The 72,089-nt window shown below is 34.7% G+C and overlaps 2 protein-coding genes across 2 annotated transcripts; both read right to left on the minus strand.

Annotated features, from left to right (window-relative positions):
- Nucleotides 1–4,689: 4,689 nt before the first annotated feature.
- On the minus strand, nt 4,690–12,008 carry LOC128041029 (uncharacterized). The gene is given in 8 exon segments (XM_052630313.1): nt 4,690–5,195; nt 5,198–6,063; nt 6,065–6,907; nt 6,909–8,014; nt 8,016–8,067; nt 8,407–8,702; nt 8,844–10,654; nt 10,778–12,008. Coding segments are annotated over 8 exon segments (6,711 nt in total).
- A 32,648-nt stretch (nt 12,009–44,656) lies between these two features.
- Nucleotides 44,657–48,322, minus strand: LOC105770953 (probable LRR receptor-like serine/threonine-protein kinase At3g47570). Its single transcript, XM_012592332.2, has 2 exons — nt 45,507–48,322; nt 44,657–45,350 (listed from the first exon to the last, which is right to left on the minus strand). Exons 1-2 carry the CDS (start codon nt 48,175–48,177, stop codon nt 44,941–44,943), a joined length of 3,081 nt encoding a protein of 1,026 aa, XP_012447786.1. The 5' UTR covers nt 48,178–48,322; the 3' UTR covers nt 44,657–44,940.
- Nucleotides 48,323–72,089: the final 23,767 nt, after the last annotated feature.

Genomic DNA, 72,089 nt, shown 5'->3' on the forward strand with positions numbered 1-72,089 from the left:
GGTTTTAAAGGAAAAGAAAGAAAATTAAACAAAAGAACATTTATTTGTTCTTTTGGGTATCCCTTTCCAGAGGAGAAACCAGACCCTTTTAGGGTTTCCTCAACCCTCAAACGCCGCCGCTTAGCCTCGCGCCAAGGCTCCGATTGCGACGGAGATGGCGCCGACTCGACGAATCCGGCGAGAGAGGTATGTCCTTCCTCCCTTCTTTATATTTTAAATTAAAAATAAACAAAAAATAAAATAAAATAAAAAAGAATGGAAAAAATGAAAAAATAAACACGATTCACCTTCGAAAAAACCCTTTGTAATCTCATTATTTTCTCTCTATTTTCGTATTTTTTTTACACTGAAAAATTCCCTCCCTTTACAGATTTCTTCTATGGCCTTAAATAGCCGAAAATAATAACAAAAAATATAAAAAAAGAAATACCCTCTTTTTCGTTATTTTGCTGTTGTCGTTGGTTGTTTGTTGCTGCAGGTACGGCCAGTCAACGTGGAGGCGAACGTCTTGCGACGTCGCGAAATTCTTTGTTGGGATGTCTGGTACATGCGGCAAATGCTGTTAGGGTTTCTGAAATTTTAATGTTTGAGCTAGGTTAATTTAGGTTTTAGGCTGTTAATTGGGCCTGTTTATTGGTTTGGGCCCGGGCATATTTGGGCTTGTACAGCTGCCCCTCTTTGCTCATTGTCGTGTAACACGAATAGAGCAAAGACTAAGAGCCCAATTGTGCCCTGTCTTACTGAGCCTCGACTTCTTTAGTGCTTCTCTTCTTCAAATAGCCTTGTAGCGACCTAAAAAATTTGGCGATGGGCGCTAGTCAAAGGAATTATTGAAAATTTGAAAACAATGTCTCGATTTTATTTGAAAAAAAGGAGTCGCCACTGATCTTTTTTCCTAGGTGTGATCGGACACCTACAAAATTCTCTTTTAGAAGAAAATTTATTTTAAACTTTTCTAAAAAGAGGTAATTTTAGGTCCACGTAAAATCCAGAGAAAATTAGGGTTCGGAGTCGATTCATGCATGAGGAAGGTATTAGCACCCTCGCGACGCCCAAAATTGGTATCTCATTAAACGCATGTTGTCTTAATTTTCGAAAATACAAGTTCAACTTAATGTTTAATCGTGATCCGATTGAAACATGAGAATCTTTTTTTTTAAAAAACACGAGAATTTTGAAGCACCAAAAAAAAAATTTGAAACACGAGAATTTTTTAAAACACGAAGATTTTTGGAACACGCAAAATTTTGAAAACATGAAAATTTTTGAAATACGAAAATTTTAGAAACACGAAAATTTTTAAAACACGACAATTTTGAAACACGGTCAATTTTTGAAAATACGACAATTTTTGAAATATGAGAATTTTTTTAAAACATGGAAATTTTTTTGAAAACAAGAAAATTTTCAAAATATGAGAATTTTTGAAAACACGGGAAATTTTTTTAAAAACACGAAAATTTTTGAAACACTAGAATTTTTAAAACACGAAGATTTTTGAAACACGAAAATTTTAGAAACGTGAAAATTTTTAAAACACGACAATTTTGAAACACGATTTTTTTAAAGAAGTATCGTATTTAACACGAATCAATGATATTCACCCCTACATGGCGATGAAATAATCGAATTAGTGACAAATCGATTCAACTTAATATTTAATCGTGATTCTATCTAAACACGAGAATAATAAAAAATACGAGAATTTTAGAATTTTTCGATTTTTTCTTTTTTAAAAAATGCGTATCGTGTTTAACACAAACCGATGATATTCACCCAACATAGCAATGAAATCAACGATTTTATGTTAAATCGATTCGTTGCCTCATTTATTAAAATTATTTAAAATAAAATAAAATAAAATAAAAATTGAAGTAAATTAAATTAAAAATATAAATGCCAAAATATAAAAATGCATAAAATACTAATAATATTTAAAGAAATACGAGCATTAAATTAAAATTAAAAAATAAAATTACCGAAAAAAAACCTCAGAACACGAGCTTCGCCGAACGGATAATACAAATTGAACCCCTTCTTCTTCTTTTTTCTTTTTTCTTTTTTCTTTTCTTTTTCTTTCCCTTTTTTTTGTTTGAAAATGCTTGCGTGTGGTGCAGCTTCTTTGGGTCTTATTGGTCTCATTGGTCATACTGGGCTGCTTTCTTTGGTCATTGGGCTCCCTCTTTGAAATCGGTCACTGGGCCTCTTGAAAATGGCTTTGCTTTTCTTTTTTTTTGCTTTGTTCTTCTTTTTTTTTTTTTTTTTGGGCTACTCTTTGGGTCATTGCTCTGTGGCTTCTTCTAGGTTCTTGGTCTTTGTCGGGTCGGGTCACGGTCGTCTTGGTCCGGTCTGGCCGGGCCGACTATTACAAAATATTTTCTTTTTTTTCTTTTTTTCTGTCTTTCTTCTTCTTCTTCTTTCTTTCTTTCCTTCTTTTTTCTTCTTCTTCTTCTTCTTTTCCGTTCGGTCTTCTCTGTTCATTGTCTTGCATTCTTCTTTGTCGCCTCCTCCGGTGGCTCGCCGATGGTCGGCCTCTCCTTCTCCCCTCTCTTCTTTTCCTTTTCTTTTTCTTTCTCAAAGCTTTTTTCTTTTTCTTTCAAGTTTTTTTTTTGATTTTTTTCGTGCGTGGGGGGGTCCATTTTTTGGAGTTTAAACTCCTTTTTATAGTTGATTTTGCTTCTTTTTGCGGTAGCAGTGGGAAGGCCATGCCCTAGGCCGAGGCCGAAATCGTAGGCAGTGCAACGAAATCCACGGATTATTGGGGATTTTCTAATGAAGGACCAATTTGTAAATACAGCAAAAGTTTTGGGGCCAAAACATAATTTTGAGAAAGCTTAAGGGTCCAAATGTAATTTTAAGAAAGTTTAGGGGTCAAAATGTAATTTAGAAAAGTTTAGGGGTTGAACTGTAATTTTGAGAAAGTTTATGGGTTAAAATGCAATTTTAGAAAAGTTTAGTGGTCAAAATGCAAAAAAATTATTATTATTTTTTTAATTTTAGTTTTTTTTAACGAAAGTTATTCCCGGACAAAATTCAGTGATTACAGCTGCCCCTCTTTGCTCATCGCTATGAAACATGGATAGAGCAAAGACTTAAAAGCACTGAATTTTGTTCGATCATCCAAAATTTTTCTTTTTATTTGAAAAGCAGAAATCGAGAATAGCTCAGCGTGAAACACGAGGCTCAACTCACCTCTTGGATTATGATTTGATCTTCGAAAAACAAAAATTGAAAATACCCCGACATGTGCCCCGAGGCTCAACTCACCTCTCGCAATATGAGTTGATTTTTCAAAAAACATAAATTTAAAAGAAATACCTCGGCATGGTCTGAGGCTCAACTCACATCTGTATTATGAGTTGATTTTTGAAAAACGGAAATTTAAAAGAAATACCTCGGCATGACCCGAGGCTCAACTCACCTCTGTATTATGAGTTGATTTTTTGAAAAACGAAAATTTAAAAGAAATACCTCGGCATAACCCGAGGCTCAACTCACCTCTGTATTATGAGTTGATTTTTGAAAAACGGAAATTTAAAAGAAATACCTTGGCATGACCCGAGGCTCAACTCACCTCAGATTATGAGTTGATTTTTGAAAAAAGCAAATTAAAAAATACCTCAACAGTGACCGGAGGCTCAACTCACCTCAGATTATGAGTTGATTTTTGAAAAAGCGAAATTAAAAATACCTCAACGTGACCCGAGGCTCAACTCACCTCAGATATGAGTTGATTTTTGAAAAAAAACAGAATTTTAAAAATATTTCTTGAAAGAAACAGGGTTTCAAAAAAACATCAGGTGAAACTAAAAGCCTTCTTCCTCATTGATTCTGTGCAGCTTTCTCCTAGTATTCCTTGCTCTACTGGTATACCTGTATATGTCATGTATGATGTTATTATGATATGCACATGTTTGTCCTAAATGCTTTTGTGTCTACATGATCATGCAATGCACCGTGGGCTGTTTGTCACGTGCCCCACTTTTGATTTTTGTGAGGGTCCGCATTCATTTCCTCAATTCTTGACTTTTCTCTCCAGTTTTGTACTCATCCTCAAGTTCTGTGAGTAATCCACATCTTTGTATATCACTCTCTTGCCCCCTGTTGAACTTTTTCTTGCTTTAGGGTCCTTGTATTTATCAAGTTCTCATTCAGGTAATGCTCAACATTCCCTTTGTTTAGAGTATGTCATCTTACTATTTATCATTTAAATGAGTCAAACACGAGATGCATACAAAAGACAAAGTAGGCATGAAAGAAATACCTCACATTCATTTTTTAAAAGCAACAATCGAAGGAAATTGACAAGGAAAGTTTAACAAATAAATTGTCATAAAGAAAAGAAAGCGAGTTCAATGGCCAGAAATGCTCTAGATATCCAATGCATGAACTTTCCACGTTTCTTCATCCTGGATCTTTTCGAGCACGGCTTCTTGTGTAGAAGATTTTGAGCTTCTGAGAATGCTTCAAATATTGTAACCCCGCCATTCGACTCCCCGTTCAAGCCAATTGGCTTCTTCAAGCCCGAGCCCACTTCATTAGGACGCCTTTTTGGGTTTTCATCCTAATCCTTTTGTTTATCAAGACGCCCTTTTCGGGTTTTCATCTTGATTTTTCTTTTTCTTTTCTTTGTTTTTTCTTTTTTCTTTTTTGTTTTGTTTTTGTTTTGTTCCTTTTTTGTTGTTTTTTTTAAGCATAATATTTCTTCACAGCATCTGAGTTCACTGGATTGGGTAATTCTTTCCCGTCCATCTCAGTGAGAATCAGAGCCCCTCCTGAGAATGCCTTTTTTACAACGTATGGCCCTTCCCAATTTGGTGACCATTTTCCTCGAAAATCCTTTTGTATCGGGAGGATCTTTCTTAAAACAAGCTCCCCTTCACGAAATTCTCTTGGCCGCATCTTTTTATCATGAGTCGTGATCATTCTTTTCTGATACATCTGTCCATGACAAATTGCCTTCAAGCGTTTCCCTTCAATAAGGTTTAGCTGATCATATCGAGCTCGAACCCACTCTGATTCTTCTAATCTTGTCTCCACTAAGACGCGCAGGGATGGGATCTCTACTTCGATAGGCAGAACGGCTTCCATCCCATAGACCAGAGAAAAAGGAGTTGCCCCCGTAGACGTCCGTACCGAGGTGCGATATGCGTACAAGGCGAATGGTAGCTTTTCGTGCCAGTCTTTATATGTCTCACCATCTTCCCAATAATCCTCTTAATGTTCTTATTAGCGGCTTCTCTCGCTCCGTTCATCTTTGGGCGATAGGGCGAAGAATTATGATGTTTTATCTGAAATTGCTCACACACTTCTTTCATCATCTTGTTGTTCAAATTTAAAGCATTATCTGAAATGATTCTTTCAGGCAGACCATATCGACATATGATCTCCTTTTTTAAGAACCTACAGACCGCAGCCTTCGTCACATTAGCAAACGAAGTGGCTTCTACCCATTTTGTGAAGTAGTCTATAACCACAAAGATGAATCGATGTCCATTGGAAGCTTTCGGGGAAATCGGCCCTATAACATCCATGCCCCACATAGAAAAGGGCCACGGAGAAGTCATGACATGAAGGGGCGAAGGAGCTGCATGAATTTTATCGCCATAAATTTGACATTTGTGGCACTTTCGTGCGTAACCAATGCAATCCCTTTCCATCGTCAACCAATAATAACCAAGTCTCATAATCTGCCTGGCCATGGTGAAACCACTGGCATGCGTTCCACAAATCCCTTCATGAACCTCCTCAAGTATCTTTCTAGCTTCAACAGCGTCCACGCACCTCAGGAGCACTTGATCTTTTCCTCTTTTGTATAGAGTATCCCCGTTAAGAACAAACCCAATCGCCATTCTTCTGATTGTTCTTTTGTCATTCTCATTTGCTTGCTCAGGGTACGCTTGATTCTTGATGTACTCTAGGATATCATGGAACCATGGTCGTCCATCTGACTCTTCCTCAATGCTAAAACAGTGTGCTGGGGTCTCATATATGCTCATTTGGATAGGCATTATTTCATTTTCTCTGTTTGCTTTGAACATCGAAGCCAAGGTGGCTAGGCATCGCCAATTGATTCTCTTCCCGTGGAAAGTAGTTAAAAGTCACTTCATGGAATTCCTTGATTAGCTCTGCGACGAGATCGCGATATTTGACTAATTTTGAATCTCTTACTTCCCAATCTCCACGAACTTGGTAAATGACTAGTGCTGAGTCCCCGTGTACCTCTAAGATTTTGATTTTCCTCTTGATAGCTGCACGAAGTCCCATGATGCAAGCTTCATATTCCGCTATATTATTTGTACAGAAGAAATTCAATCTGGCAGTAAGTGGGTAATGGTCCCCTTCAGGTGATACTAAGACTGCTCCTATCCCATGCCCCAATGCATTTGATGCACCATCAAAGCTCATCTTCCATGACTTTCCTTTTGATGACTCGCCCTCTTTTTCTGAAATGCACATCAAATCTTCGTCTGGGAACTCAAATCTCAAAGGCTCGTATTCCTCCATTGCACGACTTGCCAAGAAGTCAGCTATTGCGCTTCCTTTTATCGACTTTTGGCTCACATATACAATGTCATACTCAGTCAATAGGATCTGCCATCGGGCCATTCTCCCTGAGAGTGCAGGTGACTCCATCATGTACTTTATTGGGTCCAGTTTTGAAATTAACCATGTCGTGTGATACAACATGTATTGTCTGAGCCTTCGAACCGTCCAAATCAATGCACAACAAAACTTCTCAATTGAAGGGTATTTTGCCTCATATTCTGTGAACTTCTTGCTGAGGTAGTAAATTGCCTTTTCTCTTCTCCCTGACTCATCATGTTGCCCCAGTACGCAACCCATTGAGTTCTCAAACACCGCCGTGTACAATATTAAGGGTTTTCCAGGGTCGGCAGTACTAGCACGGAGGATTAGATAGATACTGTTTTATCTTGTCGAAGGCCACTTGGCACTCCTCGTTCCATTCTCCCGGATTATGTTTTCGAAGGAGTCAAAAAATTGGGTCACACTGATTGGTAAGTTGAGCAATGAATCGAGCAATGTAATTCAACCTTCCTAAAAAACCTCTGACTTCCTTTTGTGTACGCGGGGGAGGCAATTCTTGTATAGCTTTTATCTTATCTGGGTCAACCTCGATACCTCTTTCACTAACAATGAAACGTAGCAGTTTTCCTGAGGTAGCCCCAAATGTACATTTGGCCGGGTTAAGCTTCAACTGGAACTTTCTTAGCCTTTTGAACAACTTCTTGAGATTTCCAACATGCTCTTTTTCTTCCCGAGATTTGGCAATCATATCATCGACATAAACTTCTATTTCTTTGTGCATCATATCATGGAATAACGTTACCATGGCTCTCTGATATGTTGCCCCAGCATTCTTTAATCCGAACGGCATTACCTTGTAGCAGAAGGTTCCCCACATTGTTATGAATGTAGTTTTCTCCATATCTTCGGGAGCTATCTTTATCTGATTATATCTTGAGAAACCATCCATGAAAGAAAACAGAGAATGCTTTGCCGTATTATCCACCAAAGTGTCGATGTGCGGTAAAGGAAAGTTATCCTTAGGGCTTGCTTGATTTAGATCATGATAATCCACGCACATTCGCACCTTGCCATCCTTCTTCGGCACTAGGACTATATTAGCTACCCATTCTGGATACTTTGAGACTTGTAGGAAGCCAGCGTCAAATTGTTTCTTGACTTCTTCTTTTATCTTTAACAGCATTTCGGGTCTCATCCTTCTTAATTTCTGCTGAATGGGCTTGCATTCTGGTTTCAGTGGGAGCTTGTGGACCACAATATCCGTGTTCAATCCTGGCATATCCTGATAAGACCAAGCAAACACATCCTTGTATTCATGGAGCAAGGCGATCAAATCTTGCCTTGTGTTTTCTGAAATGGAAGTCCCAATCTTCACTTCTTGTTTCTCTTCTTCGTTCCCTAAGTTAACTACCTTAACAGATTCTTGATGGGGTAGGATTTGTTTCTCTTCTTGTTCCACCATTCTCGAGAAGTCGAGACGAGACACAATCTTCAACATTTTCGTCGACTTCAATTCTCCTAAACAAACAACCTTCTCAAAATTGATTTCGTGATTCATAACGGATTATTCATGCCATTAATATCTCGAGCACCGAAGGTGAATGGAAAAAGGCTATAGCAGAGTATTGAGGTATTGTAATCAACACACAATGATATGAGATGATATGAGATATATGCCTAGAAAAGGATATGAACAGAATGAGTAGTCGCAAAGTTAATGAAAACAATATGACAATATAAAACAAAATGCATCTTCATTAATGTTCATTGAAATGATAAAGAGCAAACAGAAGTTCTTACAAAAGGAACCCTACTGTTTAAGGACACACAAAATGAAGGGTTAACATTGAGCATTACTCTGAAGGGGACTTAAAAACTATAAGGAGGTCCTCAGCAGTCCAGTTGTTCAAAACATATCCTGGAGGACAAGGGCGTATCATTGAAGCATTCCTAATTTCATCATTCTCATTGTCAATAGCATTTAGGCTGATATTCTGAAGACCCTTTTCAATCAATAATGTGACTTGCGAGTTGTTCTGCCCTGGGTACATCACTCCTGCTGATGTAAATGTTCTTAACAAAGGAGGATACACTAACGGCTCCCACCCCAATTCCTGGCCTGAAGCCCTTGCGATTCTTCTCTCTCGATCTTTCTGCAATTGTTTTCTTCTTTGATGTATATCTGGTTTGAACCCCAAACCGTATCGGCCCTTGTGGTGCGTTGGTTTCAAAGCTCTAACCATCCCTTGTTGATATTTTCCCAAACCTTTCCTCGCTCGAGCTCATTTTCCCACAGTCAGCTTAATTCCCATCCCGGTATTCCTTGACAGTTTGGGAATAGGGATTTTATTCCCTTCAGCAACAAATGTAGCATTGATAAATTCCAAGTAGCGAAAAGAACATTCTACCGCATCCTCGCTTATTTCGATGTAGGGTGCATCAGTAGAGATAGATGCGATGATGTCTTCCTCACCACCAACAGTAATCAAACGGCTATCCATGATGAACTTTACTTTTTGATGGAGAGATGAAGGAACTGCCCCAGCAGAATGGATCCAAGGTCTTCCTAAGAGGCAATTGTATGAAGGCGTGATGTCCATGACCTGAAACTCGATATCATATACACATGGCCCCACTTTTAAAGGAATTTTGATCTTTCCCATGACTTCTCGCCGTGTCCCATCAAATGCCCTTACTGTAGAATAACAAGGCCTCAGATAAGACATATCAACCGACATCCTAGAAAGCGTGGCCAAAGGCATAACATTGAGTGCAGATCCATTGTCGATGAGCACATTTGGTAATATGTAACCTTTGCAATTGGTTGTGATGTGCAATGCTTTTACGGAGCCCCTACCATTTGGCGGTATTTCGTCATCACTAAAAGAGATGAAATTATCTGCATGTAGATTATTTGCCCACCTATCAAGCTTTTCCATGGATACATTGTTCGCCACATAAGCTTGATTTAACACTTTTAACAAGGCATTTCGATGTGGCTCCGAGTTCAACAATAGAGATAATACCGAGATTCGGGCCGGCTGCTTGTTTAATTATTCTACGACGCTATATTCACTGTGCTTAATAAACTTTAAGAACTCATGTGCTTCCTTCTCATTCACAGCCTTTTTAACTTCCTGCTCAAGTTGTGTTTCAACATCATCCTCAACCTCATACATTGGTGCTTTTCCTTTTTGGCTCGGACCAGCAACCTTCTTCTTTGGCTCAATCGTCTCGGGAGAATAACATCTTCCGCTACGAGTAAAATGCCCTACTCCGCTAACACCTTCACTCACAACCTTGGACTTTTCACCCTCAGGTACAATAATATTGACATCATAATTCCAAGGCACTGCCTTGTTGTCCTTATAAGGGAAAGGAGCAGGTACTTCAATTATCAAACTTGGTTTAACTTCTCGACTAACTTCTTCCTTCTTTACCTCGTAATAAATCACCAAGGGTCTATCGACACTATAAGAGAAAGCCATCAATTGATCATCAGAGGCACATATTTCTCCCTCATCGGCCCCTTCCACACTATCAAAGACTTTGACCTCCTTGTTATCTATCATGTCCTGAAGTAATTTTCTAAATTCCCTGCAAGATTGGATGTCATGCTCTTCAATGCCATGAAAATCACAGAAACTCTGGTCTTTTGTACTTTCTTCTTTAAGGATCTTACTAGACGGACATAGCATGCCATTTTCAATCATCATCTCCCATACCTTCTTCAAAGGTGTTCTTACTTCATTAACATCACATTTGACTTGCCAACTGTCTTCATCTGTCACCGCATTTACATTCCCGCCAGTATGGTTAGGTAGAGGATTTTCCGTCACATTGCTAACACCATCAAATCGTAAAATGCCAGCATCGATGAGACCTTGAACCCTCTTTTTAAAGGCCACACAGTTTTCTGTAGAGTGTCCCTGATTCCCAGCGTGATACACACAACTAGCATTAGGATCATACCACCTCGGGTAAGGGGGCTTCATGGGTGCCATGTAATGTGGGGATATCAATTGCTTCTCCAACAGTTTCGGGTATAATTCTCCGTATGGCACAGGAATTGGGGTGAATTGAGGTTTTTCAGGAATGGGTCTTACTGGTCTTTAATCATTTTTAGGTTGACTTTGTGTAGGCAGGGTGTTTGGTGGGAATAAGGTGAATGGTCTTTGGTTATTCATAGCATAAACGGGGTAAGACGGAGGTGCTTGATGGTAAGGACCTTGAGGAGGAAAGTAGAAGTTTGAAGGTGGGCGATAATGAGGTCGTGATTCGGCAGGGTACGAATTGGGGGTACAGTGACTCTCGGTTCCAACCATATGAGCCTCTGCCTCCTTTTTCTTTGCGGGTACTACCCTCTTCGAACTCTCGGGGCCTTCCATTCTCCCACTCTTGACGGCGTTTTCAATAAGCTCCCCGGATATTACAATATCCGCGAAGTCCTTTGTGGCACTTCCTACCAATTTATCGTAAAACGGCGCTTTGAGAGTATTAATGAAGAGGACCGTTATCTCTGTCTTAGTTAACGGAGGCTCCACCTGAGCCGAGATATCCCTCCATCTTTGTGCATATTGCCGAAAAGTCTCTGTCGGCTTCTTTTCCATCATTTGTAAGGTTAGTCGATCAGGCACCATATCCGATACATGCCTATATTGCTCACAGAATGCTGAAGCCAAATCCTTCCATGATCGGATTCTCTCTCTACTGAGTTGATTATACCATCGAAGGGCTGAGCCAACCAAACTATCTTGAAAGTAATGCACCAACAATTTATCATCGTTTACATAACCAGTCATCTTTCGGTAAAACATGATCAGATGCGCCTTTGGACATCTTGTTCCGTCATACTTCTCGAAATCAGGTGCCTTAAATTTTGGGGGTAAAACCAAATCAGGTACCAAACTGAGCTCTTTGGCACTCAAAGCAGAGAAAACTTCAGCGCCTTCTACTGCCTTGATCCTCTCTTCCAGGATCCTGTACTTATCCTGAGCGTTATTGTCATCAATTCTCAGCCTTGCTACTTCTACAGGATCATCTAGGTCTGGAACAATTGGATCTGAAGGAATAGCCCCAGGGTTCGATACAAACATTCCCTGTCCTAAATGAGCAGATGGAGTAGGATGTTGTTCCAGACTTGTAGGTTCTCTTTGGGGGTATCCTCTTTGCATTGTATGGACATGAGGTGGAGTAAATCCCGGGGGATAAAGTGGATCTTGATTAGCTCTTGACTGAGGCGGTTCTACAATATCGGGGCTCTGCATAGGTCCCTTTCCTTTGACCAAGGCCATCATCATTTCCATTATTTTGGTCATTTGATCTCTTTGCTCGAGCGATTCCTCTCGAGATCTCACCATCAAATCTCTTGCCTCTTGCTGCGACTTGGCCAGTTGCTCCTGCAATTCTCTTTGGGTTCTTTCCATCCTTTCCATCCTTTCATTGAGTTCGGCATCCATAGTTCTAGCTCTTAAGCGCGTCCTATAGGAGTGACGTGATTCCAGACTTGTAGTGTGGTAACTGTGGATTAGATGGTTTTAACCTTAGCCAATGATTAGGGAGATATGAGCATGTAATGAATGAATGAATAATTAATGAATGTTAATCATGCGTAAATATGCAAAAATAGGTGTTGATTCCAAAATGGCCCCATACTTGGGCGTTTCATTTATCAAAAGAGTCCATTACAAAAAGTTTTGCCATATTAGTTTTACAGTTACACAAACTTCTTAGCCACGTCGCCTTGCTTCTTTACACGTTCCAGGAACTCCAATATGCTTGATCTTTGGCTTGGAGGGTATTGGCAACTGAGAACTTCCGCTTCATCTGACAATTGTACTACATGCGCAGCCGCCCTACGAATTTCATTGATTAAACTGCCGAGATGCATATCCTTTTCTTGGAGGGCTCTCTCATAGGCGCGAATGTCTCTGTCATGCTGACCATTCTTGTCTTCTAAAGCCCTCAAGAGGTCATCCAAATATTGTTGATGAGCTTGCAGTGTACTCTCTAAACTTCGAATTTTTCCTTTTAGCTCTTGATGCTCGATCGACTAGTCGTTAGTTCTGCATCCAGACTTCGTGTTCAACACTCTTCTTCCTCAACTCTATCATAGCACGTGCAGCTCTTTCCTCTTCTTTCTTCGCTTTGGCTTTCCAGAATTCCATCCCACCTTTGATATTGCTTAGTTCCTCCTTCCATTCTGCTGATGCTTTGCCCAATCCACTATTTCTTATAGTGCCTCTTAATTTCTTGTTTTCCAAATGAAGGTCCCTTAAATCCTTTCTCGTAACTTCAACATCTTTTTGAACTTTTTCGGTTCTGGATTTTTCAATTTTGACATCAATCTTCAACTGGTAGTTCTCCTCCTGGAGAGAACTAATATCTCGCAACAGTTTGGCTTTTTCACGTTCAAATTCATGTCTTGCAATTTCTAGCTCGGATGAAATTTTCTCTAAGAACGGATTCTGGCAAGCTTCATCAATCGATGGGGTTACTTGACTCTTCACTCGTCGTTGCCTCCATAGGTCATAGTCTACAGTGATAGTATCAGCATAGAGAGCTAATTCCATTAGGTAGATTTGCCTCCAAGAATTCGCAGTATCTCGAACCTTTTTCATGTAACCCTCACCCATAAAGGCAAACTCCGATTGTGCCAATCCATTGGTAACTGGTACAAACTGTCGCGAAGCGAATTGTCTTTGAACCAACAATGGAGCATATCCAACTCCTCCCCATAATCCTAGTAAAGGCATCCAGTCTTGGTTTCCACACTTGTATAATAAGACAGAGGGACGAATCCAAGGTGCTCTCCAAGTTATATCTTCGGCACGGAGGTTCTGAAAAACTGAGACCCAGTGTTGTTCAGTGACATCCTTCGGCCAATCTTTTTCAAGGTGTGCTTCCAACGGGGCGAATGTCTTTGAAAACATGTGGAAAGGCGTGCGCTCCACCTTCCAAAAATGGCTAAAGATCCAAACATTCAGTAACTGAGCGCATCCAATAAAACGTCCTTCCCCTTTTCTCCTACAAGCATTTAGAGATCTAAAAGTCTCAGCCAAGATGGTTGGGACCGGGTTGACTCTTTGCTTCAACTTTTCGAAGAAATCCACAACCGCAACTTCAATATGCCCAAGAACCTTCGGGAAGACGACCAGTCCGTAAATGGCCAAGGCAAATAAATCTACTCTTTTCAAAACATCTGGATGATTCTGAACTAACTCCCGAAGAGAAAACCACGGAACACAACTGACTTCATTCTTCTTCTTTATCTGTTTTTCAGCCCATGTATCAGTCATCCCCGTCAACTTCATTAGCTTTTTCTTGAAGGTCATTGGTTTAGGCTCCTTCACATATATCTTGTTGAGTTGCACATTATCGATGCGAAGCAAAGCGGCATACTATTCTATGGTCGGAGTCATATCTTCCTGATTGAAAGTGAAACATTGATAGGCTGGGTCCCAGAATCGAACCATGGCTTGGATCAACTGCTCGTTCACATCAATTGCTATCAAGTGAGCTATATCCCCATACTTCTTAGTGAAAATGCCTTTGGTATCTGAGTCCCACTGTTTCCAAATCCTAGTCAAGTCTTTGAGATCATTCTGACGAGCATTCAAAGTCACATGCTCAGGAAGATCAGAGATGTATCCTTCTTTTAAACTATCCCCTTTCGCTTTCTGAGTCTTCAAAGACCAATCTCGAACTACGGCATTTTTCTCAGTTACTTGTGTAATTGACTCCTCCATCAGAAACCCGTTTTTGGCAACCAATCTTTAACCAACACCTTCCTAATGAGATGTCTACGATGCATGATGAAAAATAAAATGAAAAACAAATAACCCTGGTCAGAGATCACAACAGATATAAAAAGAAGAAAGAAGAAAAATAAAGACTATGGAAAATTTAACGAATTAAGCTATTCAATCATGCAATTTGGTGGAAAAGACCCACATTTTTTCTTTTTTCTTGCCCCAATATGCTTTACAAGAAACCTACCCCACATACCATCAGGCAATCTATCCGGCCCAATTTATTAAACAGACTTAATTCATTAAATAAGTGTAAATGCAAAAGAAATAAAAGGTAAGAGGCGTTTCTCCCGTGTACTTATTTTGGTGACTATTCGATAGACGGAGGTTCGGCATGGCTCTACTCGGGTGGCTCATACGGTTCACTATATGTAGTTTCGGTTCTAGAAAGGTACTCGAATTGTCCATACTGTCACCTACTAAGGCTAGTACGGAGCCTCGGTTATCGCCCGTCAGGGCTCGCGAGCTCAATTCGAGGGATTACATTTACTTATGCCTGTGCGGAGGGACGAGTTAACTCACGAAAGCATAAGTCATATGTAACCCGGAAGTATTTCACTAGTCTGTGCGGAGGGACGAGTTAACTCACGAAGGCGTAGCGTTTACTTCCACTTAAACGGACGGAGCCCGGGTAGAGAGCTCAAGTTATGCAAGAATGCAGGTGCACGGTGTGTGGGGAGAAACTCACAAACCTTTTTATTTTTATTTTTACTAAAAAAAACAAACTAAAACCACAAAACTTAAAGCTGAAAAAAAACACGAAAGTAAAACAAGGTAGAAAAATATTAATTTCAAAACCGGATGCGGATGTATGATTTTTTTTTGAAAAAAAAGAAGATAAAATTCAAGGATCACGATTAAAAATTAATTTGAACAAGAATTTTTGAAAATTTGATAACGCGCGTTTAACGTCAGACTCGACTCTCAAAAGTCCCCAGTGGAGTCGCCAACTGTAGCGACCTAAAAAATTTGGCGATGGGCGCTAGTCAAAGGAATTATTGAAAATTTGAAAACAATGTCTCGATTTTATTCGAAAAAAAGGAGTCGCCACCGATCTTTTTTCCTAGGTGTGATCGGACACCTACAAAATTCTCTTTTTAGAAGAAAAATTTATTTTTAAACTTTTCTAAAAAAGAGGTAATTTTAGGTCCACGTAAAAATCCAGAGAAAATTAGGGTTCGGAGTCGATTCTGCGAGGAAGGTATTAGCACCCTCGCGACGCCCAAAATTGGTATCTCATTAAACGCATGTTGTCTTAATTTTCGAAAATACAAGTTCAACTTAATGTTTAATCGTGATCCGATTGAAACATGAGAATCTTTTTTTTTAAAAAACACGAGAATTTTGAAGCACCAAAAAAAAATTTGAAACACGAGAATTTTTTAAAACATGAAGATTTTTGGAACACGCAAAATTTTGAAAACATGAAAATTTTTGAAATACGAAAATTTTAGAAACACGAAAATTTTTAAAACACGACAATTTTGAAACATGGTCAATTTTTGAAAATACGACAATTTTTGAAATATGAGAATTTTTTTTAAAACACGGAAATTTTTTTGAAAACAAGAAAATTTTCAAAATACGGGAATTTTTGAAAACACGGGAAATTTTTTTAAAAACACGAAAATTTTTGAAACACTGGAATTTTTAAAACACGAAGATTTTTGAAACACGAAAATTTTAGAAACGTGAAAATTTTTAAAACACGAGAATTTTGAAACACGATTTTTTTAAAGAAGTATCGTATTTAACACGAATCAATGATATTCATCCCTACATGGCGATGAAATAATCGAATTAGTGCCAAATCGATTCAACTTAATATTTAATCGTGATTCTATCTAAACACGAGAATAATAAAAAAATACGAGAATTTTAGAATTTTTTCGATTTTTTTTCTTTTTTTAAAAAATGGCGTATCGTGTTTAACACAAACCGATGATATTCACCCAACATAGCAATGAAATCAACGATTTTATGTTAAATCGATTCGTTGCCTCATTTATTAAAATTATTTAAAATAAAATAAAATAAAATAAAAATTGAAGTAAATTAAATTAAAAATATAAATGCCAAAATATAAAAATGCATAAAATACTAATAATTATTTTAAAAAATACGAGCATTAAATTAAAATTAAAAAATAAAATTACCGAAAAAAACCTCAGAACACGAGCTTCGCCGAACGGATAATACAAATTGAACCCCTTCTTCTTCTTTTTTTCTTTTTTCTTTTTTCTTTTCTTTCCTTTTTTTTTTTTTGGGTAATGCTTGCGTGTGGGTCCGGCTTTCTTTGGGTCTATTGGGTCTCACTGGTTTCTTGTTGGGCACAACTTCTTTGGTCATACTGGGGCACTGCCCCTCTTCAAATTCTACTGGGCCTCACTGAAAATGGCTTGCTTTTCTTTTTTTTTTGCTTTGTTCTTCTTTTTTTTTTTTTTGGGCTACTCTTTGGGTCATTGGGTGCTACTGTACTCTGCTAGGTTCTTTAGTCTTTGTCGGGTCCTGTCACGGTCGTCTGGTCGGGTTTGGCGGGGCCGACTATTACAAAATATTTTCTTTTTTTCTTTTTTTTTCTTCTTTCTTCTTCTTCTTCCTTCTTTTTTCTTTTTTTTTCTTCTTCTTCTTCTCCGTTCGGTCTTCTACGCTGCCGTCGATGCCGCTGCTGCCGTCGCCTCCTCCGGTGGCTCGCCGATGGTCGGCCTCTCCTTCTCCCCTCTCTTCTTTTCCTTTTCTTTTCTTTAAAAGCTTTTTTCTTTTTCTTTCAAGTTTTTTTTTTGATTTTTTTCGTGGGTGGGGGTCCATTTTTGGAGTTTAAACTCCTTTTATAGTTGATTTTGCTTCTTTTTGCGGTAGCGGTGGGAAGGCCATGCCTAGGCGTGGCCGGAAATCGTGGGCAGTGCACGAAATCCACGGATTATTGGGGATTTTCCATGAAGGACCAATTTGTAAATGCAAGAAAAGTTTTAAATAAACGTAATTTTGAGAAAGCTTAAGGGTCCAAATGTAATTTTAAGAAAGTTTAGGGGTCAAAATGTAATTTAGAAAAGTTTAGGGGTTGAACTGTAATTTTGAGAAAGTTTATGGGTTAAAATGCAATTTTAGAAAAGTTTAGGGGTCAAAATGCAAAAAAATTATTTTTTTTTAATTTTAGTTTTTTTTTAACGAAAGTTATTCCCGGATAAAATTCAGTGATTACAAGCCTTATTCCTTCCTACTGCATCTTCAGAGGTATAGGAACTGGTGCTCCAATCTACTCCACTGGAATGCCGGAGAGATAGGATTCATATGTTGTAGCTTCTCAAAAGACCAAAATTTGCTATCTTTAATCTGCTCCACTGCAACTTCAGGGAGATAAGACCTATAGCTTCAACTTGTTCTACTACAACTTAAAGATAAATCTGATGCGATCTGCTCTACTGCAACTTCAGAGAGATAAGATCTATGGTTTTAATCCACTCCATTGTAACTTTAAGGAGATAGGATTGGTTACTTCTGTCTGGTCCACTGCAATTTCAGGGAGATAAGACTTGTATCTTCGATCTTCTTCTGCCAATACAGGAAGACAAGATCTGCTATCTTTGATCTACTTCACGCCAATACATGAAGACAAGATCTGTTATCTTCGATCTACTTCACGCCAATACATGAAGACAAGATCTGCTTTCTTTGATCTACTTCACCACCAGTATGGGAAGATAAGATCTGCTATCTTCGATCTAATTCACGCCAATATATGAAGACAATATCTGCTTTCTTCGATCTACTTCACGCCAATACATGAAGATAAGACCCATTATCTTCGATCTACTTCATGTCAAAACATGAAGATAAGATCTGCTATCTCTGATCTACTTCATGTCAATACATGAAGACAATATCCATTATCTTCGATCTACTTCACCACCAGTATGGGAAGATAAGATCTGCTATCTCTGATCTACTTCATGTCAATACATAAAGACAAGATCCATTATCTTCGATCTACTTCATGTCAATACATGAAGATAAGATCTTCTATCTCTGATCTACTTCATGTCAATACATGAAGACAAGATCCATTATCTTCGATCTACTTCATGTCAATACATGAAGATAAGATCTGCTACTTTTCAACCTGCTCCATTGTTGCTCAGGGAGATAAGGCTTTATGATTTTTCCAATCTGTTCTCTAGGGAACATGACTTGTATAATTCACTTTATGAACCTAATTATGCCTAATGAATAGGATGTCATGAACAGAATGAATCAAATGCTCCTAACTAGACATGTATGAATGACATTTGAATGAATGCAGAATGTCATTTTTCGAGAATGACCCCTCCTTATCACTTAGGTTATCATTACTCAAAGTTTATTAAAAAATTATCGCTAATGTGCTATAGCGCCTTTTTGCTCGGTTGGCGTCTCCAAAGAAACATTTAACCAGACTACCCCCACTGTAAATCACCAAGTTTGATCCACTGGGATGCAAAATTTGTATCATCTTTCTCCTGTTGTAACCCAAGAGTAAAAGATTTGGTCTTTTCAATCCTCTGCTATCACAATTCAAGGATATCGGATGTGAAACTTTTTGGTCTCTTACACCATTCCCAAGGTGTTACACCAAATGCTCATGCACAAATGAAGAATTTTTCTCCAAGAACAACTTTTTCTTATTATTCGGTGATCATTGCTTGCTTGTTCATTGAAGCTTTGTCACCAACACGATATCTTGCCATTTTGTTCAATCAATACTTTAGATAAGAAAATTCAAAGGGATAGTCTTAGTTTAGACTCTTCTTTATCGGATTTCCAACCTTTGAACCTGGTACGTTCTAAATAATAGTCCTGTTTGAGGTTCCTATATTATTTAGAAGCTTCTAGAGTAATATGCAAAACTTCCCTTGTGAAAGTTTTATTAGTCCATTAATTATTATTCTATTGCAGCATGCTTGCAAAAAGATCATGGATAAGAAGAAAATTGGTTCTGAGTATAGCTCGAAATAAATAAATTATCAAAAGATAATAAAGATGGATAACAAAGAAATTGATTTAGGAATGCGTATATTGGAAATGAATGAAGTGTTCCAAGAATAACAAAAATAGTATAAGGATTAGGTGCCCCAGATATCGCAGCTTGAACTTCTCTGTACAGACCTTCTGAAGACTACTCTGAGTTTAACATGTGTTTAGGAGATCTATAGTACTTTGTCGATGTCCCAAAATGTCGCCTACCCTTTCCTATTGATTTGGGTATAGCAAGACCATTGCATGCCCCATTCTGATTAGTATTTGAGCTACTCTGATAATCTCATGCCCCATTCTGATCAATATTTGAGCCACCCTTTTCGAGTTTTCAACTCAAATCCCTTTTGGTCTAAGGCGCCCTTTGCGAGTTTTCACCTTAGCCTCTCCATTTTATTTTTCCATTTTTCATTTTTTTATTTTCATCTTTTCATTTTTTCACATCACTTCTTTTTCTTCCCCCCCTTTTTTTGGAACTCAAACTGCCCTTTGTGGGTTTTTTACCTTGGTCCTCTCCTTCTTTAAGCGGAGTATTTCTTGACTGAATCTGAGTTTACAGGACTTTGCAGGTTTATCATCCATCTCACTCAAAATTAAAGCTCCTTTGGAAAAGACCTTCTCTATAACATAAGGTTTTTTCCAATTTGGCATCCGTTATATTTTTTGTAGAGTGAGGAGCTTCTTCATCATTAGGTCGCCATCGTGGAATTCTCTAGGACAAACCTTTTGCTATAGGCTCGCATCATTCATTTCTTGGTACATCTGACCCTGATGAATAGTTTCTAGCCTTTTTCTTCAATTAGGTTCAACTAATCGTATCGAGATTGGATCTTCATCCTACTTCAGCTCAGCCAAAACTCGAAGAGAATGAATTTCAACTTCAATGGAAAAAAAATCGTGATAAACTGGAAAGAGTGGCATTGCCCCGGTAGAGTTTTCATTGCACCATTCATGATATTAACCTTGAACATACTGCAAATTTCTGATATCGTGCAGTTGTTCAGATTGCAATGACAGCGCTTAAAAGAATGAAAAAATCGTAAAGAATGAAAGAACATTTGCTTAAAGATGATTGCAATAATGTATTTCATTAAAATAATAATGTTCAGACATGAGCCTATTTCACAAAGAATTGCTTCTAGGCTAAAAGCAATAAGTGTGTTCTGAACATTACTCTAACAAACTCTAAATGCTATAGGGGTTTCTTCTGCAGTCCAATTATTTAGAACACCTCTAAGGCGAATATCTAACAAGGACCCTTTTAATTGTGTCTGCATATATGGCATCGATGTGCAAATTTCTCACCACTTCTTCATACATTGCAGTCCCTTCATCCTCAATCATGATTAGGTAGCGAATTTCCTGCGCTAGACGAGTCACCAAACTTGACAATACCCATGCTAATAAGTCTTTCAACTTGCTTCTTGAAGGCAGTGCAATTCTCAATCGAGTGTCCTGTAATTCACGCATGGTATTCACATTGTGCGTTCGCATCATACCATTCGGGATACAGAGGTTGTAGAGGCTTCACATGAAAAGGGGAAACAACATGTGCATCAAACAATTTTTGATACAGTTCCTTATACGGTACTGGGATTGGTGTAAATTGGAACTTCTCAGTCTTCATGCCAGAATCTTGCATCGATAAATTCTGTTGATTACCAACCACCTTTCTCGGTTGACTCACAGTAACTGACTTAGAGTAACCTGTATTGTTCACCTCATTTTCTCTTCTTCTTGAGACTGACCTCTTGTTACTCTCCTCTGTATCAATTTTCTGGCTTCTTATCGCATTTTCGATCATTTCACCATTCATAACTATGTCATAAAAGCTTTTTGTAGCACTTCTTAACATATGCGTAATGAATAGGGCTTTTAGCGTATTGACAAAGAGCATTGTTGTTTCACTTTCTAATAGTGGTGGTTGAACTTGAACGGCCACTTCCCTCCACCTTTGTGCATATTGCCTAAAGCTCTCGTTTGGTTTCTTTTTCATATTCTGAAGGATGATTCTAACAGGAGCCACGTCTGTTACATGACTATACTGTTTCATGAACGCCTGTGCCAAATCCCTCCATGAGCCAATCGTGGTACGACTCAATTGGTTGTACCATTTAGATGCTGCCCCTGCAACGCTATCCTGGAAACAATGTATCAATAGTTGGTCATTGTTAACGTATCCAGCCATTCGCCTGCAGAACATGGTGATATGAGCTTCTGGGCAAGTTGTCCCATTGTACTTCTCGAATTCTGGCATCTTAAACTTATGAGGGAGTACCAAATCCGGAACTAAACTCAGCTCTTTAGCGTCAATCTCACGATAGCTTTCAGTGACTTCCATTGCCTTGAATTTCTCCTCGAGCCATTTGCACCTTTCCTCTAGCTGACTTGGTAACTCCTCCTTTAATCTTTCCTTTTCGGCCCCTTCATCGAAGTCAGGAACGATAGAGTTAGCATAGTGGTTTTCAGGATTAGAACCCAATCCAGCTTGAAAATTTGAAGCACCGACCTGAGACTGCTGAGGCCTGATTGTGACAGTAGATTTGTGCGGACATTCAGCTTGAGTTTGCACATGTAGAGGAGTAAAGCCTGGAGGATAGAGTGATTCATCCTCGTTACCCTCCTCGATATCTGCCATAGGACCCTTTCCCTTATCACCCCCTCTAGTCAATAGTTGGGTCAACTTTGCCATCATATTGTTTTGGGATTCCTGTATCTTCTCTGACATATCCCGTTGCATCTTGTCTAACCTCTCCTGTACTTATAACTGGAGTTGGTATTGTATTTTTTTCTGGTGCTGTTCGAGCTTTTCCAATATCTGATCCATGTCTTTAATCTTTGCTCGAGTAACGTAACGGTGTTTGGTTGGTTGGCTGGTTTCCAGGTTAACTGAGCAGTGATTTTAATTAATTAGGATCATTTAACGGTGTCTAATGCATATGATGTAATGAAATGCAAATGCATAACATGAATGCAAAAAAGAGACGTTGATTCTAGTTCAATTCTTTACTAGAAAACTTCTCTAGAAATTAAATCTCTTTACACAAAGCGGATATATATAAACGGTTTCGCCCTCATACTCCAAGCAAAGGCATCGACCATTCAGATATTAAGATGCATCTCGCGACTTTGAGCTCCTTTTTGTTTGATCTAAGTTGTAACTCCTTGCTTACTCACATTCATTAGCTTCTTTAGGAGGTTGGGACCTTTGATGACTTTTGAATAATCTTTGACAATGTAAATCCTCAGCTCATGCAGCAAAGTCGTGTACTCCTCTTGTTAGGCTATTACCTTTCGTGTCACGTTTTCTTAGACTTTACTTGGACAACCATATTATCTTCCACCTTATCAAGAAATTCATTTTCCATGACAAGTTCTCTATTAACAACCAAACATGAATCAACACATCTTTTCTATAATGAAATGCCATGCAGTCAAAGTGAAATATAAAAAAAACCAGTATCATGTACAAACAATCAAAACACCTAGTCAAGTGTCTACCAGGGTTCAGTGTAGATCTACCTAATGTGAGTTCCTAGGGTTCACTATATGAAGTTTGGCTTCTAGAGCAAAGGTACCCGAATCAACAGATTCCTCGATCCTCACCCATCATAGGCTCATGTGAATCGAGTTTAGTTCAGGGGAATACATTTCCCTATGGCTGCACGGAGATGAAAATCTCACGAAGACATAGGTACGGATGTATCCCGAAAACGGTCCACTACCTTGCACGGAGGTGAAAAACTCACGAAAGATTAGTTTCTCGCTCCCACATAAAGGGGTAAAACAGATCATGTAATGCAAAATGAAAATATAGATCAACTGACTTGGTCCAATCATGCAAACATATCATGATGAAAACGAATAAATGTGAAAGGAAATCATGATTAAAAAACTTTTGATTTTCGACAACAAGACAAAACATAATCAATTTATGGCTCGACTCTCAAACGTCCCCAGTGGAGTCGCCAAGCTATCGAAACCATCTTTTTTGAAAACAAAAAATTAGTTGTCGACTTTAAAAATAAAACTAGAGTCGCCACCGATCCTTTATTAAGGTGTGATCGGCTCACCTTAAAAATTATTTTGGTTTACGAATTTTGAGAAAACGAGTCCGAGAGTCAGTTACGCACCAGGAAGGGTTAGCACCCTCGTAACGCCCAAAATCGGTACCAAATTGATCATTTAATGTCGTAGTGTCGAAGGTTAAAAAGATTTCAAAATCAACTCAAATGATGAAATTTGAAAAAGGATAACCAATTGTTCAAGTCATGTAAAGAAATCGAGTCCCAATACGTTAGGGTACAATTCCTCATAATCCCCGAACTTTGAATATGACTTTTATTTTATGTGAAAATCTTCATTTTGAGAAAGTAACATGCCACACCCAATGCGTTAGGACACAACAAGTTAAGTTCCCAAAAATGATTTTTATACTCGTGCATTTTGAATAGAGAATATCCTCGGTTATTTAAGATTAACAAAGAAAATCAGAACCCAATACGTTAGGGCTTAATTTCCCTCGAAAATTCCAGACTTCGAATATTGCTTTTATTCAAAAAAAACCTTTGAATCAAGAAAATAACTTTGATGTATGGTTAAAACCAAACTATATTTTCAAAAAGGGTATGTTAAAAAATTAATGTACAATATGATACAAATACTTTAATTTAAAGCATATATGACTAAATATTTACAAATATATACAATTAAATTTGCAAATATGTGTACACATATTTAACACACAGATACAAGGATAAATATAAAAAGATGGAATGGAATATATCAATCAAAAACTAATAAAAATGCATGTATGTATTTGAAAATCGTGAAAAAAATATAAAAGTATGTACATGTGTATATATTTACAAAATAAAAATGTATAAGTATATATACATAGGTAAATCATGAAAATATGTATACATTTAAATACTTATGTATATATGTACAACATGTATAAATAACGGAGTATATATGACAATAAAAATGTTTATAATAATTAAAAGATATAAATATATATATATATATATATACTATAGAAAATGAATATATATTTTAAATTATTCAATATGGGAAGTACATATGAATTAAAATGTGTATGCATATTTATATATCTATATTTATGAAAAAATAAATTATGAAGAATAATATAAAAAAACATATATAGAAGTATACGTATGTACATATTTACAAAAGTAAAAAAAGTTTTTGAAATTAAAAATATAAAAGTATATATATATATATATTATAAAAAATGTTTGTATGTATATGAAAATAATGATTACCAGATTAATAATAATAACAAATAATAATAATAATAATAACAGTAAACTAATATGAAATTTAATTAGAAAAACAAATGCAAAGGATCAAGTTGAGAACAAAACAAAACTGAAAAAAATGAAAGCAAACTAAAATAAAGGACATATTTGCAAAAGGCGCATAATCTGAAGGGTCAAAAAGGGAATTAATCCCGCCCTTCCTAAACGCTGCGCAGCATTGAACTAAATCGTAATACGGGCAAAATATTCGGGTCAAATTAAAAACAACGGATTTGATTAAAACGCGTCGCAAAAAGGAGGGACTAGTAGCGCAAATCTCCCATTTAAGGTTGATATGCGCGGACCCCACCCCAAAAACCAAATGGCGCCTGCTTTGTCCATCTTTTAGGTTTTAAAGGAAAAGAAAGAAAATTAAACAAAAGAACATTTATTTGTTCTTTTGGGTTTCCCTTTCTAGAGGAGAAACCAGACCCTTTTAGGGTTTCCTCAACCCTCATACGCCGCCGCTCAGCCTCGCGCCAAGGCTCCGATTGCGACGGAGATGGCGCCAACTCGATGAATCTGGCGAGAGAGGTAAGTCCTTCCTCCCTTCTTTATATTTTAAATTACGAATAAATAAAAAATAAAATAAAAAAGAATGGAAAAAATGAAAAAATAAACACGATTTACCTTCAAAAAAACCCTTTGTAATCTCAGTATTTTCTCTCTATTTTCGTATTTTTTTACACTGAAACAGATTTCTTCTATGGCCTTAAATAGCCGAAAATAATAACAAAAAATATAAAAAAAGAAATCCCCTCTTTTTCATTATTTTGCTGTTGTCGTTGGTTGTTTGTTGCTGCAGGTATGACCAATCAACGTGGAGGCGAACGTCTTGACGTCTTGTGAAATCATTGTTGGGATGTCTGCGGCATTCTGGGCAAATCTTGTTAGGGTTTCTGAAATTTTAATGTTTGAGCTAGGTTAATTTAGGTTTTGGGCTGTTAATTGGGCCTGTTTATTGGTTTGGGCGCGGGCATATTATATTCGGGCCGGGCCGGGCCAGGCCCGGGCCAAAAAAGTGCTGCCCGAGGCCCTGCCCATTTTCTAAACGGGTCTCCTTTTTTTGCCCAAACCATATTTCGAGCCTATATTTTTACCCGAACCCTCCCATATTTCGGGCGGGCCGTCAGGCCGGACCGAGCCGCCCAGCCCATGTGTACCTCTACTCCAACTCCACTCAATTTAGTGAGGCCCATCAATTATAATGATTACTCAAACATACCACCTTATGTAATTACAAACAAATACACTCAAATCTAATTATTAGATGAGTTTTTAAAAATTACATTATTCTTTATGTTTTTTATCGTGATTGTATTATTTTTTTACATCATAATTACGTTTGTCATCTATCTATATAGTTGCATTAATTGATATGGTATAAATTTCAATTTCGTAAATAATATTGCTAACGTGTAATTTTTCATGACCAAAGTTGACTGTCTTTTTCTAAATGGCGGTCTCCGCTATAATAGATGTGTCATTTTAATTCATCCTAAAACGTAGAAATTAAAGATGCTTTTAATGTTACCTTAAAAAAGAGAGAAAAGTTATTAAAAAATTAAAACAATTTAAGTTTTATATTTGCCTAAGTAAATTCCTTCCCTTAAAAAAATACAATAAATAATGAAATTAATTGCTAATAACACATGCAATATGTATAATATTAAAATAAAAAAATAGATTAATTGTGAGTGAAACTGTAACAACCCGTTTTCAGTAAAATCGGAACAGTGGTTTCATGAACACAAATCCGACTCAAAAAGAAAAAATATTTTAATATTATTACATGGTCTGTATTATGATAGGAATGACGTATGAAGATTTCGTTAAGAAAATTTTACCGATTTCATATTTAATAGTTAGAAAGGACCAAATTGCATAAAGAGCAAAAGTTGAATTCTAGTAGCTAGAGGGATCAAATAGCTATGGAATTCAAAATTTGAGGTCCTTATAAGGTAAATAAACCATTAAGAGGAGTTAGTAGATAATTATGATGATTCATCCATGGAAAATTGATTAAAGAAAAGGACTAAATTGAAAAGTGGAAATAATAAAAGATGATAAATAATTAAATAACAAAATATCATCTTTTTCATCATCTTTCCCCAAATTATTTTCATGGAAACCCTAGCTAAGAGAAAAGAAGTCAAGCAAGCTTAATTAGATCCGGATAAACCTAGTACGAAATTGGATCGAGAAAAACAAAAAGTATCGAATTAGTAACCTACGAACACGAACAAGTGTCGAGGTAAGTTCGTGTAACTAAATTGTGTAATTATATGTTTGAATTTAATGATATGCATGTGAATTGTGTAATTGCCATGTATATGAATTCAATCATATATCTGATATTGCTCGACAAATATTAAGTCCATTTTGAATGAATGAAATTCGATGGATACAAGGTTTCCGATTGGTTGTGATCTATCATATGTTGCAGACACACCATAACTTAAAAGAGCGTCCTGTTATAAGCCCTCTCAAGCTTCCAGTTATATGGTTCTTGTGAGCTTCTCGTTAATAGCTCTTTGGAGCATCCCGATCGGTTGTGATCTTGCATGTGTTGTAGACACACCGCAGCTCTTTATGAGCTTCCCGTTTAAAGGCTCTTTCATGAGCTTCCTGATTAAAGGCTCTTTATGAGCTTTCCGATATGGCTAGTTTAAACTTCTCGATATAAGGCTATCCAGAGCTTCCTGATTAATGGCTCTTCAGAGCTACCCGTTATAAGCTCGCATGAGCTTCTTAAATATGGCTTGCATGAGGTTCTTGTTATACAGTCCGGATAAGGTTCCCGTTACATGGTCACGTGAGCATCATGTTATATGGCTTGAGAGAGTGCTTCCCGTTTATGTGCTCGTATGAGCATTTTCGAATATGAATTGACGAATTTACAGTATTATACACTTCGTGCGTACTACCTATGTATCCATCGAGATTTCAAAGGATTCAACGGGTAAAAATCTTATATAAGTTAAGATAAATTCTGAATGTATTGTTACCTGTATTTACATGGAAACATAATATTTGATGAGCTCATTCTAGTGCTTGTTATTCATATGAAATACATGACTAATATGTTTGATGAAGTTGTGTGTTTTAAGCTATTAGCCAAATTGCTTGGATGCATTTTATATGTTTATTTTAATAAAAATGAATGGTAAGTTAATATTCGTTATACGAACTTACTATGTAACACCCCTATACCCAGTTCGACCCAAGGAACCTGATATAGGAATACTACATTTGGTGCCAAAGTAATTTTTGGCTAATAACATTAAAAATAAATAAATTTTTATAACTTATATTTTAGTCCCTACTACTTCGAACACACTTGATCTTCCTAAGTACATGCCATTCTATTCAAAATTTTGAAACATACCCTCTTGGCACTTGGAGATGTGATGAGATGGATGCTCGCAACCTCAATCACAACTCTTCAAAATCATTGTACCTAATCTGCGCACGGAAAGCAAAACCGTGTGCTGAGTAAAACTCAGTGGTATTTCTATAATCCGAATATTTAAAGATAAGAAATTACAAATATACAATTGAAATATAAACATACATTAATATTTAAATATTATAACAACCATATTACATTTCATTTGTTTCACAAATATCTCAATTCTCATACTTGCTATATAAATAGCTTTTCACAATTTATTTCACATTTCATTATACAATTGCATTATCCATTCCATATTCATTTCATGAGTATATAACTTATGTATTCCATATATTTGCAACATATTTCACATTCTATTTTCAATTCACTATTTCACTTCCATTTCTCATACCATGCTATTTCAATATCAATTACAAAACTTTATTATTCATTTACCCCTATTAACACGACTCGGACTCAGACGGATACACTGATCCAACCAAAACACACCAGTTTGGCACCCAGTGCCTCATCGGATAATTCGAAGTAATAAATTGACATCCAGTGTCTCATCGACTCGAAGTCGAAGAAATCCCTGAACTCTTCCAATCCTATGGCATGCCATCTATATCCGACTCAGCCCGATACAATTAATAGGGTTTAATTTCACTTTCCAAATACAATCAAAATTCAATTATCATATTTGCACACATAGATATATTCAATTCAATTCAATAATCAATATATTCATAATATATATCAATTCAATCCATTCAATCAACTTTAATTCAATTCAATTCAATGTCAACGTGTCAAATACTCACCTCAATACTTACCATATGCATTAAATAAAAAATACAATAATTAATGACTAGTTTCGGATTATAGAAATACAAACCGAAAATTCCGAGCTATTCCTCGTCGAATTTATCTTTTCCCTTTTTAGTCGAGGGTTCCGATATGACTTTAGCTACGAAATTAAAACAATTAAAATTCATCAATACAACACAATTCAATCTCATAGTTAATATTTCAATTTTTACTCAATATTTGCCTAAATTCCAATTTAGTTCCTAAACCGAGACTATCTTTATTTCTTTACATTTAATTCTTTATTTTCATACAAATTCCACTTTAGACTAAATTTAACTCCCTATTTTCACTAAAATCCCTAAATTTCAAAATTTTTACAATTTAGTCCCTATTACTCAAAATTTACAATTTATTTTACAATTCAATCCTTTTCATTTCTAACTTAAAATCTATCAATTTAATCCCTAATACTAAAATTATTCAACATAGACAACACTTCAAAACTCAATAATTTCTAAAATATCAACATGAGTTGGGTAGTATTTAATACTGGGATTCCAAAAACATAAAAATTACAAGAAAATGGACTAAATTAACTAACCAATTGAACTTTGAACAATTGAAATCCCTAGCTTCTCCTTCCTTCCTTCTTTCCCCTTTTTCTTTTCTTTCCTTTCTGTTTCGTTTCTACCTTTCTTTCTCTTTTTATTTATTATTGTAATATAATATATATACTTAAACATTAAGTAAATATAATATATATTAAATATTTTTAACTTATGCCGCCTCACTTAAAGAATAATGGCATAATTGCTCATTTGGTCCCTTTAATTTTTTAATCTATAATTCAACTTTCATCCTTTATGCAATTTAGTCCTTATACCTAATTACTCTTAATTCATGTAAATTCACCTAACCAGAACCTAATTAACCACACAACTAGCTTCGTAGATATATTTAATAAATGTTTAAATATTTATGAGTCTGGTTTACGGTAACAACGTCTCGAAAATGTATTTTTTGACACCCACGACTATCGGGTCGTTACAATAAGCATTAAATGCTTACTCTGTTTTATTTCCTCTGTTTTATAGTACTCGAAAGCTCGTAAAGGTTGGAACAGGATCGGAGCAACATCACACTATCCTTTAGCTTGTTTCGGTATAAATAACAAACTTTATTTTGGTATAATGACATGTAAATTGGCCAAATGATGGCATATAAATATTTGGTTATAATTAGCCATTGGAATGACTAGTGATAGCATGTTTTGGTTTGTATATATATAAATACGAGATTATATTATGTTTGGTATGTTTGTGCTTGGATTAGTTGGATTAGTATGCTTAAATGAGTATTGGTCAATTTGATAAGTTGAACACTTGAATATTTGTGATGATGTATCTTGCATAAGACTTAGTTTTTGGCTTGATTTGAGGGCTATGAATTGGCTTATGAATGTGCTTAAATGTTGTTGTAGGTGGAAGGAAAATTGGTGAGAAAAGTGGCCTAGGAAATGACCTATTTTCATCCACACGGGTAGAGACACGGGTGTGTGTCTCAGCCGTGTGTGACACACAGCCATGTGCACGGGCTTGTGAATTGGTCGTGTGTCCCCTACATCTTAAAAATTGAGAAACAGAATGCTCAGAATTGTTCACACGGGCAGAGACATGAGCATGTGTCTCAGCCGTGTGTGACACACGGCCTAGCACACGGATGTGTGATTTGGCCGTGTGACCCCTGTACTTTAGTAATGTAAATTAAATTGACCACAAGGCCTAACACATAGGCGTGTGACTTGGCCGTGTGACCCAAGTCAGTAGCCACCCTAATTTGGACATGGGCTGGGACACGGCCGTGTGTCCCTACTTCGAATATCCACACGGCCTGGCCAAACGGGCGTATGTCCCCTGCACTTAGGTAAAAATTTTGAAATTTTACAAAAAATTATTTGAGTTCTCGGATTAGTCCTGACTTGTTTCTAATGCATATTTTGGGCCTCGAGGGTCTATATAAGGGATATTATGATTAAATTATGATATGAATAATAAATGTTATGAATTAATTGTGTTTGATCTGTAAACTTTGGTAATGCTTTGTAACCTTATTTCGGTGATGGATTTGGGTTAAGAGTGTTACAGAAACAAAATTTAAGCACCTAAATACATCAAATTAAGAAATTTTTTTTTGAATTACAATTGTAAGGCCTAATTCAATCCGGGCCCAAACAAACCAAACCAAACCAAACCAAATAAAAAAAATAGTCCATTTACAAAACATCAAGCCCAAATTACAAGCCTAAATTTAAAACCTATTACCTAAATTACAAAGCCTAAAAATTAAAAAACCCTAACGGTCCAAACATCTAAATTGTTCAATGTACAGAAACCCTAACCGTAGCCTTTTACGCCGTACCCTACCTAGCCGCCGTAGCTCCTTCCCACGTCAGGGCTGCACCAACTTTTCTGCCACCGCCAACCACGCTTGCAAAGAAGAACAAACACACAACTAGAATAGTAGAAAAATAGAAAAATAATGTCGTAATTGGCTATGAAAGCCATTGAACTGATTGTAAAAAGGGGGTTCTTTTTTTGAAAAAACAGAGAAAGAAATACAAAAAAAGCAATAAAAATTTTTAAACAACAGAATACGAGATTTCAAAGGTGATTGATTTTCTTTTTATTTAATTTTTCAAATAATTATATATATAAAAAAACATAAAACAAAAAAAGGGGAAGGTTTTCACCTGTTTCGGTTACTGGAGAGAAAAGGAAACCGAAGGGTTTCTCATTTTGGCCTGATTTTTGCTGTGATCCTGGTGCTTTTAACCCCAAAATGGGGCTTCTCGTGAAAAGGAGGTTAAAAGGAAGCATTTTAGATTTTTCTTGTCACCGAGGATGGCAGAGCCGTCGCCGGCGATCGGTGGCCAGCATCGCGGTGACTCGCGGGAGCCATGGCCGACCTAAGGAGGCCTTCAAAGAAAAAAAAGAAGAATGTTTTTTTAAACTGTTTTATATGATTTTTTTTTGAATTTTTTTAACTTAAATAGGCCATCAATACGACGTCGTTTTGGCCTGGCTTCAGATGCCCCAAAACGATGTTGTTTCAAAGCGGAGCCCGACGACCTGAACCGTCCATGCAGCAAGGTCCGCATTCTTTCATGAAATGGTCTAACTTCCACTTGAGTCTTTTCGTTTTTCGCTGTTTCTCAATATTGTCCTACTGCTATTTATTATTTCTTTTAATTTTGCCCTTTTATTTTGTTTTTTTGTGCAATCTGGTCTCTGGATCAATATGGACCCGCTTAGGGGATGGCATGTGCCCCAGGGTTTGGGATAATTGCCCGTTTGCTCCCTGGTTATTTTCACGCATTTTATTTTGATCCTTATTTCTTTTTTTATCATTTTTATTTATTTACAATTTATACTCTTTAATTTCATTCTGATTTCAATTTGGTCCTTGGTTTATTTAACTTCAAATTTTTTTTACAAACTATTTTATTTATTACTTTATTATTTATTTATTTATTTTCAACTTTTAATCAATTTTTCATTATTCACTTATTTATTTACTTATTATTCCTTTATTTTTATGTTTAAAATTGGCTTGTTTTTGTATTTTCTTTTTATTGTGCATTTTTCTGCCTTTATTATTATTATTATTATTATTATTATTATTATTATTATTATTATTATTTATTACTTTTTATACTTTCAAAAATTAGATTGCTTATATTTTTTTTACTTGCACATTTTGTTATTATCATCATTATTATTATCTTATTATGCATACTAGTATCATGATTTATTATTATTGTTATACTTTTATATTTTATTATGCATATTATGTCAATATTACTACAAATTGATATCACATTATCATTATTCATTAAGCATGAAATTTTTATCTTACTTTTTAGCCGTATTTATTTATTTATTATTCGATATCATTTCATTTTTACTCATCACTGTTTTGTTTTATTTTATTAATTACTATGCCATTATATATTCATTCTTTATTTTACCTTATGCCCAAACAAGCTAAATACACATTAATTTAAATATTGCATTTGTCTTTGCACGATGCCCAAAAAATGAAAATTTTCAAATCAAGGTAATGATTATTATTTTAGAATTAGAAAAGTCATGTTCTTAACTTATGAGATATGGCTTATTTCTAAAACTGAGATAATCAAATATTTACTTTAAAATAAATAAAAAACGAGATTTAAGTAACGATTAAAATGGCTATTATTCTGGTTTACGAAAACTAAAGGCGTTGTGTCCTAACTCACGGGGCATGACCCTTCTTCTCAATTAATTCAAAATAAAGCCTTTTCTATTAAAATATCTTAATACAAAGGGGTCGTATTTTAAATTCTCTTCAAATTTTTAATTTTCAACACTAGGACATCGAGTAATCAATTAGGTACCAATTTTGGGCGTAATGAAGGTGCTAACCCTTCCTTGTGCGTAACCGACTCCCGAATCCATTTCTGGATTTTGTAGACAAAAAATCATCATTTTAATAAATTTAAACTTTTATTAAAATGATCAAATTGCGAGGTGATCCGATCACACCTAATAAAAAAGGATTGGTGATGACTCTCGTTTTCATTTTTATATAAAAGTCGATTTAAAAAAAAAGGTTTCAACAGTTTGGTGACTCCGCTGGAGACTAAAATAAGAGAGTCAAGCCACGAGTTGATTACTTTTGGTCTTTTTGTCGAAAATTGATAACTTAGTTTAAATTTACGATCCCTTATTGCATTTCATCTTTCATGTTTTGTTTTGATATCTCGGATTGTATAACGATCTAGTATATCTATTTTATTGGTTCAAAAGTTTCTTTTTGTGTGTTTGTCGCATATTACATTGCATAACTATTTGATTTTGCCCGTCTTAAGTGGGAGTGAGAAACTATTCCTTCGTGAGGTCTTCACCTCCGTATAGGATAGTGGATCGCTTTCGGGATACATCTGTAACTATGTCTTCATGAGATCTTCATCTCCGTATAGCCATAGGGAAATGTATTCCCCTGAACTAAACTCGGTATGTATGAGGTTATAATGGGTAAGGATCGAGGAAACTGTTGGTTCAGGTACCCTTACTTTAGAACCGAGCCGCATATAATGAGTCTTAAGAACCTACCCTAGATAGAACCATACCGAACCTTAGTAGTCACCCGAATAGGTGCTCTATTTATTATTGCTTGCTTGCTTTAAATTCTAGCTTTGTATGAAATATATTGACTTGTTTCGTTTTATTTTGACCGTGGTTGCATTGCTTTTTTATCATAGAAAAGGGGTGTTGATTCACGTTCAGTTGCTAAATAGAGAGCTTGTCATGGAAAAGGGATTTCTTGATAAAGTACATGATGAAGTCAACTGCTCTGAATGAAAGAATGGCCTGATGGAAAATTCTGCTTTTCAAATTTGATATAATCTATGTGAACTATAAAATAGTAAAAAGGGAGTGTAATAGCAGATTTTCTAGCCATTAGAGCTCTAGAAGATTACGAGCCTTTGAAATTTGTTTTCCCAAAAGAAGATCTGATATATGAACCGCTGAAGAAGGTGCTAAAGAAAAACATCCTTGGAAACTAAATTTTGACGGAGCTTTAAACGCTATAGAGAACGAAATTAAGGCAGTCCTGGTATCTCTAAATAGAGATCATTATCCTTTTACTAGTAAATTGAATTTTGATTGTACGAACAATATGACAGAATATGAAGCATGCGTCATGGGTATCCGTGCAGCCATAGAACGCAAGATCAAAATACTAGAGGTATATGGGGATTCTACACTAGTGATCTATCAACTCAAAGATGAATGGAAGACAAGAGACCCCAAACAGATAAATTATCGCAGACTGGTTCTTGAGTTAATTGAGGAGTTTGATGACATCACTTTCTGCTACCTCTCGCGAGATGAAAATTAGATGGCTGATGCCCTGGCTACTTTAGTTTTCATGGTCAAAGTAAATAAACAAGATGATGTAAAACCTATCTAGATGAGTATTTATGAGGCACCGACTCATTGTTACAATATCGAAGAAGAGAAAAAGGATGATCACCCTTGGTACCACGATATACTGTGATATGTAAAGAATCATGATTACCCTGATTAGGCGACCGAGAATGGTAAAAGGACACTGAGGAGACTGGCCAATGACTATGTCTTAGATGGAGAGATTTTGTATAAAAGAAGAAAGGATCAAGTGCTACTAAGATGTGTGGATGCCATTGAGGCCAAGAAGATTTTGGAAGAAGTCCATGAGGGCGTTTGTGGAACGTATGCTAAATGTTTTACAATGGCCAGACAAATCATGAGATTCAGGTATTATTGGTCCACCATGGAAAGGGATTGTATCAATTATAGCAAGAGATGTCATAAGTACCAAATTTATAGAGACAAAATTCATGTGCCTCTTTCACCTCTTCATGTTATGACTTCTCCATGACCTTTCTCTATGTGGGGCATGGATGTCATTGGACCGATCTCGCCAAAAGCTTTCAATGGGCATTGATTCATTTTTGTGGTCATTGATTACTTCACCAAGTGGGTAGAGGCCACTTCTTACGCCAATGTCACGAAGTCGACAGTCAGCAAATTCTTGAAGAAAGAGATTATATGCCGGTATGGGATGCCAGAAATGATTATATCTAACAATGCATTGAACTTGAACAACAGCACAATAGCGGAGGTCTGTAGTCAATTCAAGATTAAAAACCATAACTTGTCACCATATCGCCCAAAAATGAATGGTGTGGTGGAAGCAGCCAATAAGAACATTAAGAAAATCGTGGGGAAAATGACTGATACTTATAAAGATTGGCATGAGAAGTTGCCATTTGCTCTCTATTCTTATCAAAAGTCTGTCAGGGCCTCAATCGGAGAAACGTATTTCTCATTGGTTTATGGAATAGAAGCGATTTTGCTCATTGAAGTCGAGATTTTTTTTTGAGTTTTGTTAGAATTGAAGTTAGATGAAGCAGAATGGATCCAATCCTGATATGATCAGCTGAATTTGATTGAAAAGAAGAGGTTGAAAGCTATCCATCATGGTCAGTTGTACAAAAAACGAACGATGCGAGCTTATGAAAAAAATGTTCGCCCCAAAGAATTTCATGAAGGGGACCTGGTATTGAAAAAGATCCTTCCTATAGAAAATGACTTCAGAGGAAAGTGGATGCCAAACTGGAAAGGACCTTATGTGGTAAGGAATGCCTTTTCTGGAGGAGAGCTGATTTTGACCGAAATGGATGGAAAAAACCTGCCTAATCCTGTGATTTAGATTTAGTCAAAAAATACTTCACCTAAAAAAAAGGGAAAGACCAAGGCGAAAACCCGCAAAGGGCGCATTGAGACCAAATGTGTTTTTGAGTTGAAAACCCAAGAAAGGGTAGCTCAAATTTGGATTGAAGATTGAACGTATGATGGTCGGATCTTCTTAGAAGGAGACACGTTACATCTTAGGGCATCAGAAAAGTACTCTAGATCTCCTAGACACATATCCAGCTCAAAATGATCCTCAAGAAGTTTGTGTAGAGAAGTTCATGTTGCGATATTTGGGACACCTATTTTCATCTTGCTCATCTTGTATTTTAGCAGCGTTTGCTATCTTTGATTAATCTATTCATTTTGAGCTCTGCTCCCAATAAATTTCAATCTTGTCCATTGTTACGATATTTTTCAAGCATTTTTCATTGAAATAATGATTAACGGACAAATAATATTCAAGTAAAAGGATTTCTGCATATTGCTCTGAAAGGTTCTAAATAGTACAAAGACCTGAACTAGAACCACTGGCCAGAACTAACCAAATCATGGAGTTGGAAATGTTTGGAAACGAATAGTTTAAATTGTGATTATTTCTTCGGGTTTTTTATCAAAGATACCAACTAAACAAGAAGATAGGGTAATGTGTCAGTGATAGAACCTTGATGAACAACAAGCAATGTCAACCTAAGCATTAAAAGGGGATCATTCTTGAAAAATGGCATTTTGCATTCATACAAATATAATTCATACACATCTAGTTAAGAGCATTTGATTTATTCTGATCATAATATCCTAATCGCTCGGCATAAATATAGGCCCATGAAATGGATTCTACAAGTCATGTTCTCTAGAGAACAGTGTAACAAATTAGTGAAACCACAAATCCTATACCTTTGAAGTTGCAGTGGGATGGATTGAAGTCATCGTGGTGAATCTTATTTCCCTAAAATTACAGTGGAACAGATTAAAGCTACAAGATACGAATCTTATCTCCTTAAAGTTGCAGTGGGGTAGATTAAAGCTACAAATCTTATTTCTCTGAAGTTGCAGTGGGACAGATTAAAGCTACAAGTTACAAGTCTTATCTCCCTGAACTTGCAGTGGAGTAGATTAAAACCACAGATCTTCTCTCACTGAAGTTGCAGTGGAGTAGATTAAAACCACAGGTCTTCTCTCACTGAAGTTGCAGTGGACCAGATTGAAGTTACAAATCTTATCTCCCTGAAGTTGCAGTGGAGCAGATTAAAGCTACAAATCTTATCTCCTTGATGTTGCAATAGAGAAAATTAAAGCTACAAATCTTATTTCCCTGAAGTTGTAGTGGAACAGATTAAAGTTACAAATCTTATCTCTCTGAAGGTGCAGTGGAGCAGAATAAAGCTACAAATCTTATCTCCATGAAGTTGCAGTGGAGCAGATTAAAGTTACAAATCTTATTTCCTTAAAGTTGTAGTGGAGCAGATTGAAATTGCAAGTCTTATCTCCTTGAAGTTGTAGTGGAGTAGATTAAAGCTACATATCTTCTCTCCATAAAGTTACAGTGGAGCAGACTGAAGTTGCAAATTTTATCTCCCTAAAGTTGCAGTGGAGCAGATTGAAGCTGCAAATCTTATCTCCCTAAAGTTACAGTGGAGTAGATTGAAGTTACAAATCTTATCTCTCTGAAGTTGCAGTGGAGCGATTGAAGTTACAAATCTCATCTCCCTGAAGTTGCAGTGGAGTAGATTAAAGCGACAAGTCTAATCTCTTTAAAGTTGTAATGGAGTAGATTGAAGCAACAAATTCTGTACCTCTGAAGTTGCAGTAGGTTAGAATGAAGTTACTTGAAAAAGAGGAGAACCAAAAAGGTCGAGATTCGACGAGACCAGACAAAATTGGTCATTCTTAAAAGTCTTTACTCCATTCTCATTACACTACAACGAGCAAAGAGGGGTAGCTATAAAGGCCCAGTTCTATCGCGGCCTAAACAAACCAAACCAAACCAAATAATAAAAAAACAGTTCATTTACAAAACATCAGGCCTAAATTACAAGCCTAAATTTAAAACCTATTACCTAAATTACAAAATCCAAAAATTTAAAAACCTAACAGCCAAAAAGGCCCAAACACCTAAACTGTTCAGTGTACAGAAACCCTAACCGTAGCCTTTTGCGCCGCACCATCCTAGCCGCCGCCACTTCTTCCCACGTTAGCGCCGCACTAACTCCTCTGCCACCGCCAACCACCCCTACAAAGAAGAACAAACACGCAACAAGAACAGTAGAAAAATAGAAAAAAGTAATGTTGTAATCGGCTATAAAAGCCATTGAACCAATTGTAAAAAAGGGTTCTTTTTTTGAAAAACAGAGAAAGAAATACAAAAAAAATAATCAAAAAATTTTAAACAACAGAATACGAGATTTCAAAGGTGATTGATTTTCTTTTTATTAATTTATTTTCGAATCATTTTATATATATATATATAAACATAAAACAAAAAAAGGAAGGTTTTCACCTGCTGTAATCGCCAGAGAGAAGAGGAAATTGAAGGGTTTCTCACTTTTGGCCAGATTTTTGCTTAGATCCCAGTGCTTTTAACCCCAAAATGGGGCTCCTCGTGAAAAGGAGGTTAAAAGGGAGCATTTTAGGTTTTTTTTTTCAGCCACTAGGGACGGCGGAGCCATCGTCGATGACTGGTGGTCGGCACGACGATGACTTGCCGGAACCATGGCCGGCCTAAGGAGGCCTTCAAAGACAAAAAGAGAAGAAAGTTTTTTTAAACTGCTTTAAATGATTTTTTTTGAATTTTTTAACTTAAATAGGCCATCAATACGACATCGTTTTGGCCTGGCTTCAGATGCCCCAAAATGACGTTGTTTCGAAGCGGAGCTCGACGACTCGACCCGTCCATGCAACAAGGTCCGCGTGTTGTCATGAAATGGTTTAATTTCCGCTTGAGTTTTTTCACTTTTTCGGTATTTCTCAATCTCGTCCTACTGTTGTTTACTATTTCTTGTAATTTCGCCCTTTTATTCTATTTTTGGTGCAATCTGGTCCCTTGATCAATGTGGACCCGCTTAGGGGATGACACATGTCATAAGGTTTGGAATAATTGCCTGTTTAGTCCCTGGTTATTTTTGCGCATTTTATTTTGATCCTTATTTTTGTTTTATTATTATTTTATTTATTTACAATTTATACTCCTTAATTTCATTCTGATTTCAATTCGGTCCTTGGTTTATTTAACTTCAAATTTTTTTACAAACTGTTTTATTTATTACTTTATTTATTTAATTTAAACTTTTAATCAAAATTTTAATTATTCACTTAATTAACTATTTATTTACTTATTATTCCTTTATTTTTTATGTTTAAAATTGGCTTGTTTTTGTATTTTTTATTGTACATTTTTTTGCCTTTATTATTATTTATTTATTACTTTTTATACTTTCAAAAATTAGATTGTTTATATTTTTTTATGGCACATTTTGTTATTATCATCATCATTATTATCTTATTATGCATATTAGTGTCATGATTTATTATTACTATTATACTTTTATATTTTATTATGCATATTTTGCCACTATTATTACAAATTGATATCGCATTATCATTATTCGCTAAGCATGACATTTTATCTTACTTTTTAGTGTTTTTATTTATTTATTTATTATTTTGATATTATTTCATTTTTACTCAACACTGTTTTGTTTTAATTTATTAATTACTATTCCGTTATATATTCATTCATTTTTGCCTTATGCCTAAACAAGCTAAATACACATTACTTTAAACATTGCATTCGTCTTTACATGACGCCCAAAAAAAAATAAAAATTTTTAAATCAAGGTAATGATTATTATTTTAGAAATAGAAGAGTCGTGTTCTTAACTTACGGGATATAACTTCTTTCTAAAACCGAGATAATCGAGTATTTACTTTAAAATAAATAAAAAACGAGATTTAAGTAACGATTAAAATGACTATTATTTTGGTTTCCGAAAACTAAAGGTGTCGTGTCCTAACTCATGAGGCATGATCCTTCTTCTCGATTAATTCTGAATAAAGCCTTTTCTATTTAAATATCTTAATACAAAGGGATCATATTTTAAATTCTTTTCAATTTTTCAATTTTTGACACTAGGACATTGAGTAATCAATTAGGTACCAATTTTGGGCGTAACGAGGGTGCCAACCTTTTCTTGTGCGTAACCGACTCCCGAACCCATTTTTTGGATTTTGTAGACCAAAAATCATCATTTTAATAAATTTAAACTTTTATTAAAATGATCAAATTGTGAGGTGATCCGATCACACCTAATAAAAAAGGATTGGTGGCGACTCCCATTTTCATTTTTTATATAAAAGTCGATTTAAAAAAAGGTTTCGACAACAATAATAGGGCAAAACCCGAACAACAAATGCGACTAGCGTGACTTGAATCCAGGCCACCCAGGTGAACACCTTTAACAATCAGGCCATCACATGGGGTTCAAATTAAGAATATTAAATATACTACAATTGTATTGTTTATCATGATCTTGTCGTCAACCTTGAGTTGATGTTGAGTTCACATTATAAATATATACTGTACAAGCCCATTTTGCCCGGGCCCAAAAACCCACCTAGACCTAGCCCAGTACCCAAAAAAGAAACCCAAACACAAATCATTAACCCTAAACCCAAAATAACCAGCCCACAACAAACATTCAGCAGCAACAAACCCTAGCCCCCAAGCCTCTAGCACTGCATGCCTTGCTGCTGTTGCCCTTAGCCCCTAGGCCTCTGCCATGCTAGCCTGCCGCTACTGCCATTGTAGCCTCCTCCATGAGCATTGTTGCCTGCAAGAAAAATAAAGAGCAAGAGAAACAACAAACAACAATCCAAAGCACAAAACGACAAAAAAATAGAAGTTTAGGGATTTAAAATCGGCTATATAAGCCGAATAATAGCACTGTAATTTTCTTCTGGACATTTTTACGAATATTAAAAAATAGAAAAAATAGAACTTCAAGGTGAAACATTTATTTTATTTTCGTTCTATTTCTTTTAGCTATTTTTTATTTCATTTCAAAATATTAATAAATAAAAAGGGAGGTTTTTTTTACCTTTAGCGCCGTGGACGGAGGATACTCCGATCTTGAGGGTGGTTGAGCCAGCGGGCTCGCCGAAAACCCCACAGGCAGCGACGGAGAACCGAAAGGCCCCTTTGATTTGTCTTTTTCTCTTCATTTTTTGAACTTTGGGGGTTTTTGAGGTTATTTTAGCCCTAAATGCGGGCTCCACTCAAAAAATGAGTGAAAAGGAGGGTTTTTAAAGTTTTCGGCCACCGCGCATGGTGGCACCGTCGCCGATGGCCGGCGTGGCAGACGATAGCCGGAGCCCTGGCCAGAGGATAACTGAGAAAATGGGGGAGGAGAGCGTTTTCAGAATTTTTTTTGAATGAGAGGAAAAAGTGATTTTTTTTGGAAAGTTTTAACTTATATAGGGCTATGAAACAGCGTCGTTTTGGGCTTAAGCATCAATAGCCAAAACGACGCTATTTCGTGATCAACCCGCGCATGGGACTCGACCCGCCAAGAGGATCCGCGTGTTTTTATTAATGGTCTATTTGTGCGAATAGTCCTTCTTCTTTTAAATGGTTCTGCAATCAAGTTCCTTTTAGTTTTTAATTTGGCCCTGGAATTGTTTTTAGATTTCAATTCGATTTGCCCTGAAGCCATGCGTTTTGAGGGGACAGGATTATTGTCCATTTGGTCCCTCCTTGTTACGTGCGCATTCAACGTGGTCCATCTCCTTTAATTTGTTTACAATTTCTCCCCCGAAGTTCTGTTTTAAGTTCAGATTAGTCCCTTTTGTTTTTTTTGCTATTAAATTAATTAATTTTAATAGTGTTATCATTATTTTTTGCTATTATTGTTATTTTTAATATTACTATTACTATTATTGTATTTATTATTATTACTTACCTTATTATTATTATAATTATTTATTCATTCATACCATTTTTTATTTCAAATTTAGTTATATATACATGCATACTAGATGTGTCCATGGGCCGGGCCATACCAGATGTGTCCATGGGCCGGGCAGCCCGGCCCGACGGCCCACCTGAAGTATAGGAGGGTTCGGGTAAAAATATAGGCCCAAAATTTGGGTTTGGGCAAAAAAATGAGGCCCGTTTAGAAAACTGGCCGGGCCTCGGGCACCACTTTTTTGGATACAATAAAAATATATTTTTTATTTTTATTTTTTAATTTTAAAATATTTTAAAAATACTTTTATTTTTATTTTTAAATTTTAAAATAATTTTTTGGTTTTTATTAAAAAAAGGGCCTGGCCAAGCTCGGGCTTAGGATTTTTTTCCCGGGCTGGGCTTGGACAAAATTTCAGGCCCATATTTTAGGCTGGGCCCTGGACTAGGAGGCGGGCCGAAATTTTTTCTGGGCCCGGTCCGGCCCGACCCATGGACACCTCTAATGCGTACATTTTCATAATATATGTGTACACGTATATATATTATAACTTATTTATATACATACATACGTACTTATATATATTTTTTATATATTTTATATACATATCTATTTATATATCTATATACTTTTTTTCTATTTTCATGAATGTATATACATACTTATATATATTTTTATATTTTATAATTTTTATATACATATATATACACATATATCTTTTACATTTTTAATTTTATTTATTTACGTTTTCATTATCATTTTGGAAGAATGTTTTAATTTTATTCGCTTATATACTTGTTATTTTGTATGTTATTGATTTGTCCTTTTATTTATCTTATTTTGTTGCTATTGCTTGTATTTTTTTATCATCGTATTCAATATTGTTTTATTACGCATATTAACACCTAGTTTCATTTCTACCATTTTGTGTTAGATCAATTTTATTCGATGCATGAATCACGATTTTAAAATAAGCAAAACTTCGTATTTTGATATTCGAAAAGGTCGTGCCCTAACTTACGGGGTTTCGATTTTCTCGACAAATCCAAATATATGAACCTTTTAAAGCATAAATTTGTAATAATCTCGGGAATTAACAAAAGATTATGTTCTAACTTACGAAATATGATCTTCTTTTTAAAAAAACCGAGATAATCGAATATCTTTCAAATAAATAAAAAGCTCATTTTTTGGAATTCGATACGTTGTGTTCTAACGCATTGGATATGACATGTGGTTTTCTTGATATGAGGATTTCTCCAAAAAATAATAAAAGGCAATATTTTGCATTTGGAAATTCGAGAAAGCGTGCCTTAACGTGCTGGGTTTCGATTTCTCATTTGACCAAATAGCCAAATATCCTATTAAAACTTCAAAATATGGGTTTCTGAAACCATAAGGTGATCTTGGTTTCAAGGGTTTAAAGTATCGTATCCTAACGTGCTGAATGTGATATTCCTTCAAAACAAGAGAGTCTTAAATTTCAATCCATGTTATTCAAAATTTTTTTTAGGATCGTTTTTTAAAACTCTTCAAAGTTTTCAATCTTCAACATTAAGACACTAATTAATCAACTAGGTACCAATTTTGGGTGTTACGAGGGTGCTAATCCTTCCTCGTACGTAACCTACTCTCGAATCCATTTTTTTGAACTTCGTAGACCAAAAGCATTGTTTTAATAAATCTAAACCGTTTATTAAAAACAACCATTTTACGAGGTGACCCGATCACACCTCATCAAAAAAGATTGGTGGCGACTCCCATTTTTCAGTTTTCATTTTCAAAATCCAAGTCGACCCTGTTTTCATAAAAAAAAAAATGGTGTCAACATATATAATTGGTAGAGATAATAAAATGTGCATAATAAAATTAGAATGTGTAAAACATTTTAATGTAAAGGTTTGGTTGAGTGGTAAAATTAAAGTTTTACCAACCAAAATGTTTGAGTTCAAATTCCACTAGGCAAAAAAAAAAAAAAAGAAGAAGAATGATTAATATACTTTTTTTTAAAATATGAAATGACATTTTAATAATTGAGTTAGTATTTAGTTAACTCGTAACTTCAACTCATCAACTATTTAAATAATAGTATACATACTATAGTACATTTCACAATTTGATATACTATAATACGTATATTGTTCGTTATCATCATTCATCTTGTTAGAAATATGTACAAGAAAGAAACTTGAGGTGCAAGAAAGAAATATTAAGGAAAGAATGAAATAGACTTGAAGCCAACGGTCCTAAGGCTTTAATTTTGTGTCTTAAAGTCTTATAGCAACAAAATTGAATAGTGAAAATGACATTATTGAATTTTATATATAAGTACTTCATACATAACTTGTGACACATGTTACATTTTCTATAATATAGTAACTTTCTAAAACAATTATGTTTTTCATTACGAGTCTTTTCTAAAAGTTATGTCTATTCGAATATATTTGTTTAGATATGAATAAAATAATAATTATTAAAATTATTTAAAAATAAACATAATAATTATGTATTTAATTAGAGTATAGAAAGATTCATGTTTGTAATATTTTCATACAAAGATTAAATTTCAAACTTAACTAAGTACTAAGTATCTCTGATATACTTAAATATAATATTGAAATACTGAAAGTACGACTTATAGACACACACACACACACACACACAGATATATATATATATATATTGTCGCTTTAATTCATTCGGATTGGTGCTTCTTTTTGTGCCTTGCGCCTGTGACAGTAGAAGTCTTTTAAGCATGTACACTGCGCCTTGCACCCTTAACAAAACTAGGTTAAACCTCTAGTTGTTTTTAGCTTTTTGCTGTGGATCAATTTGATTCCTAGCATGCAGTCTTGCCTTTATTGCATGCAATTCAGTGACCACATCTTCAACCTTCATTCTCTGGACAGGAACTTCAACAGAGCATGCAACACCGACTTTAGTGAATGAAACCAAACAATCCAACATATTACAATCTATGTCTTGATCTCCTCTTATTTTTTGACTTTTCCTATTGATTTGTTCAAGCAGTCGAAAATCTAAAATCTCCTCCAAATTTTCTGGCAATACCATCTTACAATAACTATGAAGGCTCATTCCATCACCAAACAAATCATCCGTTGGCCTCTTTCTAGTGATCATCTCCAATATGAGAATCCCATAGCTATAGATATCGCCTTCACGGGATGTCAAACCACCCATTCCATATTCTACAACCATACAATTACACAATACAAATAAAACACGAGAAGAATGTCTAAGAAACAAGCCAAATGATTAAAATGAAGTAAGTACATGTTTTCAAAGCATATCACCACAAAAGAATGCATTTGTCTAACAAAATAAGAAAAAAATATGAAATTTACCCGGGGGGAGATAGCCTAGAGTTCCTTTGATGACTGAGGAAGTTGTTTGCTCGTTATCCAATTTACTTGCTGCATCAGAAAGGAGCTTAGCCATGCCGAAGTCACCAACATGTGCAACCATGTCATCATCGAGAAGAACATTGGTCGGTTTTAGATCCCGATGAACGATCGGTGTTCGACAATGGTGGTGAAGGTAATCTAACGCGTTGGCCACATCTATAGCAATGTCCAACATTTGAGCAAAGTTGAGATGGCGTGACGAGTGATCTTCATCATAATCATGATGGAGCCAGCTCTCTAAAGTTCCATTTGCCATGAATTCCAAAACTATAGCCTTGAAATCATTGCCTTGGCAGTCGATGCTTGAGCAACAAGTTATTAGCTTCACTAGATTCCGATGTCGAACATTTCTTAAAGCCTCACATTCAACTGTGAAACTCTTTATAGCCCTAAGGTTTTGAAGGTTCAATACTTTGATTGCGACGGGGTTTTCTTGTTGATCAAGAAACCCTTTATAAACAGACCCGAAACTGCCCTTCCCAACGAGGTTCGAGGCTTCAAAACCATTAGTTGCTTGAACAAGTTCCTTGTACGAAACTCGCACGAAACAAACTTGCCGCAAAGCCAAAGGGATCATTTCCTTTCCTGAGAGTTTTCGCCAACAAAGTATGGCAATGAACGCAACTGAAACCGAGGCAAGTGAAAGGCTAATGACGATAATGATAATGGATTTGGTTGATAAACCATTTCTTTTTGCCTTTGCTGCCTGATTGAAGCATTTGGGAAGCTCTATTTCAGGAATTCCCCCGCAAAGGTCCTTGTTCCCAACAAGAGAGAATTGACTGATATTATTGAAAACTCCTCCTTCTGGAACTTCCCCCTCTAACTGGTTGAAAGAAAGGTTTAAACTCACCAAAAATGGCAACTTTTGAAGTTCAAGTGGTATGGTGCCAGTCAAATTGTTACCAGAGAGATCTAAGCTTTCAAGACCTCTTAAAATGCCAAGAGCTTGTGGAATGCTACCATCAAAGTAGTTTCCCTGCATGTGTAAGATTCTTAATTCAGAAATCTCACCAAATCCTCCAGGAAGTTCACCTGAGAAATCGTTGTTATCAACGTATAACTCCACAAGATTCTTGGAGTTACTAATAGCTGATGGAAAGCTACCATTGAAAGCGTTGTGAGACAAATTCAGAGTAATCAACCTTTGGAAAGCAGCAATCAGCTGATCCGGTATGGTGCCACCGAGTTTATTTTGCGAAAGATCCATTATTTCCATATCTTTGCATTTCCCGAGTGTCAATGGGATCCTTCCCTCAAAATTGTTTCCATTTAAATGAAGGTACAACAATCGAGAAAGATTGCCAATGCAGGATGGAATTTCACCAGATAAACGATTCAAAGACAGGTCGAATCGCCCTATATTTCGAAGCTTTCCAATGGAAGTTGGAACTTCTCCTGTAAACAAGTTTTCCCTTATATGAAGGTTTTTGAGCTTAACAAGATTGCCAATCCCTTGAGGAATACTTCCAGAAATCTGATTTCCTCCCATGAAAAGATGTTCAAGCTGGGCTGATAAATTAGCTATAGAGTTTGGTAACACCCCGCCTAACCTGTTATGATGGATATCCAAATCGTTCAATCGACTGCAGTTGGTTAAAGATGGAAGAAAATCCAAGTCTCCTCCTTTCCCAATCCCGAGATGGTTATAATCAATGTAAAAGAACACAAGATTCTGAAGCTTTCCCATATTTTCAGGAACTAATCCACTAAAAGCATTTGAATGGATGTCAAAGTCTTTCAAGCCAGAGATATTAGTTACTGATGCTGGAATTCTTCCACTGAAATGGTTGTCCCCGAAATGCAGTATTTCAAGTTCCGGAAAAGCAAAGCCCAGGTGAGATTCAAGACTACCATGTAACTTATTTGAGCCTATCGCAAGATATCTCATGGCGGAAAGGTTGTAAATGGAAGAAGGTATGGTTCCTGACAGATTATTTTGTCTAAGAACGAGTATTTTCAAGTTGTATAATCTTCCTATATCAAAGGGTATATCTCCTTCCAAGTGATTATCCCCAAGTTGGAGATAATCCAAGGACGAAAGGTTTCCTAATGAAGATGGGATTCCCCCAACGAAATCATTGCTATCAAGGGAGAGTTTAATCATATTCTCCCCTGATTGGAAGGGGATTTTGCCAGAGAAACTGTTGTCGCTCAACAAAAGAAACTGCAGATTGGAGCAGTTGTTGAGGTCTACAGGGATGTTACCTTGGAGATTGTTGTACCTTAGATTCAGTGAACGAAGCCGTTTCAAATGGCCAAATGCCCTAGGAATGATGCCTTTCAAGCTATTATTGGAGAAGTTAACCTCTCTCAGGAAACTTAAGTTCCTTATTGAAGGAGATATGGAGCCACCAAGTTTCATGCCGGCCAGGCTTAAACCGATGACCCTTTGGTGCTGCCCACCACATCGAACACCTTGCCACTCGCAAAAATGGAGTGAAGCATTCCATGAAAGTAGACCACCACCGACAAGCTCATCTTTCAAAGCAAGCAATGCTAGTCTATCTGTTTCGTTCCCCAAGGCCGCCATCGCAAGCGTGAAGGACATTGATACCAAGGTGATTACTGCAACAAGGGAAAGCAGGAATTTAGTGCGTGATTTCTCCATTGGTCACGGGAGAAACTGATAGTGCGGTCGAGTGGTATGATGCGTCAGAAAAAAGAGAATGTACAAAAATTAAACAGTATTGTAGTTGAGTGGTAACCAAGCCAACGTGTTCATTCTTTGTGAACATATAAAAAGTCAATCCTACAAAATGACTAGGAAAAAAAAGGAAATTATTACAAAGGAATTAAAGTCGAACATTGTGAATTGGCCAGTGGCTAAACATGTCGAGGTGGATTATGAAAAAATCTTGCAAGAATAAGTCAAGTTGGAACATGTCAAGACTAAAGACCAAATTCAGATGTGCTTACAAAATGTTTTATGTGGCAACAAGCTCGAAAGCTTTCGTCATCATCTCGGCATGACGGAAGTTGGTGTTGAGTATTAACACCAACTAGTTAAAAATTAAGTATGTTTTGTTAGTGTCTATTATTGTACAAAGTTTAGCTTTATTCTTTAATTTTTAGGTATTAAAATTTGGTTAAGTATTTTGTTAGTAAGTGAATGAATCTTAGGTAAAAAAGATAAAATTTATGAGTTTATATAGTATCACATTGCTTGAAAAAATAAGAAAAGAAACTTTGAAATTATTTAAATTCTTCTATTATTATTTTTATTTTAGAGGGTTAGAAAATATAATAAAATATTAATTTTGCTGTACCATAAGCTTGGATGTTCTACATAAATATATATTTTAATGAATATAATCATCCATGCAAAATAGCATATATTATAACAATATTCTTAACCAAATTTTTTTTTTGCAAGAGGAGGATAAATCACTAACAATAACGTGATTAATGCAGTTCAAACTTAAGCTACATTTAAAACGATGAATACTTTAATTATTAGGCCAACACAGAGAATTCTCTCCTTAACCAATTTCGTAATTAAAACTACAGTAAATCTCTTAAGAAACTATTTATTTTTATTCTTTTACATACTCATAAGAAAAACAATAAAGAATAAAGAATAAAAATGGAATTATAACCTAACAATGTATAGGAAATTAGAAATATAATTACACATAATTTCAAAGGGTCATTAATTACACATCTATTGTAGCGGAGACCGCCATTTAGAAAAAGACATTAGTTTTGGTCAAGATTAATTATGAAAAAGTAAAACAAATATATTTTGAATTTTAAAATATATATAGAAATTTATAGAATGTAAATTAATGCAAGTATATTTATTAACTTTTACATCATAATTACGTTTGTGATATATTTATATACTTGCATTAATTTACATTCTATAAATTTCAATATATATTTAAAAATTCAATATGTATTTATTTTATTTATTTTCATAATTAAACTTGCTAAGCTGTAATTTTTCTTGACCAAAACTGATGTCTTCTTCTAAACGGCGGTCTCTGCTGCAATAGATGAGCAATTAATGATTCTTTTGAAATTATGTGTAATTGTATTTCTAATTTCTATATACATTGTTAGGTTATAATTCCATTTTTTCCAAACTCCATTCAAATCGAGTGTAGATTAATTACAAATTATTCATAAATTAATAGGATATTATTTATATATATTATAATTAACTTTAAATAAAAACATTTTATAGTATTAAATAATATCAAATCAAATTAAAAAATATGTTAAAATTAGATCTATCTATGTCTTTATATAGGATTGATAGTTATAAATGCATATTCTATTACACGCAGTGGCGGGATGTGGTAGAGATCCAGGGGCCATGACCTCCTTAAAATGGTAAAAATTTAATTTAAACTCTTTATAATTTATAAAATTTTAAATTAATAACGGTAAAATTACAATTTAACCCCTAAAAATGATACAAATTATATTTTTACTATCGTAAAAATATGCAATTTATTTTTGGCCTCCAAAAAAAAATTTCAGGCTCCGCCACTGTTCACACGCTTATGCGTGTGGAAACTACTTTTAGAACATAGGGTGCTTTTACAAATAGAGGAAATATTCACTTACATCGGTGTAAAACTTTTACATCATTCTGTAACTTTTTATGCGATTAATATTTTAACAATCCAACAATTGAGTTTATCAATATATTTATATTTGTCATGCATATAAATTTATGAATCGATCCATTCTCTCTATCATATCGATATAAATTTGTTTATATGAATATATATTTAATGGTTGAGTTTTTTTACATAAAATGAATAATTCAAATTTTAAATTTATCTCAACCTTGATATGTATGATATACATTAATAGAACATAAAACATGACAGTTGAATTGTTAAAATATTAACTGTTTCCAAATTATCATTTCAAACTTCAAATATAAACGTGCTCACACTTTATGCAAAAATTAACTCAATTTAGATTCATGCCATATATTAAATGAAACGCAACTATACACATATTTTGAATCGAGGATTGACTGCGGGATGTTGAAATCACTTCCCATAATTGTATTAATTTTTACATCATAATTACGTTTGTCATCCATCTATATAGTTGCATTAATTGATATGGTATAAATTTCAATGTGTATTTATATGTGTTAGGATTGACTCGATTAAGCAACAAGTAAAAAAATAGCGAAATAAATTAAGAAATTGAACACACAAATTTATCGTGGAAAAACCCCTCCAAAAAGGATAAAAAACCACGGGCAAAGATAATTTTACTCTAATGGCAAAAAAATGAAGAGTACAAAAGATGAAGATAAAAACTAAACCCTGAAAACCCGAAAACAAAGAACCCTCAAAACGTAAACACAAGATCCTTTAAATGTGTTATGAGTTCTAATCTCTAATGAGTGTGTAACACCCCAAACTCTGTGTAGACATTATGGCCGAATCTGGTGATGTCACATGGAATGAGATTTGAAGACAAGATTGTCGATTTAAAACCGTTACAGTTAGTTAGCTTTTATTTAATTCGAAAAAAAAGAAGTACTAGTTGATTTGCTTTAAAACTTGTCGCTTAGCGGAAGCTTTTGTAACCAATTAATTTAGAGAAAATCGTTTCTATTTACGAAAACCATAGTTTTTAGAAAAACCATGTTTTGTTGAGTTGCAGTTTAAAAAAAATATCCATAAAAACAGTATAAAGTCTCAAATTTAAAGCCAACCAGTCCATAGTCCAAAAGTTACATCAAAAACTCCAATAAGTAATAAATTCTAGACATCAACGGAAATCAGTCTAAAATTTACGTGTGGCCACCGCCGAGTCCTCTGCTGCACCGACCCGTCAAGTTTGGGGATTTCCTGTGCACATTAAACAAAAAGGGTCAGTGTAAGTAAACTCAGTGTGTAATCCCGCAGAAACAAACAAACAATCATTATTGACAGTGCACAGTTGAACAGTATTGGGCCTAAGCCCTTTTTAGTATCAGTGACAGTTTGGGTCTTAGCCCATCTCAGTATAGTGTCAAAAATGCATTAGGGCCTTAGCCCATCACAGTATCAGTAGCAGTAGCTGTTATGCAGTAGCAAAATCCTACCCAACCAGCCTCTACACACCATCTCCGTCCGACCTTACACTCCATGTGGGGATATAACCAACCCACCCGTCCTTACTCTCCAAACAGTAGTTTGCAGCTGAGCTGCCAGTAAATTAGGCTTAAAGTCTTTCAGTACACTTCCTCCGAATAACAACTCCCAATGCAATGCAACATACCATGGATGATATGCTATTATGCAATTTCAGTACATATATTTAGTGCAGATATTAACATACTTAGTACAGATATCATTCAGTCAATTGCACACATTTAGAGGTCTAAGTAGCGTTTACTGACCTTACAGTAGGTTCATAGTCGACTGGGGTGACCCGTGCAACCTTAGAAGCATTTATGTAAAACTGGGCCTACACGCCCTTATGTGCCCGTGTGGCCCACTCTGCCCGAATTGGCTTTGGCCGTGTGATCCATTTTTAATGTAATCCATGCTAGCTAAATATTCATATATGTTTTCATTATTTACTTATATGTTTATTCAAAGCTGTCTACTTGAGTCACTGTTACTAAATTATTTATATTTTGAGCTGCAGAATTCTAAATTAAGATCATCCACTTGATGTATTTGAATCTAGACTCAAATGTCTTTCTACCATAAAATTTTTAGAATTTTTGGTTCAGCCAATAGGTACAGTAAAATCATCAAACTTACCCCTATTCTGCTGTCTGACAGCTTCGACCTTTCTTTGCTAACAATTAATTATCTCTTAGTAAAAAAATTGGATGATCTTTCTATTTGTTTCTATTGAAAATAGGCTTATTAATAATTTAAAAATGAAAATTTTAACCCCTAATTATTTTCTCAAATTTTTGATGATTTTCCAAAGTCAGAATAAGGGAACCCAAATTCATTCTGACATTGTCTCACAAAATTTATTATATCTCACGATTTACAATTCCATTACTTACACCGTTTCTTCTATGAGAAACTAGACTAAATAATATTTAATTCCATATTTTGTTCATCCTGTAATTCTATTTCCACAATTTATGGTAATTTTTCAGAGTTAGCCTACTACTGCCGTCCAAATAGCAAGCAATTTCGGCTTTTCGCCGAATCTCATTTTCTGCGTTTCGGGTTCACACCTTGTTTCGTTTGATGCTAAATCAGTCCCCAAGAACTCCAAAGCCTATAGTTGAACAAATAAAACTAATTTAATCTCACATAACGTGATCCCAAATCAAACTCGTATCGAGGTTTTAACCCATAAGCAACTAAACCTTACCTTCAGCCGATGAATAGTAAATCCCACACAAACTTAGATTCTGATTGGTGATTACAAGCCCTTGAATCCTCCCCTAATTGACATAAACAAAAAAACTTCAGAAGAAAGTTAACAAACAGAGACAAATCACTTAACTAAAACTTACAGAACGATCGCAGACAAACGTGGAGCGACATGAGGCAGAGTGGGAAAAGAAAAATCAAGAAGATGAAGGGTGAAAGAGAGCAGGAATTCAGTAGCAATGAAGAGAAAAATGGTAAGAGGGTGGAGGGATTTTGGGGAAAGTAAAAAAGAAAGAAAGAAAGAAAGAAAGAGAATGTAACAGCCTGGTTTAGACCCTAGTCGAACAGTGGTTTCGGGACCACAAATTTGAGTCAAAAAAATATTTTAATATTATTTTCCGTGCTTATAGTATGTGAATTGACATGTGTGAAATTTTCGTGATTTAATTTATCCGTTTGTGTGCTGAATTTGTGAAAAAAAGACTTAATCGCGTAAAATGTAAAAGTGACTTGCTAAATGTTAAAGTACTATATTGCTATGACTTTCATTATGTGGGGCTTTATGTTGAAATTATACCATTGAAATTATGGATGGACATAAAAGCCTAAGGTTAGTGGATTTTAAATGAAATTATAAAGGTTAAAAATTGAAATTGATAATTAAATAATGAAATAATAAAATAAAAGTATGAAAATAGGCCATTATGTTCATCTTTGGCCGATATTAACAAGAAAAGAAAAGAAAAAGACTAAACTAGGGTTCGGCTTTGATATTTGGTGATTAAGGTATGTGTTTTGATCCATTTTTGATAATTTCTATGTTTTTGTGATTGTTGTTTAGCATTTTATTAAGCCCATGCCTCAGTTTCTGATTTTGGTGAAGATTGTGAGTTAAGCCATTGATGAATTTGTGAGTTTATGATGTTAATTGATGAATTATGAAAGATAGGTGTTGGATTAATATGTTTTGTATTGAGATTTTTGATGAATTTGAGTATTTTGGGTTAAATTGTGAAAATGAAAAATTGAGGGGCTAAAATATGAAATAAATGAAATATGTGGGCTTATATGAGCTAAAGGAATATTCGGCCAAGCTTGGATATTGCTAAATTATGTGTATTTTGTGTTTTGTGAAATAGGGACTAAATTGTGAAAAATGTGAATTAGAGGGGCTAAAGTGTAATTATGTATTTATGGTTTGAATTGAATAAAATGTGTTATTAAATATCTACATTTTAATTTATTTAGATCAAGAACAAAAGAAAACGGAATTAAATCGGGGGAAGTCAAAAGTGGTCGAGTAGTCGATTTCATCTGTTCGTCTTCGTCCGAGGTAAGTTTGTAAGTGAATAATTGATGTTAAATTTAATGTATTTATTTTATACATAGCTGAATCAAAATGTATGTATGTATACTACAATGCCGAATTGTATTTAACATAGGATAATTAATTACGAGTTTAATTTGATTAATTTATGGCATCCGAAAGACATATGAACCACAGGAATGCTGAAATGTGATATCGTGTAAGACCACGTCTGGGACGTTGGCATCGATTTGAGATTTACGTTAAGACCACGTCGGGGACATTGGCGTCGTATATGATTAAGTGTAAGACCCTGTCTGGGATAGTGGAATCGTTATTTGATTACATGTAAGACCACGTCTAGGACGTTGGCATTGTATGAACCTTTTGAGTCGTCTGAGTATCTTTTCTTTGAATTCGAATGGTATAACGGGAAATTATATGGAAAAATCGAATGTGAGTTTGAATTAAGCAATTCAGGTATGTTTGAGTTATACGAAGTTGAAAGTAAATGTAAGTATTATGTATAACATGAAAAGGTGAATTAATCACTTAAATATGAGTATATATGTATGTGTACAAGATTAGTAGAATTTGGACTACCTGTATAATTTATATTTGTTCTTTGAAAACTATTTGCTTACAACTTACTAAGCTATTTAAGCTTACTGTGTGTTTGTTCATTCATTGTTTTATAGATTTTGGAAGCTAGTTACGAGCTCGGGGATCATCAAGGAAGTCCGTCACACTATCGATCTTTATCTCGGTATTTTGAAAGATCGAAACTTTGAACATATGGCATGTACAGGCTAGCACTCGTCTTGTTTAGTCATGAAGTGTGTATATGTTTAGCCATGGCTTAATATTGATTTTAATACTTATGTGTATTCGGTTATGGTAATAGCTTATTAGGAAGGTATATATATCATGGTGCATTTATATGTGTGGCATTTGGTTATAATGTTAAAGTTTGTGTATATATATATATGGCTAGAATTTGAACCTATTTTGAAAGTATGTTATTGGTATATATGGTTGGGATGTTGGTTATAATGCGGCAAAGAGAATGGTAAGTAGGTTAAATAGTTGGTTTGATAGTTAGCTAAATTTAGAAGTATAAGTTGTGGAATAACTTTGAATGGTGGATAATTTGATTACATATATATAAATAGGTATATGATAGGTTGTATATGCACCGGTATTTGATGGTCAATTTTGGTTAGTTAACGGTTGAATTTTATTTAGGTGTATATTGTTATATATGGGTTAATAGTAGTATGGCCATATTAATTTGATTATTTATTAGTGATAATTTGCTATTTCTAGGTAAGTACTCAGTTTACAAATGGGTTAATTTGGTTGTGTTGGATCGCCGGCACCCCTACGGCGCAGCGAAAAAAAATTTAATAATCGGCGACCCTAACCACGGATCCATGTGTGAGGAACGAATCGGGGTGAAAAGGTTACGAAATTACCTAATGTTTAATCTGAGTAGATAGCAACTTCTTAACCACGTGTAGTCTGATCTACAGTCGAACCAAGCCGCAATCTATCGAGACTCCGACCTCTACGTAATCCACCCATTTGACTACGAACGGAAGAAAACCCAAAAAAACAGTTTTGAAAAGTAGTTTTTCTTTGACGGCTGCTAGACACTTAAACAAAGAAAAACGGGATTCTTATATATCCTTTTATTTTTAGGGCTTTTAGGAATTAAATAAATATAATAATATTTTAAACCAAAAAGTATAATTACATTAATTATAATATAATTTCGGTAAACTATATATTTATTTAAATTCATATGCTAATCAAATTCATGTCCTCATTATGCGTACAACAACCTTGTACATAATGTGTTAGAAATTTGATTACCGAATTAAATTAATTCTATAATTAATTTAATTCAAGCGACACCAAAAACAATACCAACTATGGTTTATTCCGTTCATTTCAACTATAGGTGTGACCACAGAGGTTCCTCGTAACGTTAGCGATAATACTAGAACGATTCCAATATTACAAACAATGAGTGGCATCTAGCAATGCATCATTGCTACCTAAGTCACAAGAGATCATGATTCGACATAACCTTTTATGCAATAATCCTTAAGTCCTTTATCTCTGGATTGGACACAAGTCATGGAATAGTCACACTTGTATAGTCCATTCCATGTTCCTTGATATCTTAAGCAGACTATGATATACAAATAAGTATGACATCTCATATCAACTTATTTGAGCATGGCCATGCATTTCTAGTCTCACTTAATCAAGTGGCCTTAGATATTACTCCCATTATGTAGGAGGGACTTATTCTGTATCGACCAACCATATCCCTCTACATCGATTGTGGTATATCCAACATCAGCCTTTATAGAACAACCAGTTACGGTGTACGTTTGACTGTATCAAAATGTACTACTCACGATGTTGGGATTATGATGATCTCAAGTCTGAGGATCATATACATATTAATCACTATGAGTAATGTCATGACAATTACATAATAATCCAAGAAACATACTCATAATGGGTCAGTCCAATATGTTGTTCTCTAACACACATATTCATGCATCGATTCTGACATTCCATATCAATGACAACTCTTTATCATCAATCAACTACATGTTAGTCTTAATGCATTATCGTTGTCCTATCCAATAATACTTGACTAAGGATCTTTTAAGAATAGTCACATTATTCTTAGGACATTATTATAAAACAGTTTATTTATACACACAGAAAAGAACCTGAAATAATAATGGTAACGCCTTATATTAATAAACATGATAAATCAAGTATGTTATTACAACCATCTCATGATTGATCTTTGGGCATACTCTAACAGGTTGATCACGTGATTATGTTATAAACATGACTATATTCGGTTATTAATAGGTAAGATTAATAATTATATGCCTATGGTATCATTGGTTGTGGAATGATCTTTCTATTAAGGTTAGGAAATGGCATAATTTAGTTTATGAATGAATGGTAAATCTTGTATCAATGAAGTAGTTAACCTTGTTGACCGAATAGGCAAGGAATGAATTTGAAAGCATGTGTATTTTGGCATGATACATAGCTCTTGAAAATTTGGTATCTCTAACTCATAAAATGTATATAGGATATGGCTAATATTAGTCAAATAAGTAGTGTATGAATGGCATATAGTTTTATATTGTATCTTGATAGCCGAATAGAGGATAAAACGAATGGCAAAGTGTGCACATGATCATGCTTGAATGATTTGTTTCGATGTGGTTAATTGTACATAAGGTTTTAATGTTTAATGAAATATGCTTGAACAGTACAGTGTGGTTAATGTTGCATTTGTCTATGGACATTAAGCGTGTATAAGCATGTACAGAACTATGAAATAAAGTATTTAATTTATAATAGGCATTCGAATACTATTGAGGTGTTGTGCTTATAATTCAAGTAATATGTTTTGTAAAGCATGTATATATATTGTATAGCTTGGAGATGTCTAATCATTTGAAAATGTGATTATATTTATGGTATGGATTTGGGTAAATTTTCTGAGGTGTTGATTTGTATTTGTAATATGAGTATTAACGAATGATTAACCTTTAATTAGCTATATGCTTTATATATATATATATGAATATGACTTGTATAAATGTTCGAATTTGTGTTTGGGTTCGGTAAGACCTCGTGACCCTAATCCGGCGACGGATATGGGTTAGGGCTGTTACAGAGAAAAAAAAGATGAACATATTATTTGATAACCATCCCAATCCCTTATTTCTCTCCATCAAAATCCCCACTAAATCCACTACTCATATTTTTAGTCCACCTCAAACTCTTTTGGACGCACGAGCAAAAATAATGCCCACACCAAGATTCGAACATAGGACCTCCTTCACACCAACACTCCACTTATCCACTAGATCAGCAGGCCCATTCTGTTAAGTATTTTCCAATTTTTACTTAAAAGCCTACTAACCAAAGATTCATAAAAACAAACCAAAATTTGCCCAAGTCCTAGCTTGAACTTGGAACCTCCCAAACACTGCTAGAACACATAACCACTAAAGCTGACAGATATTTGTGTCACACATTCACAATACCCAAAATTAAAATTTTGGGGCGTTACAGGGTGTATTTTTCTAAGGTTGTAAAAGAGCTTATTTATAGGCTAAATTCATAGGTTAAATAATAATAAAATAATCTAGACTAATCAGAGTTTGATTGAAACAAATAAATAGAGTTTAACTGAAAGATTATTTCTCAAATTTGACTAAAATAGGAGTCATACTCAATAAACCTCCACCTTGACTCATATTTCCATAATGCCATCTTTGTCAAAGCCCACCATGGGCCTATCTTGAACTATGAAGGGAATTAATTAAGTCGAATCTATGCTTAGAAACTGAAAGACTTCTAGCCTTCGACTTGTACACTGCCATATTAAAACTAACTCGATTCTGATTTTCACGAACACAGTGCCCTAACTTTTCAAAACCTGCATCCAAAGAAGAACCTCTCTTCAACGAAACGGTCATACCTTTTTCATTCTTATGACCAAGTTGCCTCTGCTCCAAACGAGTTGAATTCGACTCCGTAACAGACGAGGGACGTTCGATTTCACCAGTCACTGTAGAACCTTTCAGAATATAAAGACTGCTGGTTATTTTACCTTTTAACAAAACGAGAGCTCTACGAGATACTTTAATGTCTCTTGACTCGATGTTGATTCTGCATCCTTTCAAATCTAAAATACTTAAGGAGATAAGATTCTTTCGTAAATCAGCTACATACTTGACATCTGAGAGTGTCATAATCGACCCATCGTGTATCCTAATTTTAACAGTACCAATACCAATTACCTTATTAGATGAATCGTTTCCCATGCGCACAACTCCACTTTCAACCAAACTGTATGGGGAGAACCATTCTCTATTGGGACACATGTAGAAAGAACATCCCAAATCTAGGATCCACTTGGACGTGAGCTTGGAGTTATTGCTCATTGACACTAATAAGAAATCATCACCGCTTTCATCGGTCAAATTAGCACCAGCTACATCTTCCTCGTTACTCTTAGCAGCTCTTTTATTTCGCAGTTTATAACAATATGCTTTGACATGACCTAACTTTTTACAATAGCGACACCTTTTGTCTTGTTTCTTTGATGCTACCAAAATGGAATCTCGCCTATCTGCCTTGCTATCCAAACCAAAGTCATTGTCGAGTTTGTCATTATTGAACAAATGACCCTTCACGTCTTCGAACGAGAGTTTGTCTCTGCCATAAATCAGAGTCTCCTTGAAAGGCTTGTATGAATGGGGTAAAGAGCAAAATAATAGCATAGCCTGATCTTCATCATCAATATGAACCTCAACGTTCTTTAAATCATTTAAAAGAGTAATGAATTGACTGATGTGATCTCTAAGAAGCTCACCTTCGTTCAAGCGAAACGTAAATAGACGTTGTTTCAACACTAAACGGTTAGCCAGAGAGTTAGTCGCATAAAGAGTTTCTAACCTTTTTCACAAGGCGGATGAGGTCTTCTCCATCAATACTTCCTGTAATACCACATTCGCGAGGCACAACTGGATTGCAGACAAGACCTTTTCATCAAGCTCTCCCATTCTATTTGATTTAGATTACCAGGTTTTTCTCGGAAACAACCATTTTCAAGCCGATTTGAACTAGAATTGCCATCATCCGAACTTGCCACAGATTGAAATTTGTCTCACCATTGAACTTCTTAATTTCAAACCTTGTTGCTGCCATCTCTGGATGGGCTGATCTATGAAAATTAAACTAGCTCTGACACCACTTGTTGGGATCGACCCAATTAAGCAACAAGTAAAAAATGGCGGAATAAATTGAGAAATTGAACACACAAATTTAACGTGGAAAAACCCCTCCAAAGAGGATAAAAAACCACGGGCAAAGATAATTTTACTATAATGGCAAAAGAATAAAGAATACAAAAGATGGAGATAAAAACTAAATCTCGAAAACCCGAAAACAAAGAACCTTCAAAACGTAAACACAAAATTCTCTAAATGTGTTATGAGTTCTAATCTCTAATGGGTGTATTTTTCTAAAGTTGTAAAAGAGCCTATTTATAGGCTAAATTCATAGGTCAAATAATAATAATAAAATAATCTAGACTAATCAGAGTTTGATTGAAACAAATAAATGAGAGTTTAACGAAAAATTATTTCTCAAATTTGACTGAAATAGGAGTCATACTCAACAATATTATTAATTTTGAAATTATTTAAATTCTTCTATTATTATTTTTATTTTAGAGTGTTAAAAATATAATAAGATATTAATTTTGTTGTACCATAAGCTTGGATGTTCTACATAAATATATATTTTTAATGAATATAATCATCCATGCAAAATAGCATATATTATAACAATATTCTTAACCAATTTTTTTTTTTACAAGAGGAGGATAAATCACTAACAGTAACGTGATTAACGCAGTTCAAACTTAAGCCACATTTAAAACGATGAATACCTTAATTATTAGGCCAACACAGAGAGTTCTCTCCTTAACCAATTTCGTAATTAAAACTACAGTAAATCTCTTAAGAAACTATTTATTTTTTATTCTTTTACATAGTCATAAGAAAAACAATAAAGAATAAAGAATAAAAAATGGAATTATAACCTAACAATGTATAGGAAATTAGAAAAATAATTACACATAATTTCAAAAGGGTCATTAATTACACATCTATTGTAGCGGAGACCGGCATTTAGAAAAAGACATTAGTTTTGGTCAAGATTAATTATGAAAAAGAAGTAAAACAAATACATTTTGCTAGCCTGTGATTTTTCTTGACCAAAACTGACGTCTTCTTCTAAACGGCGGTCTCCGCTACAATAGATGAGCAATTAATGATTCTTTTGAAATTATGTGCAATTGTATTTCTAATCTGCTATACATTGTTAGGTTATAATTCCTTTTTTTTTCCAAACTCCATTCAAATCGAGTGTAGATTAATTACAAATTTTAAATTATTCATAAATTAATAGGATATTATTTATATACATATTATAATTAACTTTAAATAAAAACATTTTATATTATTAAATAATATCAAATCAAATTAAAAAATATGTTAAAATTAGATCTATCTACGTCTTTACATAGGATTGATAGTTATAAATGCATATTCTATTACATGCAGTGGCGGGACGTGGTAGAGATCCAGGGGGCCATGACCTCCTTAAAATGGTAAAATTTTAATTTAAACTCTTTATAATCTATAAAATTTTTAATTAATAACGGTAAAATTATAATTTGACCTCTCAAAAATGATGCAAATTATATTTTTAGTATCGTAAAAATATGCAATTTATTTTTGACCTCCAAAAAAAAATTTCAGGCTCCGCCACTGTTCACACGCTTATGCGTGTGGAAACCACTTTTAGAACATAGGGTGGTTTTACAAATAAGGGAAAGATTTACTTACATCGGTGTAAAACTTTTACATTATTCCGTAACTTTTAATACGATTAATATTTTAACAATCCAACAATTGAATTTATCAATATATTTGTATTTGTCATGCATGTAAAATTTTGAATCAATCCATTCTCTCTATCATATCGATCTAAATTTGTTTATATGAATATATATTTAATGGCTGAATTTTTTTACATAAAATGAATAATTGAAATTTTGAATTTATCTCAACCTTGATATCCATGATCTACATTAATAGAACATAAAACAACAGATTAACTGTTTCCAAATAATCATTTCAAACTTCAAATATAAACGTGCTCACACTTTATGCAAAAATTAACTCAATTTAGATTCATGCCATATATTAAATAAAGCGCAACTATATAAATATTTTTGAAATGAGGATCGACTGGTGGATGTTGAGTAATTGTATTATTTTTACATCATAATTACGTTTGTCATCCATCTATATAGTTGCATTAATTGATATGGTATAAATTTCAATATGTATTTATATGATTTCTTATAATAATTAGATTATGACGATACAAATGAAATATTCATATATTAATAACTTTATAGAAAAAGATGAAAAGTTAAATGTGATTTGGTTGAGATAGTAAAAGAGGTAATGAAGATATATGATGTTTTAATGAGGTTAAATTCTATTCTATTATATATGTATTATTTAGAGTTTATATAAAATATAGAAAAATAAAATGTCGTAATATGTATTTTTATAAAATAATATTTTTTTAGGAATTTCAGAGTTGAGACCTGATTGATGGATGACACAATTCAATCAAACATTGAAATATGTACTAAATTTTGTCACACTTATGATGCGAGTGAAATTGTATCTAACAAATTTAAAAGATGGATACAATAATAAATGAAATTGATTGAAATGATAAAGTTAAAAGATAAATGTAACACCCCAAACCCGGCCTGGACGTTATGGCTGAATCTGGTGATATCAATGGTAGTGAGTTTGAAAACCGTAGGTTGTGTTGGAAAACCGTAACTTTGCTTAAAACAATTTCCACTTGGAAACTTTTAACTAATACTTATTAATTCTAAAGTCGTGTTAATTAATCAGTCGAAAATTTTCAAAACGTTTATTCTATGCGGAAGCTTTTTAAAATAGTTTGCGTGTGCGTGGTATTTTGTTAAAACATTCATCTCTTTTAGAAACTCGATTTTGTTACCTATTTCTAGCAAATATAACCAGAAAACAGTATAAAATCCAAAATTTTAGGTAAAAATCCTTAGAGGCCATTATTACAGAAAAATACCCGAAAATAAAACTTAAAATTGTAAATAAGAATCAAATACCAAAAAGGAGTCGTGTGGCCACCATTGAGTTCTACGCCGCACCGATCCGCCTATGTCTGGGGATTACCTGTACAAATTAAACAGAAGGGGTGAGTTTTCAAAACTCAGTGTGTAATTCCCCATGCAAACAAATAGACAGTATACAGAATGACCAAACAGTGTATAGGATAAACTCAGTCTGGGCCTAAGCCCTTTTCAGTATCAGTGACAGTATCAGTTTGGGCTTTAGCCCATCTTAATACAGAAGTAATCATACATTTGGGACTTGGCCCATTACAACATCAGCAATCAGTGCAGTAACATATTATGCAGTATACAAGTCTTACCCAGCCAGCCTCTACACACCATCTCCGTCCAACCCTACACTCTATGTGGGGATATAATAAACCCACCCATCCCTACACTCCAAATAGTATCGAATGTGGCACTATACAGTAATATGCAGCTGAGCTACTGGTAAGTTAGGCTCGAAGCCTTCCAGTACACTTCCTCCGATCAATAATAACCCATCCCCATGTCATGCATCATACAATCATGTCATGTCATATCATATCATGGTATCTTACATGTATTCAGTACAGTTTAACAGCATGCTCATTATACAGTCATAAATATACACATCGTTCATGGAAATAATAGACATTTAGTCAGTTAGGGGTCTACGTAAGCTTACCAACACTATAGTAGGTTCACAGTCGTCTTGGGTGACCCGTGTAACCTTAACATCAAACAGTGAAAAATGGGTCCACATGCCCATGTTGTCGACCCGTGTGGGCCCACACGCCCGTGTGGCCTACACGGCCTAAAATGGATTTGGCCCAATAAAAATATGAAAGACCCAATATTAACAACAATTCACATCTTCGTATTAAAGAGAATAGAAAAAAATCCTCCTAATTCACAAGACATAACCACCTTACCTACTAAACGAGTAACAGTAGAACCACACCGCTCCAACGCTAACCGAATTGCTCCATCCCTTAACCTTCAACAAATAACGGTCGACCGATTTAACAAGAATCCATAAATCAAAATACACCACAGTTACGAAACTTACCACCAACGCATGAAAGCAAAACGGAGATGACAAGATGCGGCAACAAAGATTTAAGAAGGAATAGACTAATGGAGAAACCAAAGCAAAGAGAAGAGAAGAAAAAATTCAACAAGCAATCGGTACAAAAAGAATAAAAAAATGAAAATGAAAGTCGACAAGAGAGGATTCAAGGAGAATTTCGACAAGAGTGAAAGAAAAGAAAAAGAAGACTGAAGAGGAAGATCAGAAAATTTCTACAATGTGCAAGATGACACACAAAAAATCAGAATTTGGAACTGGGGAAGAGAAAACAAATTTTAAAAAAGAGAGAAAAAAACAAAAGAAAATCTGAACTAAATCAGATAACCTCTTAATCTCTCAATCTGCTGTTGCACTCCCCCACTACAACTCAAACACCCCAAAACCGTCCACCACACTCTCTCCCTATCCAAAATCCCTTAATTTTCTCTCCTCACTTCCCACTACACCTCTACCACATCGACATTTCAGTTCTACTCAAACTCTCCACGGCACCACTAGCAAAAATATATCCCCCTTACTAGCGCAGGGACTTGAACTCCAAACCTCCCACACACCAACTAACATCTTAGCCACTAGACCAACAGGCCCATTCTAACATATTTGACCAACATATATTTATAAGCCTACTGATTAGATAGGGGTTTATTCATTTAAAAACAAAAAACTGCCCAAGCGAAGGCTTGAACTTAAGACCTCCCAAACACTCCTAGAACACATAAACACTAAAGCTGACAGATATTTGTGTCACAAAATCACAGAAATAAATATAAGAAAATTTTGGGGCGTTACAATAAAACTAACATAATGTTTTGGGGTTGAACCAAATTATGGGTATCTTTCTAGATTTTATATGAAAAAAATTACCGTAGAATAATATCTACTACTTATTAAAAATGAGGAACTTTTGGTAAACTCCTTAATGAGGTGAAGACTTGATTGAGAGTGACCCTATTGAAAAATCGGATAAGAAAATAGATTTTTCAATTACAATGGAAGTTTTAAAATTTTTCAAAATTGAGCCTTTTTATGATATTTATAGTAATAAATCCTAAATCGGGGATAACACATGTGCTTTGTGTGAGACATATTTAGTTGATCTTAACGTTCAACCTAACAATCTTCTCTGCTATCCTCATACCACAAATCACGTCGAGTGTGAGCTCGAGCAACACGAACTAAAACACAAAAAAGAAAACGATTTACTTAATTTTAGTAAAAAAAAATTAAGTTCTCTGTAAAAAAATCGGTAAAGATTGTATTTCCAAAAAATAGAATTTATTCTAAGTCAATAAATTACTACTACTTTCTAGTAGAATAATGATATCTCAATGTTGTATGAAGTGTCTCTCTAGTTCAATGATGCTTTCTATTTATAGGGAGAAGTACAAAAATCCCAATTGGACAAGCAATTGACAAATACTATTATTTAAATAGAAAACACAGTCCCACTCTAAGTGGGATAGGGGGCGGCTCACCCCTTTATTTTCACTAGGGTTGCCGCCGTTTGTGCTTACATAAGGCACAAGTTGGAACTCTCATATATTGGGTTCAATTTAATGTGTTTCTTGAATTTTTTACCCAAAATTTTATAATTTAAACCAACTTAATATTTATTTTCTATTTTCCAAAAAAATATATCATTTAATCAATTAATTTAACTAAATTAATTTCTCAATTAAATAATATTTTCATCCTAATTTTAATTATGTTAAAGTCATAACAACTTTACTAATAGAATATATGAGAAAATATATCTAATTTCCTTATTCAGCAGATTTATAATGACTAGTTAATTTAATTCAATTTTCAAACTTCAATTATTTAGTTATAAATAATAATTTAAAAACCTTAAATTAATTCTTTAATTATTTTTGTATTTAGCGAGAAAATGCATTCACTATGAATACAATCTATTTCTCTTCATTATTCCTATTCATTTCTATTTATTTGATTCTAACATGTAATTCATTTATGGTTTCAACCGGCTAGCGGTCCACTTTGATACCCAAGACAAGGTATCTCCACAATTGGACTTGATAGATGACATATTAGTTTTTCAATTAGTTTGTTCGTTCCGATTAGACTAAGGACATGTTTAGATTATCTACTAATATAAGCTGTCCTTCTATATTATGATCTGACCATGTAATATCGTTTAGGATTGTTAAATGTTAGATAATCAATAAGTTAATATTTGCTTTTATTTTGCTTTGCATGCAAAAAATTTGAGGCAAATATATAAAGAAGATTAATGTAATCAATAGATATTTTTATTATACTAATTTATTCAAAAAATATAAATATAAATAAACGAAAATACTATACTAAAAATGCTAATTCTAACAAACACGAACTTAATTAAATACTTAAATTACAAAAGAAGCCTTATGGAAGGCTTGGGCACGACAAGAAATTGTGATATAAAATTATCAATAGAAAAGAAAATTGAGGGAATATATTCATGAGAAATTGTGTGGTAAAGTCGTAATCCAACTCCTTGAAAACTTGAATATAAAGGAGACGTTGCTGCCTTTTTTTTTCCGACACTCAACTTAACCCTGTTAGAATCATAAATTAAGATATGATATAAAACTTAAGAAATCATAAATCATGATCTATCATGTCAAATCATCAAGAACAAAACAAGAATAAAACTAGATGCGGAAGCGTACCTAAATCCATGAATTTCTTGACGTTTTTCTAGATCTTAGGGATTTGATCTTCTAAATTAGCACACAAGAAATTCAAAAAATATTTTCTCTCTCTTTCCTAAGGATGGGATTTTAGAAAAGTTATCTTGTGTGTAATTTGGGGACCATAACCCTAATATATATAACTTTGGCATATTAGCCCTAATTCCTAATCATCAATCATTAATTAGAATTTAGTTAGAGCTCAATTACTAGAGTATCTACACATATTTGACCCATACTTTATTTAGCCATTAATTCTAAAAATATTAATAAATTTAGCCCTTAATTTTACACATCCTATCAATTTAGTACTGATTCTTAAAAGTTAAAAATTAAACTTTAAAAATAAAAATATTTGAATTTTTTTGATAAAATACATAAAATTTATTAAAATGATACAAAATTATAAAAATATATAAATAAATGAATATCTATTTTCTCCTTTTCCAGAATGGCATTTATTTATTAAAATAATACTTTTATGAACAAATCAATTTGAGTGAAAAAAAAAATCATGAAGAAGACTTAAGCAAATTCAACTTTTCCTTGTTTTTCAACATCAATGACCTTGAAGTTCAGGTTAGGTCAAAAACTACAATCTAGATTGGAAATGATAAGAATAAATATTGTCTTTAGGTTGTTGCCCAGAACGAGTTTGTTGCGTTTGAGGTTGTGCTTGAGGACGGGCATGATTGGAGATATATAGGTGAGGATAAGGTTTTAGAAACCTAGTAGGTGGAAGACCGAGTACTAGCAGTTCCACGATCGATTCCTAGTTCAATGCCACAACGATGGAGGATGTGGAAATCAAATAGTACAAAGTAAGGGTTATTGGTGCTTGTGGCTGAGGGAGAAGGCGGTACCCAATGCTCATTAATTTGGCGAGGACTAAGAAACAATCCCAAACATATAATAAATAAATTATTAGTTATAAAATAAAACTAATAAAAGGAAAAGTTTGAATTTGATCTAAGTCTTTGTGGGATATGTCTCGTATTTTCGAAAAACAGATGGCGACGTTGTGATGACGTGACTTGGGATGTCACGATGAGGTGAAAACGACATCACGATGTATTCTCCCATTTGGCAGTCGTGTTTTAGACTACAAGTAGGACTTCTTCTCCCATATATACTCTAATTATTCCAGAGATACACTATAGGAAATTAAGCATTTAGCAGCGTTTTTAGTGGCATTTGAGCCAAAAATGCCACAAATGTTTACAATTAATGGCGCTAACCAAAAAAAATGCCGCCATAAGTCCTTCGGCGTTTTTCCTACAAATACCGTAAAAGGTAAAGCAACGCCGCTAATTTATTTAATTGTTATTAAGAAATCAAAGACCCTTTTCTTCTTAGAGGTGTCCATGGGCCGGGCCGGGCCACGCCCGAAATATGGGAGGGTTCGGGTAAAAATATAGGTCCAAAATATGGGTTTGGGCAAAAAAACGAGGCCCGTTTAAAAAATGGGCCGGGCCTCGGGCACCACTTTTTTGGAACTTAAACGTTATGGTTGTAAAATAATTGATGAAATTGCTCATGTGTAAAAAACATTGTGGCATTTCGTAAGTGCAGAATCAATTTAAAAAGGAGGGCTTTTTTATTGCTTCTGCTTTAGATGACTTTTGATCAAGTGAAAGTTTAGTTGTAAAATTGCTGTATTTGCATTTAAAGATTCTATATATACTTAAAATGAAACCTGTCTATTAATAATGTATACTTCCATTATATGATTGAGTTTGGTTTGATATGAAGAGGCTGGCCAATATCAAACTGGTTTCTTGGATGATCACGGAACAAAATTTTTCAGTTTCTTTTCTATTACTCTTGTGGCACTCACTGAAATTTCTCTTACCAAAGGATGAAGTATTCAAGAGACTGCATATGAAAATAAACTGTTCTTCTCTTTGTTTTCATTGATATACTATTGGTTGCTATGTTATATTTGTTAGAATGTAAAGGCATATTTACGAAGAGGCACTGCTAGAGAGATGCTTGGTTACGATAAGGAGGCAATTGAGGGTGAGTTCTTACATTTCATCTTCCAGGTATTCTGTATTGTATATTCCGCTCCATTTGCTTGATCAGTCAGAAATGAAAACAATGGACTATGAATGCTCATGTCCTGTTTGGATTTGTATGCTTTTTGAGAATTATGTTGAATAGAAACACTCTGATATTCTGTCATGGCTGTTGCAATTTAACATGCATATAATGAGCTCTAGAATGACGGCATAGTGCTTATATCCAAGTTGTTTCAATACGAAAATTTCAAACCTTTATGTTCTGGCAATTAATTTGCTAAATACTATTTAAAATTAGTTAATGTTTACATGAGAATACGGAGAAATTATATCACTTTTAAAAGCAGTTTATGTTGTGGCAATAAATTTTAATTAAATTATATCACTTTTAATTTCGTTAACCTTTTATGAAATTAAATAATAACCTGTTATTTTATTATTATTATTATATATATAACGTCGATGTCGAGGTGTCTTAGAACCATCTGGGTAGTGGAGAAGACTTATATAGCCAATGAGTTTAACGTGGGTCTCTTGAACATCGATATTTAAATGTGATCGGGAATTTCTTATTTTATTATGGTGCCTTAAGTGAGTCTTGATATAACTTGTTAATTTCTTCCTCAGTAGAGCAATGTCCATCATAAGTCCTTCAACCTTCACATTAGTTAAGTCAGCATTAAATGTCCACAAAGAAGTATAAATATAACTTAGTCAGTTCTTCTAACACTTAAAATTAACCTAAGAACTTGATAACTGTACTCCAAGAAAATGGGAACAAACATTAAGCTAGTTTACTGTAAAAATTAAAGAGAGAGAGATGTTACTTACACTTTCATTTGCTACTCTCTCCTTCTCTTCAAGCTCCTCTATACAATGCATTCTTTGGTTGAGCTCATTGGCTTAAGCCTCCACATGTTCTTTAAGTACACACGACTCTTGTGTTAGGGATCATGTGTGTTTCTTGTGAAGCTCACCCCTCTTTTAATGTATGCTTTTAAATCTACTCTGTTATTGATTTTTGTCTGGGGGGTCTTGTTTAACAGCATTCATGTATGCAGGAGTGCTTATCTTGTACACTTATTGCTGAAAACTTTGCAACGACATTGCCTCAGATTTTGGCAGGACAAGGATTCAGCTGACTTTTGGTACTTATTGCAGTTTCTTTTGAATATTCAACTGCTTGCTTCCTTTCTATCTGTATGATTTTATATATTCTAGTAGTTTCTTTTGGTACTTGTATTGTCGAATGGTAGAGGGACAACATTTTGCATATGATATATGAACATTTTAAGTCTTGGAAATGGAAGTTAGCTAAATTTGTTGTTAATTATCTTGTGGTTTTCTTGGTTGGCCAATTAGTATATATATTACTGATAGGTTGAGGAAATGTGCCTTATGGGACATTAAAAGAGTACTGGTTCTGGATTCAGAATTAGGGATTAGGGTAGCTTTATGATGTTTCAACTCAAAACTTACTAGGAATATGTTCATTCTTTTTCTACCCACACAGAACAGAAAAATGTAAACTTACTAGGAATAAGTTTAATTTTTTGCTCTAGGGGCGTGTGCCGATTATGTGGGAGAAGTTGGATGGAATTGAAAGTCTGTGTTAGAGGATGGGTGAGTGGGTAGTTATGATCTGTGGGAGTGTGAGATCATGCCTTAATTTGGGGGAATCTTATTTAAATTTAAATTTTATTTTATTTTATTTTTCTTTCTCTTCTCAAATTATGCTTCTGACGTTAGTTCCTTCCCTTCTCTGCAACATTTTTTCTCTTTTCATTTTCCTCTCCAATTTTGTTCGTATTATGTGGTATTTATCATTGCGTTTTGGATTTTTGGGGTTTTAGTGCGTTTAAAGAGCAGGCTGCGAACAGTGAGTTTCGCTCCAATTTCCTGAACGGTATTAGTGGTGGTTTTCATAGACGGTTTCGGAGATATCGGGGTTGCCTTCTCATCAAAACTAACCAAGTGTGTAACGAAAACACGATAAAACGGGGTTTAGCGAAAGCCCAAAAAAGGGCCTGTCGATGCCACATGGGCAAGTGTGTGGCCGTGTGGGCCACACGGGTAAGGTCAAATTGGGCGTGTGGGCCCACACGGGCAAGCCACACAAGCATAGGGCCAAAAATTCTGAAATTTTTCCTAAGGTCGCATAGGTCATTTTAATCAATTATGGGCCTTCCATAGGGTTGGTAAGGGCTAACCAAACCCTAATGCCTAAGATATTTTGATAGTCTGATTTGAGTACTAAGGAAACCGAAATGTGAGACATGTTAATTTTGTATGATCTGTTATGTGATATTTGTGTCTGTATATGGGGTGGGTTTGTATATTTGGAGGAAGTGTTCTATATGACACCATTTTGCCTATTTTCTGACATCTTAACTAAATACTATTTTGATACGTGTCGTATAGATACTATGTAACACCCCTAACCCGTATCCGTAGCTGAATTAGGGTTAAGAGACATTACTAATCAAAACACAAATCAAAACAGACATTCATTAAAGTTCAATTTTTTTTTTTACAGTTACATATAATAAACTAGGTCTAATATTAAACATGCAAAATTTTAAGCTTCTCTTTTGACCATTTTGAACAAAACAAAGACATTACAATACAAATAAACCATAAGAAAATAAGCCATTTTCGTATGGCTATTAATCTCATATACATTATATATAGAAGTAAGACCTTCAAAATGTTATCTAGCCTGTACATACCATAAGTTAAAATTTAGACATTTTAATATCGAGACAATAGATAGAGTGATGATCTTGTTAACGATCCCCGAGCTTGAAGCTTGTTCTTTAAGTCTAAAAAAACAGAAAGACATAAACAAACAAAGCAAGCTTTTACAGCTTAGTAAGTCTATAGCATAACTAAAATATATTTAAATAATTATATAATTTCCTGGTATACTTAATGAATTCGCAATATACCATATATGTTATCATTTGAATATTTGCTATTCATAATCATCTTATTTATAACCAAATATATGAACTCATAGAATTCATATCAATGAGTACATATATATATATAAACAACATGCATACAACCAATTGTATATATAAATACTCATCAAAATCTTATAATCAAATACATTTACATATAATTTACATATAGTGATGCATATACAATTTAAAACATGAATAGTCGAATGTGTATATACATTTATGCTTAACAAATATTATCATCGAATGTATATACACTTTAAACATGAATAGTCGAATGCTTATATACATATGCCTAACAAGTATTATCACCGAATGTATATGTAACACACCTTACCCGAGACCGTTACCG

The sequence above is a fragment of the Gossypium raimondii genome, chromosome 5 (genome assembly GCF_025698545.1).
Source record: "Gossypium raimondii isolate GPD5lz chromosome 5, ASM2569854v1, whole genome shotgun sequence".
NCBI classification, from domain to species: Eukaryota; Viridiplantae; Streptophyta; class Magnoliopsida; order Malvales; family Malvaceae; genus Gossypium; species Gossypium raimondii.

What these genes read in the sequence shown, in the direction of transcription:
- LOC105770953 (XM_012592332.2), bottom strand. Translation starts at nt 48,177, where the DNA reads ATGGAGAAATCACGCACTAAATTCCTGCTTTCCCTTGTTGCAGTAATC. An exon ending in TCTAGGCTATCTCCCCCCGG is followed by an intron (nt 45,351 to 45,506) that starts GTAAATTTCATA and finishes GTATGGTTGTAG; the next exon opens with AATATGGAATGGGTGGTTTG.